At 36.0% G+C, this 72,089-nt stretch overlaps 2 protein-coding genes, 1 long non-coding RNA gene and 1 other non-coding gene across 10 annotated transcripts; 1 reads left to right on the forward strand and 3 right to left on the reverse strand.

The window, feature by feature from the left end:
- Window positions 1-5,463: 5,463 nt before the first annotated feature.
- Window positions 5,464-5,535, reverse strand: TRNAC-GCA (transfer RNA cysteine (anticodon GCA)). Its single transcript has one exon. It is a non-coding gene; the product is annotated as a tRNA-Cys (tRNA).
- Window positions 5,536-7,193: 1,658 nt separating this feature from the next.
- On the reverse strand, window positions 7,194-9,497 carry LOC148879097 (Pentatricopeptide repeat (PPR) superfamily protein). The gene has a single exon (XM_088965930.1). It carries the CDS (start codon window positions 9,156-9,158, stop codon window positions 7,368-7,370), a length of 1,791 nt encoding a protein of 596 aa, XP_088822056.1. The 5' UTR covers window positions 9,159-9,497; the 3' UTR covers window positions 7,194-7,367.
- A 23,538-nt stretch (window positions 9,498-33,035) lies between these two features.
- On the forward strand, window positions 33,036-44,080 carry LOC148879098 (protein argonaute 10-like). Of its 6 annotated transcripts, none has more exons than XM_088960485.1 (22): window positions 33,036-33,267; window positions 34,822-35,417; window positions 35,685-35,893; window positions 36,128-36,277; window positions 36,382-36,515; window positions 36,737-36,846; window positions 36,978-37,084; window positions 37,525-37,663; window positions 37,780-37,896; window positions 38,606-38,713; window positions 38,808-38,879; window positions 39,458-39,580; window positions 39,704-39,863; window positions 39,990-40,111; window positions 40,231-40,368; window positions 40,464-40,606; window positions 40,688-40,750; window positions 41,977-42,040; window positions 42,128-42,263; window positions 42,384-42,457; window positions 43,108-43,234; window positions 43,769-44,080. In XM_088960485.1, exons 2-22 carry the CDS (start codon window positions 34,929-34,931, stop codon window positions 43,951-43,953), a joined length of 2,970 nt encoding a protein of 989 aa, XP_088816611.1. In that variant the 5' UTR covers window positions 33,036-33,267; window positions 34,822-34,928; the 3' UTR covers window positions 43,954-44,080. The 6 variants fall into 6 exon arrangements, with proteins under 6 accessions (XP_088816611.1, XP_088816610.1, XP_088816606.1 ...); XM_088960484.1 differs by having other exon boundaries at window positions 33,236-33,276; XM_088960480.1 differs by lacking the exon at window positions 33,036-33,267 and adding an exon at window positions 33,645-33,863.
- Window positions 44,081-48,915: 4,835 nt separating this feature from the next.
- Window positions 48,916-59,776, reverse strand: LOC148879099 (uncharacterized). 2 transcript variants are annotated; one of them, XR_016104115.1, is made up of 3 exons: window positions 59,302-59,775; window positions 50,721-50,878; window positions 48,916-49,103 (listed from the first exon to the last, which is right to left on the reverse strand). It is a non-coding gene; the product is annotated as an uncharacterized LOC148879099 (long non-coding RNA). The 2 variants fall into 2 exon arrangements; XR_016104116.1 differs by lacking the exon at window positions 48,916-49,103 and adding an exon at window positions 49,113-49,145 and having other exon boundaries at window positions 59,302-59,776.
- Between the last annotated feature and the right edge of the window lie 12,313 nt (window positions 59,777-72,089).

The raw sequence follows: 72,089 nt of genomic DNA on the forward strand, positions 1-72,089 counted from the left end.
TATTAATTATGTTATATAATATAGTTAGGGTAGGATGGACATATACCATCCCGCCCCATCCTTGATCCCTAAAGTTTTGGGTTTTCCCAAACCCACCCCGACCAGGGCACCAGGGCAAGGAAGGGCGGGGCCCATGAGGAAGGATCAAATTGCCATCTCTAAGTTTTTGTCATTTATAACAAGGTAATATTGTAGTCTTCTAAGTGCAAGTAACAATTGGTCTGTGACTATGAATTTTCTTCTTTTTTCTTTAGGTTCTAGTCTCTAGCTAAGTAGATATGACTAGAGAAAGGAAAGGAGAAAATATGGGGGAGATCGTTTATAACCACCTCCCCTAACTTTAATGAATAATGACAATATATAAAACTTCCCCTAACTTGGAGGAGAAGCTCTGAGGTGTGTCTGAAGATATTGTCTTTAGAACGTTATTTAACCCCACTCAGTTTCACTTAGTTTGTTGTTAGGTTATAAGTAAATCTGTTCTCAGGATACAATAGAGCCTTGAATGAAAATCTGTAACCAGTAAAGTTGAAGAGTCTCTAAAGAAACCTTTTGTGAGACTGTAGTAGACCAGATTGAGAGAGAGAGAGAGAGAGTGAGAGGAAGTGATTTTCGAAAATATTGTGTGTGTGCAAATGCTTGATTTGTGCTTCTTCTGAAGAGTCATGAAGGTGCTAGTTCAAAAAAGGCACCTTGAACAGTCACAATTTTAAATATTGTGACTGTTTAAAATGTAGTTAATGGTTAATGATTGTTAACTTTGAATTGTGCCTCTTGATCACACCTGATCAAATCATGACCGTTGATCACATTAATGATCAGCATTGCACCAAAACCAAAGCTGCCATTCGCAAGCTACACGGGTGCGAGCAAAGGGCACCTCATTGCACCACACACACGCACGCGTTGTGTAGTAGCAAGCCTTCATACTCTCCTCTCTTTATCTAAGGAGTGTAAATCAACTCCTATTAAAAATTCCAAAACAAAACTTATAATTTTCCAATGTGGGACAAGTTCAAAACTGGTTTTAGTAAGAGAAAAACTATTTTTCCAAACAAGTGTGCAGGTACAATTTCCCATGTAATTGGGCAATCAAACCTATTTGATTTAATCTCTAATGAAATTAAAATCCAACAAATACCTCCAAAGAACAATGTTTAACCACCTCCTCATTGGTATGCTAATGGCATGCAATTGCATTATTTATGTGTAGAACAATCATTATATAAGGGTGTTTTGGATGAGACATGCTTGAATAGTATTGTGTGATGTGTAGAACAATGTTCATCATGACTTTTCAGCATTTCTCTTAAACTCACCATAACTTTTCAAAACCTCCAAGGAACCCCATATTAGCAAGTTTTTTTTCCCCAAAAGTCACCATCTGCTAGAGCACCATTACTATTCATTGACATGTCCAAATCAGCATAAATGCAAATTTCATGACCAAACTGCCCCTGCATGGCAAATTAGCCTTATTAAACATATTTTTATGATTAAAATGCCCTTAAGTGCCCAACTGCCTTATATATAAGATTTCTACTTGTTGGGAGAGATTTTGCTCTCATTATGATCTTTGAAAGTATTCCAAGGAAGTTGAAAAATGGGTTTTGGGTCGAATAATAACAAAGCACTTGGAATATTGAAAAATGGATTTAATATAACAAAGGGTAAAATGGTAATTTATTAACACTTATTGGTCTCTTTAATATTAAGTTATTGACATGGGTAGGAATGGCAACAGGGCGGGGATCATATTCCCTGTCCCCAACCTCGATTATGAAATTAACCCCCATCCTTGTTCCCAATCCCTATTAAGGATAAAATTTGTCCTCCATCCCCGATTCCCGACGGGGATGGATTCCTCGCGGGGACCTGAATCCCCGAATTTTTTTAGATAATAGTATTTTTTTGAAAAATAAATTTATTTAAAATAAATAAAAGATTAAATTATAAATAATGTTTTATATATGTTTTGATATATATAAAATATAAATAATATAATAATATATATCTAATACAAATAACATTTAATATATATAAATATATAATTGGGGTCAAGGCAGGGCAGGGACCTCATGAATCCCCATCCCCAACCCCATGCCTGACCTGATGGGGTCGGACGAGTTGGATCCCCATTGAGAATGGGAAAAATTGCCATCCCTAAACATGAGGTTTCCTAGACCGTTGGACGTTTTAAAAAGTTAGGTAAAGAGAAATTCTTAAAAAATTATGGTGAGTTTTAGACAATTTCCCTTTAATGAATTATCTTTGTCATTGGTTATTTTTTGTGTATTAAATGAATGATCATGATATATTTGAAACTTTGCAATTAGTAGACAATTCAGTTTATTGTAGAGAGAGGGAGCTCCCAATTCTCATTCCAATTAGGTGAGTGATCCCTAATTCAACCAACTCTTAACAAGTAAATAAAACGTCCCAGGTTCCCTCAATCTTTTCATTTGGAAGAGCAAAAGTGGAAAATAAGATAAATTAAAACAAATATCTCCGTTTCCCACCATTTGGTTCACTTCCACGATTCACCACTAGGGCTATTGCCTGTTTGGATCATGATCTGGATCTAATATATATGAATCAAAATCCAATTAGGCCCATAACAAATCTTTAGATGATAACGAACCATTAAAATCTTCGTTGTTTCTTCCACGAAAAGCATGCAAGAAAGAACATTTCTATTGTTTGTTACTTCATCAATTAAAATATCCAATTCTGATAGAACCTTTTGAAATGACGATACCATAATATATGTTAAAATATCCAATTATGATCCCAACTTTATTCCCGCATAAGCCTCTCTCTCTCTCATACACACGAATAGAAGCATTCAACCGTCAGATTTGAACAATCTCTTGATTGATCAGGTTTCAATAATTGATTCATCAGTCATTAGCCACGCCCTTTTAAATAATCCATAATTAACTTGACAAGGTGGACTCGTCTTTTTTTTGTACTAAAGTCTTCCACATGCTGCTGCAGTTTCAAAGCCTTCATTCCAGAGTTCGTTTCTCAAATCCGACGGGGGGAATTTTTTAGGTAATAAAATATGGTATTTTAATTACCCAAATACCCCCCACCCCATCCCCAATTTAAGTTGTTTCTCTAGACTCTAGTCTCATCCATGGACCATGGGGGCGTAAGGATGGAGGTGGACCACACCATTTATGAGGTTCCCGGTATCACAAACTATGTGCCCTTCAACCAATCCCTAAAGCCAATTTTATTTATAATTTGGCTTCCGATTGAAAGCAATTTGTCTTCTTGTTAAAACAATCAATCTCATGTAGTTGTCTAGTTTATTTAATTCGATTTTACTATTTTTTAACAGAATTAATTGTTTAAAGTTTCCACTTGTTCACATTATTTATCATAAAAAATTAACAAACTTTAGTTATTTATTTTTCTTGACCTTTGTTTTTTTGATGAGTTGCTAGCGGCTTCGTGGAACAAGCCACCTAAATTTGAAGTAATGGTTGCCAATTCTTCCACCTTTGGGTCACTTTTTCTTTCTTTTTTTTTTTCTTTTTTTTAATGATGATACCTATTTAATAATGGCTAATAGATCCCTTCTGGGTTGCTGGCGTTTTCTCAGTTTTATTCCAAAACAGTATAAGAAAAGATAGACTATATTTGTTTTTAAGGGCAGTCAAACTTCGAATATGTATCAAGACGAAAGATTAAAGTATCGGTATCGAGTATCATATCGGATAACTTAGATACGGATATGCTTTGAAAATATATGGATGCATATGAAAAATATGAAAACACTTAGATATACTAGAAAAACACATGTGAATTTCATAAATACATCAATAACACTAAATTTATGGTCAAATAGCTATAAATAGTGTAAATATAAGAAATATATATTTAATGTTGTACATAAAAATATATTATAATTAATATAAAAAATGTACATATATCACACAAGGCATTAATTAAGAGTCCAAGATGGACCTATTATATTTATCCTAATTATTATATCAATTATTTTCTATTTTATTATTTTTACTTTTTAACATTAACAAAAAAAGTTAACTAAATATTAAATTCTCAAATATAAAATAAATTATCATTTAATAATTTATAAAAATATGTAATTTTAACTTAAAATATATCAAATCAGTTAAGATTTCTAAGATATATATCATATGTAAATTCATAATTTTTAATTATTAAAATAATTATTTCATTATTAAATTTTTTATTTTTATAAACTTTTTTAAATTAAAAATTGTTTTCATATAAATGTACATTAGTGGATTTGATATATTCAATTTAATATTATATTCTTGAATATCTTGTAAACCTTTTTTATTTTTTGGTAAATGATAAATATATTTATCATTTAATGTAAAACAAAATATTAATTAACAATTATAAAAATTATATAAAATTTGTAAGATATATATCATGTGCAAATTTATAAGTTTTAAGTAATAAGGTAATTATTCTACTTTTAATATTTTATTTGTATAAATCTATTAAGATTAAAATCATATTTTGATGTAAATATAGAATTGATAGATTATTTATTTCATTTGTTTATAAAATACTAATTTTAAATATTATTTATCTTAGTTTTTAGTTGGAGTTGATAAACACAAATATTGATTATTTCTTTGGATATCCATTAATAAAAATTACGTTATTTCGCTAAGTATTGCAATCAAAGACTTTCGTGCCATGTGCACTATGTTTTGAGTTCAAATCACACCATTATCATCATTTACATTTTTAATAGAAGATGTTGTGTATCGGTCTGATATGTGTGACTTACAGGATGTGTTTCCATTCGTATCCTATATTGTGCTCCAATACCGATACGATATACCCTGTATCGAATGTATCATATCGATATTTAAAAATCCTTGATCAAGACTACCTACCACCCTCCTAAGTAATAGAAACCACCTTATTTCCCCAATCAGTTGGCAGGCAAGACAGTAATGTAATCTTTAAGGCTGATTGTGTTTGGTCTAATGGAAAAAAGTTGAGAAACAAAGGGAAAAGGTAGGGTTACAAATACAAAACTTGTAAAAGTTTTGCTACTTTTCCCAACTTTTTCCTTCAAACCAAACATAACCAAAACTAAAGGCTCTAACAATGAGCGAAGGAGCCAACTGAATAATAATTGGAAAGCACATGAAGGATTACTTTGGTGGTCCGGTTTGGGAGTTGGGTAAGAAGATTTGAGAATGAAATTATTTCGTTTCCTCTTGAGGGGTATTTGAAACTAGACTATTCATGAATTGTTACAAAAAGAAATCATCTAAAAGTTAGAATTTGGATTGAAGCTCATATAGGGTAATCAATTTAAGGTTTTATGATTTTATTGAGTTGATGCCCATGTGATTTTTATAGTTTCTCTATATTTTGCAAATGACTAATACCAAAAGAAAAATTGCAAATGATTCAAATAGCTTTGATGATCGAAAAAAGGCTAGGGCCCAACCAGGTTCGAACTGGTAACCTCTTGATCTGCAATCAAATGTTCTACCACTGAGCTATGGACCCACTCGCGTAATATTATATGTGTAATTTTATATCATATCTTATTATCATTTGAACCTTGCTTCCATAAAAAGGGAGCATTGGATAATGCAAAATGAAAGAAAAAAATAAAGAAAGAAAGAAAGACTCTACTGGAAATAAATCTATATGATTCTTCGAGGTTTTTAAAACCTGATTGGACAGGGAACCATTTTGGGGCCTGGTTCCTGGGTTGAATGGTCTGACCGTCTGACTTGAATGAACAGCCCACTCAGACAAAAAAATTAAAAACACAAAAAATGGCTAAATACCGCTCCCAGGTCAAATGATTTGATGGTTCGACCACCCAGGTCTGTGGTTCGCTGACCAAATCAATAGTTTTTGGCCAAAAAACAGTTTTAGGGTTAAATGGAACCAATCAGGTGACCGGTTCCTTGTTTTTTCGGTCCAACTGTCTGGTCCAATCCAGTTTTGAAAACATTGATATGATTTTTTGGACCTATCCGATAATCCAACAAATTTAGAAGGATTTGCTGGTTGACGGCTCTTGTATGTACGGGCAGCAAGTTGGATGGGCTGGATTGGGTTTAAGGTCAATCAAGACCCAACCCTAAATATTAGGTTTAAAGCCCGAGTCTGGACTGGTTCTGATGTCAAGAGTGATCTTTGCAATCTAGGCCCAGCCCAAACTAAAAATTGGTATTATAGTCGGATCGGGCCTGTTAAGTCCAATGTACTAAAAAGTTGCATAAAACAATTTAGTATCACTAATTTAATCATTTAAATAGAAAATTAGTATATTTTACATATAAGTATTCAAGCATGTGTAAATATGTGCATCTTATATATATATATATATATATATATATATATATATATATATATATATATATATGTATGTATGTATGTATGTATGTATGTATGTATGTATCAACATGTATATGTACCAATGTATGTATATGTATGCTCGGGCTGGACTTGGGCTACTTTGAGGCTAGGCCGAAGCCCATTTCAAAAATTAGAAAAGTTTGAGTTTTTGGGCCTAGACCCAATTTGTGAACCTAAGAATTGAAAATCCAAGTGCAACCAGTTGAAAAATGTGGGCCGGGGCAATTTGGGTTTGGGTTAGGCCCACTCAAGTTGCATCCTACTTGTACAAAAGACTTTGCACAGGAACTCTCTTTGAAACACTTAGGGGTGTACATGCATCGGTTTGGTTTCGTTGGAAGTTATTTGGCCAACCGAACCAACCTATTTGGGTAGATGAATCGGCCACCCAAAACCGACTGAACTTGAATAAAAACCGACCCAAATATAAAGAGTTAGTTTTGATCGATTTCTCAGTTCAGTCAGATTGGGTCCAGACTATTAAAAGATGACGATGATTTTTTTTGGTATTCGGTGCCATGCGCCATTAATAACTTCCCCCTTGATCCCGTTTTTCCCAAAGTATTGGTTGTGGGATTCAATTCTGCATCAATGCTGGAACAAACCAATTAACACACCAACAAGTTTGCCCTCGGATGGTTAAAAGTGATAATGATTTAAGCCCTAAATCATCCTGATTTGAGGACATAGGTTAATAGTTTAATAGTGGATATAACTTTAAATATAATAGATTGATGAAGCAAAATTCATGTAATCAACCCCATATAGTTGGGATAAAGCTTGGATGATGATGATGATGACAACGACAATTTTTATTAAAACCTATCAATCAGATTTAAACGAGAGAGAGAGAGAGAGAGAGAGAGAGAGAGAGAGAGAGAGAGAGAGAGAGAGAGAGAGAGAATTGGTCTCTCTTTAGATCCTTTTGATTCTACAAACAAGAAACAATATTGAGGGTTTCACCCTATTTACCAATAATCCAAACAAGAGCATGCCCCATCTCTAAAATGATGAAACCTGCTACGATCCCTCACAATTATCTCCCTGTGGTATATCCTAGAAATAAGTTTTGTGGTTGCATGGCAGTCACCGCATACTCTAAGGTTCTTTATAATTCGGATAGGGACACTTGAAGTAGAAAAAATAAGAGCAAAAGCAATTGCTAGCCTTTCACTGTGATAGGAGAGAGCATCTTCCTTCTCCTCCTCTTCTATGTCAAACAACACTTCTTTGGTGCTTGGCCTATGACCATATGCGTTTAGCCTCTTGCTTATCTCTTCAATCTTCAAATAAATTTCTTTTGAATGAGGGTGTGCTCTGTCTCCCATGATAAACTCGTGTATCTCCCCACCAATCTCAATCAAGCTACATCCAGGCATTTTGTTAATGCCCTGATCTTTCATCACCTTCCTCACCCTCCTCACATCATCCCATCTGTTGATGCTAGCATACATGTTTGATAGGAGTACATAATTTCCACTAGTCTCAGGCTCTAATTGTATTAGGTTCCTGAGTGCAACTTCCCCCAACTCCAAATTACCATGGACTCTGGATGCCCCTAATAAAGACCTCCATAACACTGCATTCGGCTTCATGGGCATGGCCCTAGCTATTTCTTCAGCCTCTTTAAGCCGTCCAGCTCGACCAAGAAGGTCCACTAGGCACCCGTAATGCTCTAGTTTTGGCTCAATGCCGTAAGCCTCCTTCATTGATAAGAACAATTTACGACCTTCCTCAACCAAGCCAACATGTGCACACCCACTGATTACTACTACAATGGTGACTTCGTCAGGCCTCACACCGTTATATGTCATCGTGTTAAAAAGATTAAGTGCTTGTTGCCCATGTCCGTGAATCGCAAGCCCTCTGATCATCGCATTGTAACATAATGCGTCCTTTTGGGGCAATTGATCGAAAACCTGTTTTGCTAAATGTAGGCACCCACATTTCCCATACATATCGATCAAAGCAGTGCATAAAAAGCGATTTAAACTAAGATTGTTCTTCAATACATACGCGTGTGCCCATGTACCTTGAGTAAGAGCACCCAAATCAGCACAGGCACCAATTAACGCAACAAGGGTGACTTCATTCGGCCTTATTGGGGACAACTGCATCTCACCAAACAGAGACAAGACCTCAACTGCCAAACCAGTGTCTTCACTAGCAGCGTTCGTGCCAGCGACATTAGCAGTGCTGCTCCGAGCATAGCAAGCCAAGATAGAATTCCACGTTGCAAGATCAGGTGCTGAAATTTGATTGAAGAGGTACCTAGAATGGGCAAGTTTGCCACATTTAGCGTAAAAATTGAGCAAGGAAGCACGGACGAAATGGTCGGACGTAGGTTCGAGAAATTTCACGACATGGGCATGGAGTGCTCGACCATGGTCGAGCCACGGGTGAGACCCACAAGCCTTGAAAAGAGATGGGTAAGTAAAGTTGTTGGGTCTGAGTGTTTTGTCGGAAAGGATTCGAGAGTAAAGAGAGAAAGATACGTGGGTATAGTCCTGCGCGGCGAGAGAGGAGACGAGAGTGTTGAAGAGAAAGACTGTTGGGTGTTGAATTTGGTTGAAGATGGAGAGTGCGTAGGGTGGGGCTAGTATGGAGGATAAGAGAAGAATCCTACTGATAGGGAAGGTGTGGAGGATGAGACCCGTTGTGATCATTTGAGCGTGAACTTGCTTCAGAGTCTTTAAGGTCCTGCATTCTTCTAAGAGGAGAAGGATGGGGTGATTAGATGTAGATTTTGGAGATTTCATGGGGGTATTGATTGGCGCTGGAAAGTGTTGGGCATTTTATTAACTCAGAAGCCGCCGATCCTTGATCTTGTGGCAATTGCAGACGGACTAGACGAAAGTAACGAACGATTTAATGATTTTATTCTGAACCTTCCAATCTTGCGTCAATGAGAGAGAGACAGAGAGAGAGAGGGGGCATGGGTGGCGAAGTTCATCCATTGGAGTAAATTTTTAGTTAAGAAATCTTTCTAAGACGAGCCAATGCAACCAGAAACCATCGGCCTTTGCATCTTCACTGTGACGAAATCCTCAACCGTGTTCTACTTCTACCATACTTACCAAAAGACAGAAGGGGGCCTATGTCTTTGGCCTCTGCAGATTTGCCCTATGTGCCTTGACAAATGCCAGCTTAGCTTAGGCACATTATTCAGCACTCAAGATAGATGGGCCTAAGGTCCATAGGATAAAAATAATATACTTTTCATTAACGAATGTACAATAGGCCCAGTTGTAGACTAAGCCCAATACAGAGCATGTTAAAACTTAAAAATTTTACTCGCAGTGCTTGAGCAATTCAGCTTTGCTGGTTGCAAGATTGGAGCAACACTCCCAAGTATAACCTGACTCAGGAAGGGCTTGAAGAGGTTTGGAAGCATAGATTGGTAAAAAATAGGCTTGATCCATCTCAAATCCATGTTTGTTTTGAAGGAAACCTTGACAAACCTTGTATAGATTTCCCCAACTTTTCCTTGAAACTAAACATAGCCCAATGCCCCAATAGATACTCCAAGCCCATCTATTCTCTCCTCCAACCGTATCTCCCAAAAAAACAAACTCATTTTCTCTTATAAGTTATCTCTAATTTCTAATTTCCTACTTATCCTCTCCGAGCCCCATCCATTTATACTTCAGATTTAATTTATAGGAATTTCTAAATCATCTCCGATTCTCCTCTATTCTCTCCACTTTTCTATAAAATTAGGGCCCTGGTTGGCCCCTCCCAATTTGCACCCTACCTCTTTTGTCTCATTTTTTTTTTTAACTTAGTGATTTCTCTAGTTTGTAATGCTTCTAAAGCTTTGCCATCTTTCACTAAGTCTTGGTATGTTTTCAGAAGGAAAAGACACATTTTGAAAAGAATTGAGGGAATCCAAAAACTTTTGGAAACAAGGCCTTCTCGTTTCTTCAATGATCTTCATTTTTTTTCTCCATAAGGAATATTTCAACATCCTAAAACAGGAGGAAATTCTATGGAGCCAAAAAGCCAGATTCAATTGGCTAAAAAATGGTGATTCAAACACCAGATTCTTTCATACTATGGCTCTTAAGAGGGGTCAATCAAAAAATATTTTAGCCCTTAAAGAAAATAATGTGTGGATTACTGATAATGATGAGTTAAAAAAGATGTGCAGAAATCACTTTATTAGTTTATACTCATCATCTTCAGTCAATCGAAATCATAACCTTGATCCTTGTTTTGGCGATGTTCATAACAATATTGATCAATGGCTCACCCCAGTCACAAAACAAGAAATTAGAAGCATTGTTTGGAGTTTGCCAAACAATAAAAGCCTGGGTCTGATGGCATTACTTCTGAATTTATCAAAAATCATTGGGACATTGTGGGCCCATCTTTCAGAGATGCAATCTTTGAATGCATTGACAACTCTGAAATTACAGATTATTTTAACCAATCTCACATTGTTTTGATTCCAAAAGTGAAACACCTTGAAACAATGAATCAATTATGTCCTATTGGTCTTTGTAACACTATTTACAAGGTAATTGTGAAGCTTATTGTGGCTAGACTCAAACCACTCTTGCCGAAATTCATTTTCCCAAACCAGTCTAGCTTTGTCCCCGACCGGAATTTAAAGGATAATGTGATCATTTTACATGAAGTTCTCCATTCTTTCAAAAGGAAAAGCGGTAAGGAAGATTTTGTTGGAATTAAATTTGACCTTGAAAAAGCTTATGATAAGTTTGATTGGTCATTTATTAAAAAGTCTCTTGATTTCATTAAAATTCCTAAGAGGGCTTAATTTGATCATGAGTTGTATTACCCCCCTAGTTTTAACATTAACATTCGTCTCTTGAACCATTTAAACCCACAAGGCGTCTTAGACAAGGGGACTCCCTCTCCTCCTACATATTCCTAATTTGTCTAGAAACTCTTTTGGGTATGCATTATAAAGTTGTGGCTAATGGTGAGATGAAGCCATTTAAATTCTCTAGAACAAGCCCCGAGTTATCTCACATCTCTATGCAGATGACTTGTTTATTTTTCTAAAGGCCTCTATTACTCAACTCAGTTGTATAAGAAACATCTTGGATAATTTCTGTAATGCTTCTAGGGAAACAATCAACTATAATAAGTCTATCTTATTCAGATCAAAGAATGTTCCCCATAGACACACCCGAATGCTGGCCAGAAATATTAGGGTTAGGGCTTCTAACAACCTTGATAAATATCTTGGACTCCCCATTTTTAGTGGCAGGATTACTAAACATACCTTCCATTTTGTGGTCAGCCGTGTTCAAACCAAATTAGCAAGATGGAAGGCAAATACTCTTAGTCTTGCTAGTAGATTAACCCTTCTCCAATATACTGTATCCTCAATTCCCCTCCATGCCATGCAAATTTTTTGTTTACCCTTAAGCACCTGCCAAGATGTAGACAAAGCTAGAAGAAATTTTTTGTGGGAAAGTTCTCTTGATCACAGGAAATTGCATCTCATTAAATGGGAGAAGATTTTGACTCCTAAGCATGTTGGAGGGTTTGGAATTAGGGACCTTCACTCCTTAAATCTAGCTCTTCTCACTAAATTAGTGTGGCACCTCTACTGTAACCAAGATAGTTTGTGGTCCAAAGTCCAAATTAGTAAATACGGTAAGGAAACTGATGTTCTGGACCCATATGTAAAAGGTCATGACTCTTGGATTTGGAAGGGAATAGCTAAAGGTTGTAAATTTCTTAGGGAGTGACTCATACATGCCATTGGTTATGGAGAAGACACTAATTTTTTGGTATGACCCATGGCTTACTAGGACTACTTGTAGGTAGAAGCGGTTGCATAGGCCTCTCCCAAATTTTAATTTGAGGAGTGTTAAAGACGGTATAACTACTTCTGGTGATTGGAACATCAACTTGATTTCTTCTCTCTTGCCAAGTGATATGGTTGAAAAAATCATGGCAATCCCTTTAAATTTAGGGTCGCAAAAAAATGACCATTGGATATGGCCTGACACTAAAGATGGTAATGTTTCAACTAAATCAGCTTATACATTTATTAGAAAAGAAAATGATCTCCCTGAAGTTCAAGCTTTTAATCTGATTTGGAAAGCTCCATGTCAACTAAGGGTGAAAATATTTTTGTGGCTGCTCTATCATAGAAAACTCCCCACTCATGATGCTCTAATAAAGATAAATATTCAGGTTCCTAGTGAATGGCCCTTGTGTAATGAAAGCATGGAAATGATTGATCATTTGTTTATGGATTGTAGGTTATGTAAGGAAGTTTGGAATTTATGTGATAATCATCCAACACCCACTAGTGCACTAAACTTTAAGAGTTGGGTTGAAAGTAATCTTGAGACTAGTAATGCTCTCAGGGCGACTTATTTTAGCTATTTAAATTGGCTGATTTGGAGGGCCCGAAATAAAAAAGTGTTCAACAATATCAGTTACACCCCCACTTATATTATAAATCTTGCAAAAAACTATGTTGGCAGTTTCCTGTGTGCCCAACATACTAATGCTCCTACCAAGAATCAACCTAATTGTAGAGTTTGGAGAGACATCAAATGGGACGTTTCAGGTGATCAATGCATTAAAATCAATACAAATGGAGCTGTCAAGGGCTAGAATGGTGATGTTGTGGCTGGGGGTCTTCTCCGAGATCAACTTGGACAATGAAAATGAGGATTAACCACTTACATTGGAAATTCCTCTGTTGACTTGGCAAAATTATGGGCTATCAAATGTGGGCTTGTCTTGGTGTGGAACTCAGGCTACCGCAAAATCATTTTGGAGTCAGATTCGCGTTCCACCATTCAAATTCTTAAGGGTGGTAGGGATGACCATTGGCGTCTTTCTACAATAAGCAATGAGATCAAAGGTCTTCTGAATAGAGATTGGGAAGTTTGTATAATCACTACTACAGGGAGGCCAATAAATGTGTCAATTTTATGGCTAATTTAGCTTAGAGCACTAAGATTCAATATAGGGAATTCCCTATACCTCTTAGAGAGCTTAACTTTCTTCTGCTTGTTGATGTTATGGGGGTAGTCACCCCTCGTTTAATTTTGGTTTGAGTCTTTTGGTTTCAGTGCTTTGTTTTTTGTTTTTGTTTTTTAGGCTCTATCAGATGAATAAAAAAAAAAGCCCATGCATCGCATAGACCCCCCACTAGTATTCTTCTAAATTCTACCCACTTAGACAATTAAACAGGCCATGTACTACTAATCAAGGTTTTCGAACCACCGTTGACCCGGATGGTCAGACCATTCGGCCCAGGAACCGTCTAGGAAACTGGTTCCATTTTACCCTAAACCCATTTTTTGGCTGAAAATTGTTGGAAAAGTCAACAACCCATTAACCCAGGCGGTTGAACTGTCAATCCATCGATTCATTCAACAATTTTGACCTTTTTAATTTTTAATTATTTTTTTAATTTGTTTATCAGATCGGGGCCATCCGTTCGTAGGGTGCTGGTGATTGAGGCACGTCCCATTTTTTGATTAAGGAAGCACACTCGTAAGAGATAGGATTGGCTGAACGCAATAGCTATTCAGCAGGCTGTGCAACCAATCATAACGGAGTTCACATCTGTGCCCCACAAGGGGGCGCCCCGGCTGGGTTAGCCCAAACCGAACAGAAAAAAGTCAGTTGGGTGAGGTTGAAGTTTGGATTATCAGCCCAAATTAACTTCAGGTTGGGTTAGGGTTGAGGCCTTGGGTAATCTGATCTGACCCAAACTTGACATGTCTTCATAGTTATATGATATATCTAGAGGTGCAATCGAACTGACCCATGCTAACTTTATCATGTTTTGGTTTGATTCAACTAAAATACACCTAGAATTGAGTTCGAGTTCAGCTACAAGAACTGTTCAATTAAGGCTCAATTCAATTGCACCCCCTGATTATATGTATAAATATCATCTAAACTTGCATGCGAGCATGTATTTATGTATGCATATGTGCACAGTTTGCATCCATGAACGTGTGTATATTAGAAATTTTAACTTCTATAAGTGTAATACTCCCCCTATAAGCACTATAACTATGTCATTGTACACGTAATAGTGTTAAAAGTGAGTGAATCTCAATCCACCCATCTTAAACCTGAAAAATAAGAGCATTTTAGCAGAAAATAAGTGAAGAAGTCAGGCCAACCCAAGCCCAACCCTATCCCAAAGTACAAAATACAATGGAGTAAAGTAGTTTGCTTGAAAGACAATAATATTCATATATATGGATACTTTTCCGTTATAAATTATGAATACGTGAATTCTCTTTATTCTTTTGTCATTTTTAAATAATAATATTAATGTAAAAGCATGCATACAAGTAAATATTAATCATATACTTTAAATCAAGGCAAATGCATAGATAACATTATTGATTGCGGGAGTACGTATCTTGGATCTTTTTTAAGTGCAAAAATTATGCTTCTTTTCAATTTGGTATATATTAGGGGAGGCTTACATGTATCCAACTTGTCTACCATTTTCTGCAAGCACCAGCCAGCACGAACGCTTGTTTGGGCTAAGCTCATAGTCGCAGGGAGGAGGTCTTATAAACAGATCAGATTATATATATATATATATATATATATATATCAATTTCTCAGCCAAGATCCCCTGAGGCTGGAATCGGCCCATACTTCATTATAAGCTATTTCTTCCATACCATGGCTTAGGATCCATGAATCAAGAAAAAAGAGCTGTAGATCTCTGAATTTAACACAGTCGATTTTATGAATCTTGTCTGCTTTCCGTAAAAGACATTTGCAGTACCGTAGTTCCAACTTGAGAAGAACTGGGTCCCAAACCAGAAAAGTAAAAGTTATAATCTGGTCTGAGCTGCTGATTTTATCAGTGATGCTTAGAGAAAAGAAATCAATTGAAATTTCCCTGGCATCAGAGCAGTGGTCAGTCACTCAGTTGCATTTTCATCAGGATCCACATTACTTAATAGGCAACTGTCAATGGTTGATCACTTTATTTGGGTGATTGTTCCTTCTAACTCCATTGCAATCTGCTGATCCAATCAACTCAATTCCCAAGTAAAACAACTCCATAAAATAAAAGAAGAAAAAAAGTACCACTGATTATAACTACAAGCAAGCAATCAAGCATGGATGACTTATAAAAAGCCAATCCATTTGCACCTTATCATTGGTTTCATAGTCCGCTAAACAATTAAAACGTTCAGCTAAGGGGGGAGGGTCAAGAAGCAATTAGAAGGCTATCCTTTTCCTTTTTCCAACTTTTAATCCAAATGGTGCACCCATTTACACCCATGAGGCCATGATTGAGAGTTTGAACCAAATAGCATACCAAGGAAAAGGTTGGTCACACTGATTTGATCCCTTTGCTTTAGCTGGTGGCAAAGTCCCGAAATATCGGTCAAATGTAACGGAACCCCTCACGATATTCATATTCTGTCTGCCCAAGTACGGTCCCACGAGTCAGCGTACGGAAAGCACACAGTCCACACCACTTAATGGATTTCATGGGCCCCATGTAACGAACACTCATATCTGCAGTGGGGGCCCATTGGCCCATCTGAAAAAGTAAAAGTAACGGATTTTTGAATACCTTTCTTTTGACGGGTATGCCCTTGATTCTTGAAGCTTTAGACGGAAAACGGGAGAAGAAAGGGCAGTGGAGTGGAGCGATGATTAAAGGGGCTGAAAAAGTACTTGGGGTGACTGACCGTGTTTGGCTTTTGAGGCAAATGAAAGTGGTTGCTGCTTTTTTATTTTTAAAGGCGATGATGATGGTAAAACATGGGCCATAGGCCTAAAGTCCGATGGGTCGTCATGGACCAAAGTGGAGAAGTGGCCAGAAAGACAGAAAAGCCCCTGCCCCTGAACATTGAAATAAACATCCAAAAGAAAATGAAAAAAAAACAAAAAAAATCCTTGGGTTTCCTTTCGTTTTCTAACTCAGAAAGGAATTGCATCCTATCAGCTCTGTTCTAAGTTCTACATGTACTCATAGACCCATTTCCGAGGATAAGGATTGGACTGAAATTCAGTAAGCCAATAAAGTGAGGAACCACAATTGGTGGGAGTTGTTTGGATTTGCTTTTTCTTGGACTACTTTTGGACTCATTCTAATCCAATCGAGCTTCTTGGCCCATGTAAAGCCCTCAGCCGTGACGTACTTTTCTTTACAGCTTGAACCTGCTCTCTATTGTTTACTTGCCCCCTTTATTGGTGGTTCCCTTTCAGTCTGTAGCCAAACTATTTCATAATCCATTGAAGGATATTTTAGTAATTCATCAGCAACTTGGTATTATAGCTTAGTCTCATAGTGTGGAGTAATGTTTATCACAAGTAATCATTATGTTTATAGGTAGTAGTAGAGGGGGAACGTGCAGTGATGCACCTGAAAAGTCCGTGGAAGAGAGGGGGAGACATTGGCAGCCAGTGGCCCTTTATGATTCAGCGGTTTGATCATCTGGGTCAGATGGGTCTAATTTTTTTTATTTTAGTTCTTAATTTTTATTTATAAAAATAATAAAAATTAGGATTTGATGTCGAAAAAAGGGGAAAAAAACATGGCGAGGCACATTTAGATCCTTAGAACATATAAATATCAAAAAGTTACTTAGAATAAAAATAATTTCAATTAAATAACGGATTATAAAGTTATGACCTTTGAAATATAACCCATGATCCAATGATCAGGTCAAGTGGACTGACGGTTCAACCACTTGGGTCAAAACAAGTTTTGATCAAGTCAACAGTTTTTAATCAATTTTTAGATTAAAAAAAAAAAAATCGAATCCAAAAATTGGATAATTGACAAATATGTATTGAGACTCAAGGTGAGAGATCCTATAAAGGTGACTACTTAATATGGGTAGTATGGATGAGACAAGACCAAATGGTACTCGCCATGCAGAAAATTTTCAAACCCCAAATCAATTCAAGAGAAGTATCCAAAGGGGAGTCCCTGCCCATGTTTATGATTTTCAAACCCACAATCAATTCAACAGAAGTATCCAGAGAGGAGTCCCCATGTTGATGATTTTCAAACCCACAATCAATTTTTTGAAGGGTCAGCAATCAGCTATCAGTTGAGTGCATGAATTGTCTCATAATTATTGATGTTTCTTTCAACAGAAGAGACTCTCATGAGAAACAAAATCTTTTCCCTTCGTATTGCCTACTTTTGAGACAAAAGAGGTCTCCAAATTTCAAGAGCTAAGATGTGTTTAAGTAAAAGTATATTGAACCAGCTCTTGATGGTTGTGGGTCCAACACTCCAACTTTAGAGAGATATGTGGCTGAAATCAAAGTAATAATAGATATCAATGATTAAATGTCTTTCCCAGTCTTTCTGTCAGAGAACAAGGGTTGCTATGACCATTGGGGAAACAATGCTTTACACATAAAAAGATAACAAGTTTTCTAATTATGCTGATGTTTGGATTCTGATATCTCTTGGAAAGGCTTTAGAATTTACTATGTCCTGGACTGGACCTACATGTGAATATGTGATGTGTGTCCAGAATTCATGTTTATAGTACTCTTTTTTTTTTTTTTCATTTTTGTTGTTTATTGAGAAACATGTCATACAGTTCAGATTACTAATTTGTCCACAAAGGCTAGAGATCTTTTCCAACTGTTAAAGGTTAGGTTTGGTAACATTGACATATAATTGTCGTTTGAGGCCAGTTGAAACAGGAATACCTTAAAAATAGGTGTTAGAAGCTGTTTGTAGAAATGTCAAATTAACGTTACTTGCTAAGGGAAAAATCTAAGTATTCTAGTTGAAGTGACTTATATGTCATGTGACAACACATATCTATATTTGATCAACCCAAAAAGTTTCAGGTAGAAACAGCAATGATGGATAAATTCTCCTAAGCTGTTCCATTTAAATACTATCACTACTCGAACCCTTGATTAAAACAAAAATAAAAAATAAAAAATCGACATCCTTGACAGTCAAAAATTAAGACTAAGTTAGGTTTGAAGAAAAAGGTAAGAAAAGGAAAGAAAACATAAGAAAACCTATACAATGTTTGTAAAGGTTTCCTTACATTTTCTTTCCGTTCTCCACTTTTTCCATCAAACCAAACACAGCCTAACGGTTCTCCCCACATGACAGTCTAGTTCACACAAACTCTTTGTAAGATATTGCTGTTGGATGCATTTCTGGGGTGGGCTAACAAAAGTCTTGCAAATTGAATGCTTCAAATTACTAAAGGTATAGGTTCTTTGTAATTGGTTATTGCAGCATCTAAAAGCATATTAGTACAAGAGTTGCCCAGTGGATGCCCTTCTTTTTAATATTTATAAACTTGTCTCTTATAAATAAAGAACCAGTTAAGGAGGGTGTGTGATTGGTCAAGTGTCGACTTTGAAAGTATGAAAAATCCATGCTTGATTTGGTTAACTTTTCTTAAAAGAATCTCATTTTAATTTGCAAATCCAGTAGAAGGAAGACAAGATTATCAAATCAAATCTGAGAGATCACCCAAACCCACTATCTATTGCATGCCATATTTATTTGTAATGTTTGTGGAGAGTATGAGATTCCAATTCCTCTTAAATCTTTCCAATTAATCATTTTATAAATCATTCTTTTCAATGTGGAAATTCATTATCCACATGACATGATGGGAATTAACTTTTTTAATGTACTCTTCTCTCAAGTTACATAATTCTGCGCAAATGACATATATAATTCCTCATGGGGCTTGCACTTGCACTTGAAAACTACATAGAATGAAATCATTTCATTTGAATCTTTTCATAGAACATGAATGCATAAGTTCATATCAGTTAAAACTAAAGTATTGTGATAATGTTAAAAGGACGAGAAAACAATTCATGATTAATTGAACTCGTTTATCTTCTGATGATGAATTGGGAACTTTTCCTTGTTCCAATGGATGGCGCACCCCATTGTGATAATACAAGGCATACCCCTTCTTCATAATAATGACAGAAAGTATATATAAATGGGTGTTTAGTCTTTTAAGCAAAGTACCTTTCAACTATTAACCATTATACACACAATGATTTCATTCCATATGACTTTCAAATGATATTCATTGAAATTTGACTCTGCAATTGTCAATTTGGGCTCCTCCAGACTCTAATTATAAGCAAGTCTCCTAGGATTAATGGGGAAGGAAAAAGTTTAAATAGGGCTTCCTTTAATCTTAACCTTAGAAAGGGTATTTAGTAGAAACCTGACAATACTGATGTGTCATTTAAAGTGTTCTTTCTTTTATCATTAAAATCTGTTGCTGCAATTAGGATGTGACAACTCAGAAAGTATTTGTGTATATATATATTTTAATGTGATACATTTGGAATTAGAATTTAGTCTTCACAAAATTTGTCCTCCCTCTCACACCAGTACACCACTCCAGCGGTCGAAATCCGAATTCCTACATTGCAATGGAGCTGGAGGGGATGTTGCCCAATTGTGAAAACCTCAAAATGCTGTTTCCATAATCACCCCGTTGCATGGAAATCTAGATGCATGCTGCCTTGTTGCGTTTGTCATTTTGCATAAACAGTCATCCCCAATTAAACTACAAGTAAAAGTAATAGCCATTTCTGCTGACAAACTGATGTGGCATGCAACATATAAATCAAAACACTCTGCAATGGCTAAAAAGCACACCTAGCTATGCCCTCTAAATTACTGGAATAATATCTATCTTTCACCAAACGCTCTTTAAGATGTTTTCAATTTTAATTAAAACCTGTATTTTGGTTGTATTTGTGTAGCAATTAAGCTGCATGCGTGTGCAGGGGTGAGTAGAAGAAACAGGAGCCCTTTTGCCATTTGTGCTGTGGGTTTGTCTATTGAATAGCATTAACTGACTGACTCACATCATCTTGAGGAAGAGTGCAACCTGAAATCAAGTAACGCCATTTGCGTGGTCAGAGTATCCACATGGGAAAAGGGACAAAACACCAGGCACCAGGCACCAGGCACCAGTCACCACTCACCACTCACCTTTTATTAACAAAAGTGCCCCCTTTGCCCTTTCTGTAGTAGATGCATGCATTGACGACAAGCCCCCACTAGTGTGGCCTTTCCCTCCAATCATTCACCCTATTTTTTATCATCTCCGTCACTCTTTCTTTTCTTGACCATGGTCCATGGATGGATTAATGAAATTTCGCGCGATTATTTGAACAATCTCTAATCTCTATGATCTTAGTACTTTGGCCAGGAGGTGCACTCACAGTTCATTTTGCACGTGCAAGAGACAGAGACAGAGAGACTTGAGTTGAATGTATTAAAATTTTTGTATGATAGCCATATTGATTTACACGAGGCAATTAATGGCAAACATCCACTTCATATATATGTGTGTTAAATTCTTTAAATTAATTGGGTATCTGATTTACAGCAAAAAATGGGTATCTCATATCTGATTTATAGTAAAATTCATGGATAGGTTTTGATTGGTCAAAACCCTTTCAATGAATCGTGATACGCTGAATCCCCCATAGGGGCCGTTGAGTAGTGCAGCACCACACTAATAGCCCCCCTCCCCACCCAAAATTAGTGGAAGCAGGATTTGAATCTGCATCTCTGTTGGAACAAATCAACTAATTTTCTAACTGAACCACCTATCAGTCAGTGAATGCACCTTAGTTGAACTCCTGATTTTCAAATATAGACAACCTCTACTGTCTAATATGGCTCTCTCCATGTGACACATCAGTTCATACAGTAATGCTTTCAGAGTTGTTACTGTTACATGTTCATATAAGAATCTGGATCTGTTGACCACAATATACTGGCCACATGTTAGCCACAAGACCCTACAGTATGCCACATGGTGGCTGATGTACTTGAAAGAGAAATTACTAAAGTCCCTCTACTGTATAAAATGCTCTCTTTCTATCCTAAGATGGTAAACTTGGACAGAAGAAAAATCAAATCTTCATTCAAAGAACATGAGAAGAAAGAGAGAAGAAAAAGGGGAAAAAATTTAATTCATCCCCTGTTGAACAGGAGAAGCTTCTCGATACGCATTGTGTTAACTGTACGTGTTGGTTAACTTTTTGTATTTACATGCTATCTCTGTGGATAATGCATGAAGCATGCTCCTTCATCAAGGCAATAAGATGATAAAAAGTAAATTTCTTTAATTTTTTGAATTCCTTGTATCTTTACGCATCACATATATTAGTTTAGTTTTCCATCATTTTGTGAGATGATGAAGCTCTTGATCTGGATCATTTTCTGGTTCCCTAGCTTGAATGGTATGTCACATCACATAGTAATTAAATTGAGAATGAATAAGATGATTAAGGGAGAAATACTTATTGTTTAAACTGTTTAATGCTATCCTTGTGCCAAAGATTAACAGCCCGAAATCCTTGATTTTGGTCTGCTCAACATATTTAAGCTTTTTTACTAGTAAATGTGTACGTGGCAAATTCAAATTATACAACAACAATAATAGTTGTATATATATTGGTGATTTATTGCCTTTCAACCTAAAAACTTGTATCAAATCTTCTTATTCTATACCTTATATCAATAATTTCAATTTATTGAGTTAATTGAATTATTGCTTGCCTAGAGGCTGATTAGACTAATTGAATTGTTAGTTGACTTAGATTTTAGGTTCATTTTCCACCACCAAATAACTTGTCTATAAAATACCATTGACTTGGCCAACAATATGGTGACTTAGCTAACCAAACCATTTTATCATTTGATTTGCTTAGTAGGGTGATGGAATAGTCACTAATTTTTTCTTTTCATAATTTTTGTATTCTATTTTCATCATTTAACAAACAGGAAAGTGGTTTCATTACTAAGACAGTTTTAAATTTTGCATTCCCTTTCTATCATTAATAAAAATTCTTCTTATTTATCATACTTAAAAACCGGTTTTGTTTCCAAGTTGATTTTCAATATACAAGTTTTTTATACTATTAAAATTGTTATTTGTGAATTTAATTAGTGAAATTTATGGATGGGGAACAAAAATACATTAAACATATTATTCAATAAGATCAACTTAACCTTAAATATAAGACTTAATGAGAGAGAATCGAATGAAATAAAAAATAGTATTCAATTTATATATATATATATATTGTCACTTTTTATAAAATCCTTAGAGATCTATTGCCACTTCTTATAAATTCCAAATAAATTGTAATTCATTTACAAATCAACATGTAGCTCCAAGTGTCTAGAGTAGTTAAATTTATCTAACTAAATAATCCATACAATTTAAATTACAATTCATCAAGTTCTGAGATTTATAGATGTCTGATTAGACACGTTGTGAGTTATAAAAAAAAAAGACATGTTGTATAGTTATTTAATATGCATAAAAGAATTCCATGTATGTCCTGTTATACAATTCAACAAGAAGTTAACAATGGAGGGCTCAATTTGTCCTATTTTGATCTCATTTTAAACAATCAACAAAATACTTGATTTTTCCTCAAATTCAAGTACAAAAGCATTAACACAAAGGGGGAAAATACTTCTTATAGATTTTCTAGAAACTCTATGGTTCTTAATGGTTTTCCCCAAAATAAAAGTCTCTAATTTGTAAATCCTTCTCTAACTTGTACTACAATTGCTCCTTGCCAACTGGCCAGGAGCGCATTGTAAATAGTAGGGTGATTCCAAGTCTCTTAGCTGCAACCACCAAGAGACCTTACCAACTGGCCAGTTGGCACATTGTAAATAGAAGAACCACATTCAAAACTTGTTTTATAAGGATAGCTCCTTCATCTTTAAAAAGAGTTTTCAATTTCTAACCCTAACTTTTCTTCTTAATTTTAGTTGTGATGTTATTCAGAGCCTTCTTATCAATTATGCCTTGAATAATTGGAGCACCCAAATATGGGGTGCTCATAATCTTAGAAATCAATTTTTAAAGCCTATCTGGCAATTTTTTTAGAAAAAAAAAATGACCTTTTGAAATGAATATTTCGGATGAGACCCTTTCAAACATCTTGAAATTGAGTAGAAACTAGTTATAAACCAATGAAAAAGCTAACCCAAAAACCACAACTTTAAAAACCAGATGGAATCGGATGATCAGATTGTTTGACCTAGGAACTGATCATAGTTTTGGGTTCGATTTTGGGTTGGATTGCTTTTTATGAAAAAAACATTGACTTTGCCAAAAAACTGTTGACCTAGGCGGTCAAACTGCTAAACTGTTCGACCTGAGCAATAGTTTGTGGGTTTTGGGTCAATTAACATCTCTCTTTCTCTCTCTTCCTCCCTACCCCTACTATATTTTGCTATTCTAACACACACTCTCGCTATCACCTCTCACATCTCACCTTTTATCTCTCCCCCTAGTCCCCGATTTTCTAATACAATTAATGAGCCATCATAGGCTTTTAAGTTTTAAACCTCAATTTTAATGCAACGATAGAAACAAAAATTATAAATTAGAATATGAATCTAATATAGGCATTATGGGGTTTATTTCTCAAAAATTTAATGTTGTGGGTCAAACAGTTTGACCCAAATGGTTAAACCACTAACCTAGAAACCAGCAATTAAAATGGTTCTGCTTCCGGGTTAGTTTTTAAAGCCTTGCCAAAAAACGTAGTTAAAATTGTGGAGACACACTCAAAATCCACATTTCAAAATTATTAAATAGTTATTTTATAGATGACCAAATAACAATGGTTTTGTTCAATATTAATTAGAAGAGAGAAATACATCTGGCTAAAACTCTATTAAATTTAAGTTACAATTCATTATTAATTAAAAGAGAGATAAGTATATCCAACTAACCACTCCATGAAATTTCAGATAAAAACATTAACACAAAGGGGCAAAATTTGTTCAATTAAAATTCCAAAAATTTTTAAGGACTATTGGTACTTTTTAAAATAGTATAGATATTGATTTATTTTTGAAAGCGCTCTAACATGCATATATAAGTTGTGTTGGTATGGTTAGCATCCAATGTATTTTTATTTGTTTTAACAAAATTCGTAAAAAAGGGATAATAACGAAGATAGAAAAATAACAATGTATTAGAACATATCAACATCATATCGGCAATCTCCCAATATATACGCCCTTATTACAGTTGTTTCAGGGTCTGACCTGGTTCATCAGAGGAGAGGGGGTAGATCTTAAACCGGCGAGCACGATACAGGCCGAAACTTCCCAATCGGCATATCCCAGCTTGTATTGATATTTTATGACCTTGGATAATAAGGATGGATTTTTTTTTTTTTTTGACTGAATTGAACTCCTCCTTGTAGGGGGTACGTTCTGGCATGAGAAACAACTTATACCAGTGTGAATGTGTTTATAGTCCGGTCAGGTCTTTTGGCATAGCTAGGGATAATTTTTGAATTCTGAGAGCTAGCTAGCCCCACCATCCATGTCCCAACCAGTCAAATTAAAGGATCGAGTAGGAAAGAGAGATCTCGTATATGTTTTGAGTTTGATTCTCGATATGCTGTGAAAGGAGCAGAAGCATACAAGATATAACCATACCAAGTAAAGATGGGTTCAAAGTTGCGGTGGCTTAATGTGTATCCACAGGGACAGGGAATTGCATCTGCATGTGTAGGTATGGATAAAACATAACATAAGGGCTTCGAATCAGAACCAACCCATTAACGTCCAACACATGAGAGGCCGGCCACCTGAATATATATGATTGTCAGACAGACGACCGTCCCATGTTTCCCATATACAAAAGTACAAAACGTATCAGGCTTGGGCGTTTGGCTCTTCTCACTCAGGACGATACTAGCTACTGTTGCTGCCCTCATCACCGGAACTGTCACGCCGATGAAAATTACGACACCCTTCACAACATCTTGGCCTGTAGATATGGCGGGACCCTTGAAAAGATATGTACATGACAAGTTTTTTATTTTTCTGGACCCACCATCACTGAATACCGAATACTGATGATGAATAAAATTTCATTTGATTAGGGAGGCTGTAATAGCGTTCTTCTATACGCTACTTTTCCACAACAGTCCATCGAACAGGACCCCCTGAGTTGATGTTCACATCAATCAGATCGGGTCGTAGCTGTTTTATTTGGCTTTGAGATATCAACGTTTTAAAAGTTAAAACCCGGACAGGAAGTCTTGTCTTGTGCCCAGGTGTGAGGTGTGTGAATGTGATTGCCGATTCCTCCTGCTCCTGCGTCTTTGCCGATTCGATTGGACCACAGACATCAGATAACACGTATCTGGTATATACAGGAAAGCCAAAAAGGCGGAAAATTGGAACTTCCTTCTTTGAGTTATTTCTTCACCCGATTCTTTACAACAGTCCGACCCGTTTACAGGGTGGGACAAGCTCCGTCCGATCTGACCGGCTGGTCCACTCCGGGATTTGAACCGAGAGAGAGAGAGAGATTGTAGCCCTTACAGTTATTACTTATAGGGATGGATGATGAGCTACGCTACCAAGTACCAAAAATGCTGTTTGTGGAAATCCGACACGACCAAGCACGGGAGGAGGGCAACGCAAACAGCACACCCTGGCGACTGTGGCGTCGTTGAATCAAAACAATCATCCAAAAGCGTGAAGCCTTTCACCAAAATAAAGATTGTCATGCTCTCTATCTCTCTCTTACCATTCTTCCTATTTCTCTCAAGTTTCACTCTCACTTGTCTAGCCTCCCAACCCAGCGGCAACGAGTAGAGTCGTTAGAGTTAGGGGCGTCAATTGGACTGGATTTAGTCCAATCCGATCTGGTCCAATATAAATTTATTATAAATGGATTAGGTTCATTCTAATCCAATGAATATTTTGAATCAATTTAGACTGATCTAATTTAATGTCTATATTGTCTAATCTATTCAAATTCATTTTGATTTAAACTAATTTAAATTCAAATCTGTTCCATCACACATTTATTCTTATTTTATATCAATAGATCAGATATTGGTTTAATCCAACCAATCCAATATAAATTTATTATAAACGGATCAGATCCAATGACCCAATCCAATCTAATAAATATTTTGGACTAAATTGATCTAATCTAACATGTCTTATTGGTCCGCTCAATCAATTCAAATTAATTTTAGACTAAACGAGGTCGAATCCAAAACCGGTTCATTCACACCCTTAATCGCAGTCCAAACTTCGGTAATGAATGACCCATAGGATACAGGATGCGCGCGTGCATCAATATCATACTTTGTTGGATCCCCCAAAAAAAAAACAATGGAAAATAGTTTCAAAAAGTCCAAGCCCATAATGACACGCGTGTTTTGTTGTCGTTGATGGCCTCAAGTCTGAGACCCGTTTACCACACCCAGTCACCAGAAGCAGAACAGAACAGAATTTTTTATCTCCATTCCAAGCTTTTCCTATTTTATATTTAATTGTTTCGCTGGAGACCCATATCTCCTCCTTCCCCACTCCCAACCTTCCATCGCAACACGTAATTTATAGTAAAACAGTACATATGATATCGTTGGGAAGAGTAAGGTGGAAAGTAAATTGAATCAGTTTTAGGATGCAAAACTTGCACTATCAATGAGCACAAATGAGATAAAAGGTGCAAATTTTGCATCATACAGGATCACAATTAATAATTACAACCAAACCGATGTTTGCATTTCAAACAAGATATTTTGATTACTGCTCTCCAAAATTATTAATTTATTTGCCAATTTGTTATATAGGAAATTCCCCATTGCCCCAATTCACTCCCCCACCCCCATGGTGGTCTTTGATCGCTGCTTCATGGGTTTTCCCTGCTTGATAATATATATTTATATTAATATTTTTAAAAATATGAATAACAATGTTTGAATGCATTTGGATATATTTTGATAGAATTGCAAATCGTAATTATCTTTTTTTTTAACACAAAAAACCTGAAATAAAAAATAAAACAAATTTAACATCATAAAAAGTGCGGGGATGAAATGGAGAAAACCTCAAATGGGGATGGAAATTTCATGGAGACGGGGATGTGGAGAGGCTCCCCATGTCGGCCCTATTTTGCCATTCCTACAATAAATGTTAAGACTTTGTTATGAATTAATGAATAGATTCATGACTCAATGTAGATGCTGTTAGGAAATGAGGTCACTAAAACTAGGAGGAGAAGTTTTGAGGCGTGTTTGAAGACACTGTCTTTAAAACATTATTTGCCCTCACTCAATTTCATTGAGTTTGATATTGACTTACAGGCAAATCCATTCCCAGGATACAACAAAGCCTTGGGTCTCCTCTGTAACCAGCAAAATTGAAGAGCCTCCAAAGAAACCTTTTGTGAGACTATAGCAGACCGAATTGAAAGAGAGAGAAAATGATTTTCGAAAATGTTGTATGTGTGCAAATGTTTGATTTGTGCTCTTTAAATAATCTTTGAAGAGTCACGGAGGTATTGGTTTAGAAAATGTACATTGAATAGTCACAATTTCAAACATTGTGACTATTTAAAAGGTAGTTAACCGTTAATGATTGTTAATTTTGAATTGTGCCTCTTGAATCGTGACCATTGATATAACGAGCAAAATGCGCTTCATTGCGCTACACACATGCACGCACACATGTACATGTGCGTTGCGCAGTAGCAAGCATCCATACTCTCCTCTCATTATCTAAGGAGTATAAATCAGCTCTTATTAAAAAACTCAAAACAATTCTTGTAATTTTCCAATGTAGGATAAGTTCAAAACTAGTTTTGTAAGAAAAAAATTATTTTCCTAAACAAGTGTGTATGTGTAATTTCTCATATAATTGACTAATCAAACTCATTGGATTTTATCTCTAATGAGATTAAAATCTGAGAGTTGCATCAAAGAAGTCAGTGTTTATAGTTTATCAAAGGCTGGACAAAAAGTGCATGTTGGTTGATGAGAGAAAACTTTGTGTAGGTGATTATATTATTGGTATATATATGAATTGAATGAATGTTGTTTATATATAGTCTAGGCCAACTCATGTAAGTAGACCTGGCAATCAAGTTGGGTGGGTCGGGTTCGTGTTGGGTCAAGACACTTCGGGTTGATTTTGGGTCGGGTTGAATTTTGGTTTGGATTATCAAATGCTAGACCCTATCCCTAAATGTTTGGGTTAGAGTTGACCAATGGGTCAATTTGGGTCATCTCAAAAAATAACTAAATTTAAAAAAAATAAAGAAAAACTACAAGAAAAATGCTAAAATTAAAGGAATGAACTTTAAAATTCCAAATATAAAATAAAAAAACTTGAACATTTAACAATTTAAAGTGTAAACAATAAAGATTAAAAACTAAATAAAAAAAAAATTAAAGAGTGGAAACTTCTAACAATGCATAAATAATCCCAATTAGACTTTCAATCGGATCAACAAGTTGATCCTATACCCAACCCAATCCAATCCAACCCAGTTTTTTCAGATTGGATCAGGTCAGGTCATTCTAACATTCAAGTAGCTAAATATGAGACCCTAACCCTTTTTTTTTTTTGATTGGATTGAATTAACAGGTCTACCTGTAAGAAGTCGCTTCTGCAATCATTTAATGCAAATCGGATATAAGCACGTAGTTGTTGTTTAGTTTCATGTCATCATCTACTCTATTCTTGATGCGCTAGCTGCTGCTACTGTTGAGTGCTGTCTGATTTCTGTGCCCACACACCCAAATTCGAGTGGGAAGATGCTCAAACTTTTACAGCAGAAAAGTGGTTTCCTCGACTTCAAGTATATTCTTTTTCATTATGGAGCCATCTTGACTCATTAATCATGAACTGCAACAAAAGTGGCCAGATTAAATTAAATCACTACTACTACTACTATTAAAATGTTCAGTGGGGACTAATAATAATACAGCCTCAATTTCATTTTAAAAGACTAAACAAACAAAAGAAACATTAGGGGTGTCTATGAAAAATCAAAAAAATCAAACTAAATCGAAAAAACTGAATTGCAAAATGCAATTAATCGAACTGATTGGTTTGGTTTTCGTTTAGTATTTTTGTAAAACTGAAGGACTGGTTCGATTTTCGGTTAATTCATAAAACATTAGCAATTAACCGAACCGACCGATATATATATATATATTTATATGTATATTTTATATATTTTTCATATATGTCACATAATTTCTATATCTTATATATAAATATATATTCATCATATATAAATATATACATATATTATATTTATAAACATATTATATATTTTAAAATATTTATAATATATTATATATCATTTATTATTTATAAATATAAAAAACCAAAAAACTGTGATCCCAATTCGATTTTGATTTAGAAAAATGAAAAAATCGATGATACTAATTCGATTTATAAAAATTGCCTATTAACCGAATCATGAACACCCTTAATCACTGTTGCTTGTTTATTTATTTATTTGCACAATTGTACTGAATCAATGTGAGAATGACAAACTTACTTTTAACAAATATATAAAAAGGGTGGATGGGAACCATAGACAACAGCAAGCAATGTATTATTTTTATGTGTGGATTGGTGGGGTCCCACCCACCATAAGCATTATCTTCTTAGTCCTTAGTCCTTAGTGCTTACTTGGGAAAACGGGCCTCTCCCTTGGAAACTCCCTTCCAAATTCAAATATCCATATCCCCCTCACTTGTCCTAAATATTCATACCAACAATTATAATATCAAATCAAAACAAAACAAGCCCACCAACAATTATAATATCAAATCAAAACAAAACAAGCCCATCATCATTCCCCCATCCTCCGTTTTTTCTATTTTTTAATTTAATAATGAAAAGTAAGAATTCAAATTGCATAGAACCCCTTTCTTATTTCTAAAATTGTGCCACAGCCTCTTCAGATTCATTCCTAAAATAGAATTGCTCCACCCGAACAAGGAAAAAGGAATTTGGGATCGCAACTCCCAAGGATAAGGTTTTAATGTTGGGAGCAGAGCAGAAAATTTCAAGGTTGCATTGCGCAATTCATTGTACTCACGAGTCATGATCAATCTTGAATGCATATAACCTGCTCGATGTTATGCTGCATCCAAAAGAATGGTATTCTTACTTGATTACCTTTTGTTTTTTTTTTGTTTTTTTGTATGTTCTGAAGGGCTGTACAACGGCGGTAATCCATTCCCTAACTCAGGTGCAAGTGAAATTTGATCTCAAGTCTCCACCACAATTATGGAAGACCTTACCAATCAGCTTGTTGACACCTTGCAAATTAGAGATGGCGTAACATAAAATATTGTAAATACAAAAAAAATCTTGTTTCCTTTCCACCCATAAGGGGGGATTATACTTATACAGCCACAACATTCCTCTGTATATGCATTTAAGAAAAAATGGAGTTAAAAATAGTTGTAACTAAGTGATAAAAAGAGTTTTTTTGGAGAAAAATAGTGATAGTGATAGTGATAGGGGCACATCTAAATTTTTTCTTTACAACAAATGAATGTGAAGCAAAACCTTTACCAAAAAGAAAAGAAATCTTCCAACTGAAATTTGTGCCTACTATGTCATCTTTACATTCAACTTCTACAAAATTACTCCTACAATGAATTTTCAGACATTCACTACCATTCTTTTAGATGTCATTATTGTTTGGTGAATATAAAAAAACAAAGTTTGTTTTTATTTTTTCTTTGTATTTCTATTTTTTAATGAAGCTGGAAAGTGGAAACAATAATTTCCTTTTAATTTTTAATTTATTTAATCCTTGATCTATTTGGGTTTCGGATAACATATAATTCTAAAAGACCAAGCTCCTTTCCTAATAAAAAAAAGAAAAAGAATATAAAATAAATATATTTAATTTATGTACACTTAATAAAATGTTGAACACAAAAGGGGATTTATAACCTAGTGGGCGTCAACTTTATAAATATGGAAAATTATTGAAAAGAGTTTTCTGCAATATCATTTATTTTGGCACAGAAAATTGCATGAGAGGGGAAAATAGAGAATCATATCCCATTCCCAAGAGTTTGTTCAAGAGATGTTGATTTTTCATCGAGAGAGAGAGAGAGAATTAAGCCTAAAGACAAGCCTCCTAATCTCCTATCCTGTTTGTTAGGACAAAGACGCCAATAACAGTTAAATAAAAGATGTTCATCTAGTGATATGTAGAAATACATTACACAGTTCTATCTCTTCAACAATGGTTTGGTTGTCCTTCACAATCCCAATGGTTTTCAATACTCCCATCATTTCAGCTACAACCTTTTGCCTCAAAATGCACTCAATCTCTTCAATAGTCTCCCATCATGTGTTCAATGCTAAGCGGTACAATGTTCCATCTGCCCAATAATGGCTTCAATGGCCTCACTCATGCCATGGGAGTGAGGTACATTGACCTTGCAAACCCCACGACAAACAATACATGATATATTCATTGTTGAAATTGTTGAATTGAATGATTTATTGCTTTGTATTTTAGTAATTAAGACATTGAGTTGTAATTGAGGTTCCGTTTGGGAGGGTTTCTATGTTTGAGTGGAGCTACTACTTAAAAACCACCGATATTGAATATCATGTTTCATATCAAGGTTCAAAATATCGTTACGTATCGGCCGATACATATCGTATCGGGGCCTTCCCAATATGTCTCTATAGGGGCTGTAAGGGGTGCATCGAGTCAGGTCATGGTTCAAAGGGTAGCTGAGACTTAAAATGATCCCTCTGAACCAATTTTAAAAAATAAATAAAACACAAGAAAAGCACCGATACAGGCCGATACACCCTATAGGCATATTGGCCTGTTTTGATATTTAGAACCTTGTTTCTGACTTTTAAGGTTTTCTTCTTTTTTTTTTTTTGAGAGGGGAAAAATTGGTCAATGGAATTTTGGTTCTCATTGAATAAGAGATTGATGTTCTTTGTTCATATTTATATGGGATAAATAAAAAATTTATCTTCCTTAGATAAATAACTTTCTCACATGATAAAAAGTTGCCAACATTTAGAAGAGATAAAATTACTCATTTTAATAGTACTTGGGAAATAAAAAGAAGACGGGTAAATGAATTACATTTACCTGAATAAATAGATTCCTAAAAAAGCAAATGGCCTTAGAATTTTCACCAAATATGGCTTTCTGAATGAGACCCACCTCGGAACACAGGATGCTGCTGCTCGAAAGCCCTCCCAACTTCCTGTAAAGTTGAGGAAAATTTCTATTATTTAATTATTAATATTTATTAAAGTTGAGGAATTTTTTTTTAAGAAATTTCACAAATTTTTTCTCAACTAACCCCTTCTCTCTTATTTTACATCACACATCTTTGCCCACCATTTCTGTGTTTTTTTTTTTTTTTTTTGAGACAAATCAAGGGTATTACCATTACATTCGTTTTGTTTTTATATTATTTGATGTGTTCAATGGAAAGCGTTAGTAGTTGTTTGAACTCAAATAAGTTGACCATAAGTATCAGAAATTTGAGGGGGTGGTCCATGCATTTTACTCTAAAAAAATTGAAAAAAAAAAAGGCCAAAGCCCATACTGCTTGCAGCTTGGTCTCTCTCGCTCTCCACCACTCTCAAGTGCTCTCAGAAGTAATGATTTTGTGTATTTATTACCCATGGATGTTCTGATGTTCATGTACTCTAAATGTTATGATAATGCGCTAGAAGACAATCAGCACTCATGTATGATTAAACATCTTAGCCCAATCAGTGGGGCCCATGGGGTTGAGTCTCAAAAGGTACCACCTTTAAGTGTTAAGACTTCGGGGTGGAGACTGGAGAGAGAAACTTTCGAATTAACATTGTAATCCTCACAGGGACCATCCAACGGTGTAGACCCTATCGAGTACTAATCCATTAGTAACAGAATGCAAAACAGTCTAGTGGCTCGCCATGAACAACATCACGTCTTTATTCTTTAATCGGAAAAGTAGCCAAAACATACAAAATTGCAAACACAGGGGAGGTGATTTCTGATTTCATTCCGGCGAATCGACCGTTAACATCCAAAGGTGAGAATGGTGAGTGGATACCTAAGTTTTGGTTGTGCATAGAGATTGGAGACGAGTATGGAGGAGGGTTGAGTTGAGGTGGGGATGGGTCTGCAGGAGAGGGAGACTGCAAGTTCGAATTATTCTTCTTCGCTGTATGATTGCTTTTGATCCCTAGTAGTTCTTTTGGACTGTCTTTCTCTCGCTTTTTTCTTTAAAAAATGGAATTCTTTTCTCTCTCCATGAGTCCATGTTACGTCCCCGAGGCTGCGCGGTCAGTCCAAAACCAAACACATAGAGAGAGGGAGAGAGAGAGAGAAAGACCATTAAAAAGCAAGGCAGGCCCTCCCGGGCCTTTTACACGTGTTAAAGAAAAAATCAAAAGCAATTGCATGCGTGTATGAGTTTCATAAGCTCTTCCGCTTCTCTCTCTCTTTCTGAATCATCCCCACAAACCCATCTTTTGTTTCCACTTTCTCTACTCTTTCCATCTCTTCACGTTCTCTGGCAGCTATCTTTTGAGTTTCGCGGTGTTTGATTGGAGGGCATTGGTTTTTCAATGAAAGCCACTGTTGTCTTTCTGCCCCTTTAATTCTTGTTGAGTTGTGTTGTAACTGGTATGTTCAAATGTTTCTCTTCTTTTGTTTCCTTATCGTTTTCTTTCATTTCGTCTTATTTTGTTGGATTACAAGGAATTTGAACATTTGACCAGGTGAGATTACTGGTTTTCAATGTTCTTCGTCAGTCCTTTATCCTTTCTAGGATTTGGTTTTTCGCATGTTCTGTTCTGGTTTTTGGAGATGTTAAGTTAGAAATTGGGTCGAGGATTGGATTTTTCTCCTTCATAGTTCTTTCTGGCTCGGCCTCAATGTTCTCTGTAGAATGGGTAGTGTGCAACTATGTATTTCTTTTTTTCTGACATAACATGGTTGAAAATGCGGTTAAGAATTACTCGTTAGTCTCATGGCTACAACTTTGCTTTGGCTTTCGTCTTTTAACTGTTGATGTTCATGTTCTTTCTTTCGGGGCTCACGCTTAATTGGCCACCGAGAAGGGCCACAGGCAATGGGAGAAAGTTTAGTTATTACCAGATACTATTGCCTTACACTCAGCTTTATGATTTTTCAGTCTCAGAGCTGAATTTCAGCCGCAAGCCTGGGTTTTGGGTTTCGTGTTTTGGGACTTTGTTTAGATGGGTGTATGAGTTCTTCAGCTGAAAATTGAGTGGGCATCTTTATTTACTGTAATTTATGTTTGGGTATCTTTTGCCTGTCCCTTTCTCATGTTTCTCTGATTCCCAGATAATAGAGACTTGAGTGGAAGTCTTGTTTTGGGTTTTGATTTAGTTTGAAATATTTTGCCGAAACATAAGTGAAAGATTTCGATATTTTATTTTGCGAAGGAATGGCAAAGCTTGTAGTCTGCAACAAAGACTGACCTTATCTCCACTTCTTTTTTCACCTCTTTGTTTATAATTGTGATGTATTGTTATCATTATTTCCATTTATTTACTTATTTTTCAATTGAAGTTATGTTTCTGACATGTCTTTCTTCTCCCTGTTTTTGGATTCTCAGTACAGATTGTCTGAAACCTGAGATAAAAGAAGGCGGAGTCGTTTACTTGGTGAAGCCGTGAAGGCCTTTTTGCATAAACGGCGTTAAGCATATAAATTTCAGCCGCCATGCCCGTAAGACAGATGAAAGAAAGCTCAGAGCAGCACCTTGTGATCAAACCCCAAATCCACTCCATGAATCCGTTTCAAAAGACACCAAAAACTGCTCAGAATGGCAAAGGCCCACCTCGTCAAGAACCCCATAATACTACCGCTGAACAACACCCTTCACCTCCTTCAAGGAATAGAGGTAGGAGGAGAGGAAGAGGTGGCCGAAAATCCGACCAAGGCGATTCTGTCATGCGACCAACTTCCAGGCCCTGCACCATTGCTCATAAACCGGTTGCAGGTCACTCTGTTGAGACTCTGTCAACCGAAATTTCAAGTGGATCTTCCGATGGGGGTCATGTTTGTGAAATGGAGATGGCTTTTCCTTCTTCAAGCAAAGCTTTGAGATTTGCCCCAAGGCCTGGGTACGGTCAAGTAGGGACAAAGTGTATAGTAAAAGCCAACCATTTCTTTGCAGAGTTACCAGACAAGGACCTGAACCAGTATGATGTAAGCTATCTATCTTGATGGGTTTTCTTCTCCTAGTCTGTTAATTGAGTTGCACAAGAGATGGGGTAGGATTTTTCTTTTCTAGCTCTGGAAATTCATTTATTTTCACGTGGGTCTCTTCTTATACTCTACTGAGAATTGAATTATAAGGGCACTTCGGTTTTAGATTTCCTGTTTAGTCTTGTCTTTTCCTTTTGGTTCTATTATCAGATTTTAGTCTGGATTTTATCTGTATTCTTCTTATTGTCTTTTTTTTTTTTCTTGCAGGTTACCATTACTCCTGAAGTGGTTTCAAAGTCTATGAGTAGAGCTATCATGGCCGAGCTTGTGAAACTGTATAGAGAGTCGGACTTGGGAATGAGATTGCCTGCATATGATGGAAGAAAGAGCCTATACACAGCAGGAGAACTCCCCTTTGCTGCCAAGGAATTTAATATCAAACTTGCGGATGAAGATGATGGAATCAGTGGTCCAAAGTAAGGGTTCACTGTCTAATTAATCCTTTTATCTTCTTTTTTCCCTTTTTTTAATGTTCTTGCTTCTATCTCTTCGAAGTCTCTGAGTCATAAGTTTCAATTGAAGTAGATAGAGAAAATAAAATTTGTTCCCTCTCATAACTATAATTTTGTTGGTCTCTATGCTGCTTCTTTTGTTGTTCTCTTTAGAGGTATTTCTGCCCCCCATTGACAACCTTTTTCTTGTCTTTTCAGAAGGGAGAGAGAATATAAAGTGGTGATCAAATTTGTTGCTCGAGCAGACTTGCACCATCTGGGCCAATTTTTAGCTGGTAAACGTGCAGATGCCCCACAGGAAGCTCTTCAGATTCTTGACATTGTACTAAGAGAACTCTCAACTAAAAGGTATTATTTCTTGAAACAGCTTATTATCTTGATCCCCATTAGTGCAAAATCCATGACACTACCGAACTGAGTTCTTGTTAGTCTCACAATTCCTGCATTTCAAGGTACTGCCCTGTTGGGAGATCTTTCTTTTCTCCTGATATAAGAAGGCCACAGCGGCTTGGGGAAGGATTGGAGTCATGGTGTGGGTTTTACCAAAGTATAAGACCCACACAGATGGGTTTGTCCTTAAATATTGGTGAGTGAACATCACCTAATTAGTATTGCTGATGAGTACATGATACATTTTTCTCGTTCCTTCTTTTCCCTATGCTGTATTTGGTTTGATGGAGAATGAGAGAGATTAGGGAAATTAATATTGGTGATTTTATGTTTCTCTCTTATTTTTATCAAACCAAACAAAACTTTATCGTGTTACTCATTTTCCTGATTTTCATCTTTTTTTCCCCTATTCCATAGATATGTCATCTGCAGCATTTATTGAGCCTCTCCCTGTAGTTGAGTTTGCTGCTCAACTTCTGGGCAAGGATGTTCTGTCAAGGCCCTTGTCTGATTCTGATCGTGTAAAGGTACTGTTGGTTTTGTGTAATTGATGGTAGCTAAATTCGACATTTCATTTTTTGTTTTCCTTTTTTGGGGTTCAGTATTCATAGCCTTTTATTCAACTTAAGAAACCTTTTATATGGAAACTTTGTTTCAGATCAAAAAAGCTCTAAGGGGAGTGAAAGTTGAGGTGACTCATAGAGGAAATGTGCGAAGAAAGTACCGAGTTTCAGGACTGACATCACAACCTACAAGAGAACTGGTGTAAGATGCTTCTATCTCACACATTCCACTGTCTATTTCGCATATCTTGCATGTATCTTTTAGACTATCTTCCTTGTTTTCTTGACTATTCTCAAATAGAAAGGAGCATAGGAATAGCAGGAATAGCAGAGAGGTCCATTGAGCTAAAACTTGTTCCATGGAAATAGGTTAAGGCAAAACTGGTGAACTGGTTTGGAGCTAGCACCTCATCTGACAAATTTCAAATTTATGCAGGGAAACAATTATTTTTTTCAATGTTTCACTTTCTTTGCTCAGAATTACATTATAAGAATTTCAGGTTTATTTCTAGAGGCCCGAATGACAAAGTGAACTACATTGACTTTTTCCCTTTTGCATTCATGGATTACTGTTTGCCAATTTCCTTGATCAACACATCACATTCATAGTGATTCTATTATTGACAACATGGAACCTGGCAGGTTTCCTGTTGATGACAAATCAACAATGAAATCGGTAGTTGAATATTTTCAAGAAATGTATGGCTTCACCATTCAACATTCACATCTTCCTTGCCTTCAAGTTGGGAATCAGAAGAAGGCAAACTATTTGCCAATGGAGGTAAAGATAGTATTGTTTCATAATCACATGTGTGCAGCATATTGACTTTTGTGGGAGGATGTTTGTAAGTCTAGAATCTTGTCCAAAAAGCTATTTGCATGACTGTGATTTACTAGGCCTGCAAAATTGTTGAGGGGCAGCGATATACAAAAAGACTGAATGAAAGGCAAATAACTGCTCTTCTGAAAGTTACATGCCAAAGGCCTAGGGATCGGGAAAATGACATTTTGCAGGTATTTTCTAATAATTTCCTTTTTTTATTTGCTTATTTAAAATATCTTTTCAAATATTTTCTTGAATATGAATCTCTGATATAACTGAATTAGTGAATAACTGCTTGTTAATATTTTATACTTACCCATAGATGCATCCATGAATCATTTCTTTGTCATGCTGTGTCAGACTTTTGGAGATGTGTTGGGTTCTGATTCCCATGTCTGTGTTCTTTAAATTTAATATGTTTGGTTTCTTCTGATTAAAGCAAATTCCCAATTGCAATCAACTTTCCAGATCTTAATGTAGTTGGTAGCAAGGATCAAAATTTTGGCCCATACCAGCCAATACGTATCGTATTGGAGCCTTCCCGATACGCCCCTACAGGGGGTGTTTTGGGTCGACAAGTGGTTCAGACGACAGACCAGCCTTAAATCGGCCCCTCTGAACCAGTTTAAAAAAAAACACATAAAAATAGTACCGATACAGGCCAATACCTACTGGTGTATCGGCCTGTATCGATATTTTGAACCTTGGTTGGTAGAGGTCAGTTTTTCTAATATCTATAACAATCAATAAAAAACAATAAAGTTATTATATATATAAAAAAACTTAATCAAGTATTCTATCCCATTATTTTCTTTTACATGAAATATGCTTTATGAATACCCGTATCTTAATGTGCTTAATGTAACATTTTACTTTCGATAACCTCTCAAACAATTTCAGACAGTTCAACATAATGCTTATGACCAAGATGCATATGCAAAGGAGTTTGGGATCAAAATCAGTGAGAAGCTAGCTTCTGTTGAGGCTCGGATTCTGCCTGCTCCTTGGGTAGTACTACAGCTTATAAAACACCATTATTTGATTAGAGTAAATATAGAGTTTTTCTGGTAGTTGGTCAAAGTCTGATTCTACCATTCTGCAGCTGAAATATCATGATACTGGGAAGGAAAAAGATTGTTTACCTCAAGTTGGTCAGTGGAATATGATGAACAAGGTATATCTCGTTGCACTTGAATTTTTTTTATTCAATAAGTGCACTTGAGCTAGTATTTTCTAGTTTTCATGTCTGGCATTGTTATAGAAACTTCCTTCAAAAACTCAGTGTGATTGGCTAACTTCTCCAAATCCTCAATCCCACCACTACCACATGGAAAAAAGAAAGATTAGGACTATTAACTAAAAGAAAATGATGAATAGAAAATTCCAATGCTGTGGTTCTGACATCTGTCCTCCTTTGTCATTGAGTTGAATTTCAAATCTTGTATACCAGTTTTTCCATCAGAATCCTTTCTGCATTCTCTTTTATATCAAGTTATCAAACGATGGCTTTCTTGGTTAATCCTCACATCCCTTCAAACCACTACAAATAGCTCAAATGGGATATGGTGCAATTATGATTTGTCTTCGTTTTTTTTTTTCTTTTCCTTTTTTATTTTTTCATGGCTTCCACTTGTACGTGTATCACAAGTTTGGTTTGACGTAGAAATTCCTCTTTCATTCTTAATTTCCTTTCCATTACTGCTTCTACCTCTGAGCTTATATTCATTGGTCTCCTGCTGCGTTGAAAAACAGAAAATGATTAATGGAAGCACTGTCAACCGATGGGCATGCATCAATTTCTCAAGGAGTGTTCAAGAAAGTGTTGCTCGTGGATTTTGTAATGAGCTGGCTCAAATGTGTCAAATATCTGGCATGGTAGTACTCTCACTTCTGAGCTTCGTATCTTGAGATGTGTTTGAAGATGATCCTAATTCTGCATTTTTTTGGATTAATGAACTTGTTGGTTTGCTCTTTTTAATAATATATGTTGTTCTGTAGGAATTCAATACAGAGCCTGTGATCCCAATCTATACAGCAAAGCCCGAACAAGTAGAGAAGGCTCTGAAGCACATTTATCATGCATCAATGAACAAACTCAAAGGGAAAGAGTTGGAGCTACTCCTAGCAATACTACCTGATAGCAATGGTTCTCTATATGGTATGCCATATGCTATTGTATATTTCGTGACTTTGATTCATGAAGTTATATTTTGAGCTTGGTTTTTGGAATTACAACGGTAAGGAAGTCCATTTGATATTTTCCATAATTCTATTTTATTTTCAGGTGATCTCAAGCGGATATGCGAAACAGATCTAGGTTTAATATCACAATGCTGTCTGACAAAGCATGTCTTCAAGATTAACAAGCAGTATCTGGCTAATGTGGCGCTGAAAATCAATGTTAAGGTGCGAACAACTTCTATAGTAATACACTAATACATTATCAATGTGTATATGAACTCAAAAATGCATATGTACAAATATGAGCTTCATTTTACATACATATTCCCATGCACTTGTTGCAGATGGGAGGAAGAAATACTGTTCTTTTGGATGCCATCAGCTGGAAGATACCATTGGTTAGTGATATACCAACCATAATATTTGGAGCAGATGTCACTCATCCAGAAAATGGAGAAGACTCCAGCCCCTCAATTGCTGCTGTAAGATCAGTCAAATGTGTTAAAAGTTATTTAATTCTTCTCTTCATTGGCAAATCAAGATCTTGAATGCTGACAGTTGTTAGTTTTGGCTGTAGGTAGTAGCTTCTCAAGACTGGCCCGAAGTCACAAAATATGCTGGTCTGGTTTGTGCCCAAGCTCATAGACAAGAGCTCATACAAGACTTGTACAAAACCTGGCATGATCCTGTACGTGGCACTGTCAGTGGTGGAATGATTCGGTACAACTCCCTCTCAGGTTGCATCCTAACTTTCATTATGTAAATCATGCTCATCTAATTAATTCTTCCTTTTTAATGTAGGGACCTATTGATTTCCTTTCGGAAGGCAACTGGGCAAAAGCCACTAAGGATTATATTCTACAGGTCAATGGAAGTTGTTAATTATCATGCAATTTTTATTCCAATGTTCTAAGGACATGCAAACCTTCAACCTAATATTAATATACACTACTTCATCCTGATTCTCCTAAAAAAAAGTGAAGAAATATTCATTGCAACAGTAGGAGTGTAGTTCTTGCAAATAAGGTTGGAATTTAGTGACTTAATTACCAAGTAATTACAACCTCATAACCAGCCTGTGTGGCTGTAAATGTTTTTTGACATTTTAAGATTGGGGTCATTATGTTTTTGTTATATATTTATTGCTTGATATGATGGATGCAAGTATAACAAAGCAATTAAATAGCTAAATCAACAGATGCAAGTTAGAAAAGCAGTAAATATTATGTCGAAAATAGTTTAATTAATACAATTCTTAGAACATTCTATCTAGGAATCCATCCATGTAATAAAAGTGGTCATTGTGTGGGGTTCATTGACAATTACAACTTAGGTTAACCCCCAAAAGAGTCATTACTAGCCATGTCGTAAACTGGAAATTTGCAGACCAATAGCCATGCACTGCCTTGCCTAAAGATTACTCTCATTTCTTTAGCAAAAGATGTCAGCATTTCTACAGCAGATGTGGGCAAAGGCTCCATAAAGTTCTCAGGTGCAGAAGGCTCCTTATCAGATGGACAGTCCTGTGTCAGTCATACATATGAATAAAAGGCATGGACCCTTTAAGGACAAGAATCCTAGATGCTCTATCTTGATAAGCCTTTAAGCATAAAATAGAAAAAATGTTGACCTAATAAACTGTAGTTATGTATTCAAAACATCAGTTTTTGATTTTGGTGGAATGTTTGTCAGCTGGGTTGTTACTTGGCTATTTCCTTGTAATGTAAGTATGTTTTCAATTCTTAGGCTAAAAGTTAATGTGTTTTATGTATCTCCACTGCCATTTTCTGCTGCTGCCCTTGGTGGGGGAGGGGTAGTCAGGAAAGATTTGTTTTAGTGTGTCAGTCATTTGTGGTTAGGCTTTGCAGTAAGATTGGGTTAATTGTTGGGTTTAATTTGGAGCTGCCCTGGGTTTATGCCTTACTTGTTATGATATATTGTAATGCAATTGCTATAATGAAAAAATATGGTGATATAGTCATCAATCAAAATTAGTCACCCATTTGACTGATAGAGAACATAATGATACGTATACATTCATGTGTTTTTCATATACATATTCTTGCCTTATGTGAGGATATTTCGAGCAGGGATGGTGTGAGTGAAGGGCAATTCTATCAAGTTCTACTCTATGAGTTAGATGCAATTCGGAAGGTGGGTCTTGTTAACTTTCATGTTGTATTAATTAAAATTATCCAAAACTAAATCAGAATATTTTTTTAACACTACCTGTCTGCATAGGCTTGTGCCTCACTAGAACCAAACTACCAACCACCAGTGACTTTTGTTGTGGTCCAAAAAAGACATCACACAAGACTATTTGCTAACAACCACAAGGATCGTAGTAGCACTGACAAGAGTGGAAACATCTTACCTGGTAAAGTTCAAGTTCTACAGTGAAATTATACTTTCCTGCATACCAAAAAGATAGCTAGGAAATAAAGAGGCCATTTTGGATCATCCATCTAACCCTTTTTTCTTTCTTTTTTTCTTTCAGGCACAGTGGTTGACTCTAAAATATGTCACCCTACAGAGTTTGACTTTTACCTCTGCAGCCATGCTGGAATTCAGGTATTTATTCGTTTGAACCATTCTGTTGATTTAGAAATACATTTTACAAAATAAGGTGTTTCATTTTGGATCAGACAAGTGAAGAGAAGGGGGAAAAACAAATGAAAAGTCTACTACTAAGTCCTCCTGGCCTCACCAAACGACCTTGTTTCTTAAAGTTACCCCATAAAATGATAGAATGTAACTTGGATTTTATCATGATAGTGTCCTACTACCTTTTGTAGCTACATTCTGAAGGAAATATATACCACTGGGCTGTTCTGATCTATTCTGATAATTGATCTCTGATTTTTGGGCTTCACCTTATGAGAGAGATGAACCACATATTGAATGATTTTTATTGATTTTTTTTTGGGCTTCACCTTATGTCTCTGATTTTTTGGGTTTCACCTTATGAGAGAGGTGAACCACATACCCAAGCATTTTTGGGCTTCACCTTATGCCTCTGATTTGTTTCCTTAAAAAAAAATGATTCTTATTGATGATAGGATTAATGATTGGATATGCAAGGTGATAGTTGGAAAATGCTAAGTACATAGCCTGCATTAGCATAATACATGAAGGCGTCATCTTTACCACTTTTATAATTAAGCTCAGTTGAGTGCTTTTCGCAGTTAAATTCACCTGTCATTTTCCTTGCCATCTGACAGGGAACGAGTAGACCAGCCCATTACCATGTTCTGTGGGATGAGAATAATTTTACAGCAGATGGAATTCAATCCTTGACCAATAATCTTTGTTACACGTATGCAAGATGTACACGTTCTGTCTCTGTTGGTAAGTCGTTCTTTTACAAAATTCTCTCATGACCATGTAAAAGATGATGTATTGGTAGTTTGTCTTTCATATTCTTTTGTAGAAGTCAGTCTTTGAGAAATGACAAACATATTCATGAAGCCCCCGAATGCTGTTTATTACAATAGCCAAGTGCTTAAAGATTTCTTACCCAAAAGAAAAAGGTCTAAGCTCTCTTAATGGAAAAGAGGGAATAAACTTGCTATGGGGTTATCATTTTAGGATAAATTATTCTTACCAACGCAATGTTAGCTTTTCTCTAGATTGACATTGAGCATATACCATCTTGTAGTAGTGGAGAAATTAGATGGTAGGACTATCAATTTCTTACAATATTGATCATTAGCTCATGTCTTGAATAGGAACACTACTAATTCCTTACATATTCTATATCATGCATTGAATACAAACACAATTATCAAAATTGATCATTAACTATGCACACTCAGCTTACCTGAATTCAGCTTTTGTCTAATCTCAATTGCTAAATGGCCAAACTGATATTTACTTGTGCAGTTCCTCCTGCATATTATGCACATTTAGCAGCATTTCGAGCTCGGTTCTACATGGAACCAGATGTGCAGGACAACGGTGGTGTTTGTCAAGCATCAGCCCGGACTACTCGGGAAATGGGGGAGTCAGGTGTTAGGCCGTTACCAGCCCTCAAGGAGAATGTGAAGAGGGTAATGTTCTATTGTTAAGTGATAAGAAGGTGATATGGTTTTGGGAAAAGAGTGGTTGGATGTGGCTTCCATGTTCCACTCTTCCATCTCTGTAATTCCCTCCTTGTATTTATTATTATTATTATTATTATTATTATTATTATTATTATTATTAATGTAAGGTTAATAGGTCCGATTTTAAATAAGCTGATCATCAAGAGTCCTAGTCACTAGTCAGATAGTATCGGACGACCAAATGTAGATTGATAGGGATAAAAGGGATGTCTTAGGAGGTTAAAAAAATTATTAAAATAAACGAAGTGTTTTTACTTGGAGAGGGTAAATCCTGGTGTAATTTTTTGTATTACTGAAGCAGTAAAACCTGCAAGACCTTAAGAGATTAAAATGGTAAACATAGTATTTTTATTCGGAGGGTAAATCCTGGTTTAATGCTTTGTATCACTAAAACAGTAAAACCTGCAAGACCTCAAGGCACTACAATAGGAGAGAACTAATACTGGCTTGTGGCTTCTTCTGCAATGTCTTTGTGAGACAAGGACAAAGTTTAACAACTCAGTCCAGCTGCGCTCAACCTGATGATTCCAACAGTTGCATAAGATTACAATTTATATCAAGCAAATCACAATAATACGCTTACTGTAGGCGTCAATTGTGAAGTACATCATTGAGACTTGCTTGATATAATCTTATCTAATTGAGTGGGAATCTAGTAAGAGTCTGATAGGGAGGGCATCAAGGTCTTAGATACTGTTAGACCTGGATTGTTTTCTGAAAAGTAGGGGTGCATAAGTTTAAGTTGGTAGGTCGCATGAAAAAGAAATAAACCCACATTCGTTTTCTGGTGATTGGATAAGTGCATTTGGTGGCATTAAAAAAGAAATCCATGTTCGTTTTCTGGTGCCTGGACAAGTATACATATGGAGATGCAAATAAGGCCTTGGTATTCCTAACCCTCACAAAGAGCATGTGAATGGCGTTTTAATTAAAGAGAAGTAATTTATAATTAAGTTCGTTGACATGCTTTGGAAACGTATTGATGTGGTGGGGAAACCAAAATTTACATGGATATAAATCGGGGGGATTATACCAAGATGGACGAGTTGAAGAATTTAAATGGATAGGGTCATGAAGCCATTTGAAGAAATCTAGATGTAACTCCATGAGGTGATAAAAATTAAAATGAGAGACTAGATAAAGATGGTAGTCATATGCAGAATGCCATTGATAAAACCCTTGATAAAAATGGTTTGTTGCAAGTTGAAGGGTTAGAAAGGTTGGGGTAGACCAAAAAGGATTTGGGTCAAAGTTGTAATAGATGAATTAAATGTTTTAATTTAGAAACATCAAATTTCATAGTTACAATAGGCCTTCACCAAAGTTTTGCATTTAGTCCTTATTTATTTGCATTAATCATGGATGAATTGGCTAAACATATTCAAGAGGAGGTCCCGCGGTGCATCTTATTTTTCGTTGACATCATTTTAATTAATGAAAAATTAAACTTATGGACAAATGTTTTAGAAACATGATGTTTTAAAATAAATATAACTAAAAAACGAATATATGGTATAACGATGAAAGTGCAAATTATGATATACACTTTTTCTGAGACTAAGAGAATTCAATGTGACATTTTTTTGGTACCTTAGTTTGATATTTTTTAATGAAAGAGAGGTTGAGGAAAATGTTACCCATAAAATTAGAGTAGGATGGGTAAAATGGAGAGCATTAGGAATTTTATGTGATAAATGAATACTATTTACATTAAAAGGAAGTTTTTAAAAGTAAAAGAGTGTTGGGTCATTGGGGACTAATATGTTAATAAATGAGTGGCAGAAATACATAGGCTGATATGGATGAGTAGGAAAACTAGCAAAAATAAGATCATAAATAAAATCATATGTAAGAACTTAGAAGCATCTTCATTAAGTGATAAAATGAGAGAAAGTAGACTATGGCTATGTTTGATGAATAAGTAGTTTGAGAAATAAGTACTTATTAGTGTATGGGAGGTTCTTTCCCAAATCACTTACACTTATTTGGATTATAGTGTTTGGTGAGCTGCTTAACTAATAAATACTTATATGTGCATAAATGACAATTGTAACCATGAAGAATTGCCTAAATGGGGCAAAAATGGAGAAAAAGAGAGGAGATTCACATAGTTGGAATGATTTCTTAGCATGGAATCGCCTGCCTTCGCCACTAGTTCATGTTGAAGCTCAAATGGAGAAGACACTCAACTGGATTTTGAGAAAAATAATAGGTACAATTTTGTTCCAAAAATTTGGAACAAGTGCTTAAAATAAGTTGCTCATAGGTTGCTTTTTTTTTTTTTTTTCCCTTTAAATACTCATTTTGAAAACAAACACTTATTCACTCCTTTTACGCAAAACATGAATAAGTGCTTATTTGACACTTATTGTGTGACCCGCGACCTTTTTTAAATATTTATTCAAATAAGTACTTAAAATAAGCGATACCAAACAGGGGCTGGTTTGGTCATGTGTATATTAGAGCATCAACCATTATATAGAATGGATTAATAACTAACACCATATACTTGGGATAAGGCTTGGATGATGATGATGATGACATTAAATAGTGTGGAATGAAGTAAAATACATAAGAAAGGCATGTTTTAATAGTTTTTGTAAAGTAGGAACCATCATGATATATTTAATTAGGGACATCGTAAAACAATAGAAGAATTTAAATATGCTTGGATGCTTTGTTAAACAATAGGATAAATTATAGACACCCACCTTGTGCTTAGGGGGTCATGACACTAATCTCTGAACTTTGTTTTGTGACACAGACCCTCTCTATTTTAGGATTTCAGCACTTTGCCCTTTGGCCTTACCATTACCATTTCACCAGTTAGGTACATGGAATATTCCTATGTGATTGTCATGTATAAGTTGATACATTTTTAAAAGGGTCATTTACTAAAACACCCTTTATAGTTTCATGGATTTACTAAACCCTACCCTATAGTCTATGTTTTACTAAAATACCCCCTATAGTTCGCAACCAATTTACTTAATTGACATTTTATTAAGAATTCTTTGTATTTTTATCGAAAAATAGCAATGACCATATAAACAAAGTCGAAAATGTTTCAGGGCATGAACCCATGCTTTTTTATACCAGAATTACCCACAAAATTTCATTTCAAGCTTCTAAAAAGATACAAGGTTTGACCTTCAGATCTATCAATAAACGTTTGGCTTTAGCAGAATGAAGAAGTGAGAACAATAGCATCTAGGGGTTTTTTTGTCAATAATGGTGTGTATTCCTTCTTCAAACAAACAACAAATTTTACTGAAAAATAGTTGCTGCCCATGTTTTACTAGGGACAAGAATAACATTTCTATTTTTGTTTTTGTAGATTAAATTTGTTCAAAGGGATTTTAAGGTTAAGATTGTCATTTTTCACTTCCAACTAATGGAAGGAAGATTAAGTCAATTGGTTGCAAATAATAGGGGATATTTTAGTAAAATGCAAACTATAGGATATGTTTTAATATATCCATGATACTGCAAAAGGTGTTTTAGTAAATGATCCTTTTTAGAACCCCAAAGGACAAAACTACCCCTGTGTTACCTTGTAAAAGCACTTTATCTAAGGCTGCATTTGGCATTCTTTTGTAAAGTTTATAGGTTGATAAAGTGGTAAGAAGAAAAAAGTTTATAAAGGTCTTTATGAGTTAAAAACTAAAAACCTATACTATTTTAATAAGATTTTGGCCTCTGAATCTCTTATTAACCTATTTAGCCCAATAAACAAACAACACCTGTCCTCAATTGTGTATAATGTTATTCACTCATACAATGACTGGTGGAGGGCGTTAAGCCTTCCATTACACACTTATTGAAATGGAGATATGCCTCTTTTTGGCCCGATGTTATTGACTTCTGTAGTGAGCACATAGCTGGGTGGAGTCCAGAAAAGAAATACAGAGGCAAATAAATAAATAAAAAGTATTTTTATAGGGTTGAGTGGATTGGGAAGTAGAACTATTGGATGTTTTGATTTAACCCAAGAAGAAGAAGAGGATTGGCAATGCAGAAAAGAAATGAAGCACAAGTTCGTTATCAAATTTGGGGGTCCAACAAAGCTTGTCCTGCAATTTGAATTTGCATTTTAGTTTTACAAGAAAAGTGTCTAATAAAGGTGAAAGGGCATAACACTTTATGGAGAGGTGTTATTTTGTCATTGGGTTTGTAGCTTGTAAGGACAGGACAGTCAAAATAGGTTAATAGAAGATCTGCATTCAAAGTTGTTATAGCATGGCAAAATTCAGTTCTCACAACACTTACAACTCTGTATTGGGAACATCTCCCCATGAATGGAAAAAAATAAGTACGGAGATGTGCAGGCTCTAAGCCTAAATAGGCGGAGTCAAGTATACTAGTGTGTGGGGGGTTACTATTGGAGGTTGGGTCAAAATGTAATAAAATAGATTCAAACTTTTTAAAGAAAATTCCTAGCTCTGCCATTGGTTGTAAGTGTTGTGAGGATGGTGTGATGGAAAATTTTAGGCCTATTAGGCAAGTTTTTTTGGGAAGACTTTTGATAGCTCTGATAATCAAAAGACGTATTAAGTTTTTGCATGAAGATCTGAGTAGCCTGAAACTAATTTGACAAATAATAGTCATTCTGTGTCTTTCTGTGCAAGAATAAAATGGGAAAGACATGAAAAAGCTTCATTTGAAGCTTTCCAAAATGGGTTTTTCATGTCTTTTTTGTACTCCATCTTTTGGCAATTAAATTTTCCGTGAACCAAACAGAAATAGACTAAAAATCGATTTACTTGGCTTATAAACAACCGAAAAATCATACGAAAAGGCACGTCAAACAGACCATTTGTGAGTACCGAATTCAATCTCAACATGATATAGAGGTGAGAATTCATGTTATACCAAGGTATGTGGGTCATGGATGTGTGAATTAAATTTGAATTTGTGCTAAAGAAGTTAATCAGATGCTAGGCACCAAACATCTTATTTTATGGTCAATCTATCAAAAAGAAAAAAACATCATATGGCGTTACACTAGACGACGTTACCATCAGAAACAGAGGTTTATATTATATATAGCAGTATCCAGAATCTGATGAGAAACAACAATAAACCAAATTATTTTACAGAGCAGAGGCGCATCCCTGAGACCATCAAGCCAATGATGAATGAGTTAAAGTTGCTTCCTAAAACCAAAGAATATCATGGTAAGTTTTCAACTCTGAGAGGAAAGAAATGAAGAGGCCTATATTGAACAAGGATTTCTGAAATCAATTAAGCTATGTTTGGGTTTATAGAAAAAGAAGAGAGAAAGAGAGAGAAAAACAGAAATTTGAGGAATGCTAGACTGGCCTACGATTATAATTGCAACTCGCCCAACAACTTCCCGGCCTTCACCTGTAAGGCTGTGATTATCGTTTATAGACCTGAGACAGTAACCTATTAATCTTTATTTATTTATTTTGTCTTTCTCCTAAGTAGGACTTTCAAGTAACTGAACCTATGCTTTGGTTCACAATCCAAGCTCATCTAGTGTGGGCCCATTTGGGCTTAGGATGAGTTGGATTAGATTAGGGGTGCAGATTAGGTTCGATCAGGTCAGGTTGAGGTCAACCCTAAACCCAACCCGAGCTGTGGCACCTTCAACTCTAACGTTAACCTGACCTGAAGCTTTTCTCAAGTTGGGTTTGGATTGACCAGATTCTCTATTTCCTTTTGTCAAATGTTATTATTTCTTGATTTTGTGTCTTTTTTATTTATTCTCAATAGGTTCGATGAATCTGGTCACAGAATGGCTCAGTTTGGTAAACAACTGAACTTGGATACATGATTTGATAATCTTCTGTATGCTTGGATGGCTGCTTGTATATATATTTTCATAATCTGGATTCTGGAGTAATATAATACGTTTGGATATTCGGTTATGTAGAAGGATATAATTATCATGTTTGGGAAAAGGCAAAATCTATGATATCAGTAGGGCTTTGACTAATGAAATCCCCTTTCTCTTGAATTTGATAAAAACCGTCTGATTAGTTATCACTTCCATGATACCAATTGATTGGTAACAAGTTTTTTCAATATCATGTCTTTCCCGTGTCATGGTTGATTGAATTGAACCCTTGAAAAATCTCATCTTTGAATTTAAAATTGTTGATATATATAAATATATACAGACAGATAAAATGCATAAATACATAAATAAATATTTAATATTTATAAATACAAATATGAAGTTAGGTTTTGATTGGTTAAGTTGGCCAAAGCCTCAACCCTAACACTAATCCAAACTTCAACAGGACCCAACCTGGTCCAAGTTGCTATAATATATTACTCCAGTACTATGGTCTATTTTAAATAACTAATTAAAAAAAAAAAAACAGAAATACAAGTACTTTAATTTGATGCCAAAATTTCATTCACTAGAGTACTTTGGGTGTTATATGGTCATATGAGTAGCTATAATATTAAAGCTAGGCTCAGGGCCTTTTTGGTTTGGTTTGGTTTGTAGGAATAGAGATTTAAAGCTAGGCTCAGGGCTTTTAGAGATTTGTAGGAATGCTCTAACTATTTGGTTGGACGAAACAGGAATCCCATTCCCAGTATTGGTGGAATGATATATTATCCGGTTTATTGAGAAAATAATAATTTCCTCTCTCTTATTTGAGAATAAGAATCCATTTTAATCAATACTTATTTACAATATGAACCAAACAAATAAGAGAAATAGGAAATTCTGAGTGTAAACCAAATTAACCAACCTTCAATTCGTAGAGAAAAGCATGGCAAAAGCTCTCTCTCGAAGCTTGGCTCGCCCAGTAGTGCACAAGAGTCCATTGAGGTCGGTCGCTAATAGGAAGACAGATTTCGCTTCAGTTTTCACAGCTAATACATAGTAAATGCACATGCCAAATGTTTGCTGCACAAGGACACATTCATTAAAACTATCTCTCAAGTCTTCAGACTGTTTGACAGAGAAGCATTTATTACCCTTCATAATGGTCATGGAGGAATATAATTCATTCGTAGGCCGGCCGGGAGTGATGGATGAACATATTAATTAAGACAAGAAGCTAATAATTAATTAATATGTCTAATATATTGTCTAGTACTGATTCCAAAGAGTTGGTGTATGTGAATTCCATTTCAAGTTGGCAAATTAACAACAAATTCCAAATACTAGTGTATGCACGTAGTAACATCAACTGGGTTATTTCATGTGAGGATGAGGTTAGTCATTCATTACTATATATGTACGTACCACCTTCTATGTGTCATTTCTTCGATCCCACTTCCACATTCCCCAATCCCCACCGACAGAAAAGCTATACTTCAGCCTGAAGGTCAGTCATTCTCCCATTATAAATATTTTATATATAAAGAGAGAGAGAGACAAGAAGGTATTCTTTAATAATGTATTGATCATGATATTTATAAGGACCGTATTTCATTTTATGTTTCTTGTTAAAAATATCGTAATTTCGTTTTGCTTTCATAGTTACACTAGCTAGCTAGCTAGCTGCTAACATTTAGGTAGGTATGAGCTAAAAATGACCAAATCTGGTAACTTAATTAAACTGAAGGAAGGCTATTAGCTACAACTACATACCTTGTAATTCAGTAGAAGGAAAATTAAGTAGAAAAAATTCACACCCTTCAACGACTTCTAACTTGTAAATAGGCTCATGCAGCACCAGTAACATTAATCTAGCGGAAAGAAATTAACTTGTAAATTAAATGGGGAAAAAGACACATGCTTCATCATCCATTTCTCTATTCTTCAATTTTGTTTAGGGCTGTTGGATCCATCAGATTCATTACTAGTTAGCAATTTTGGGACATTGGGCAGATTTAATACTAATTGGTAAACACATTGTTATGTGGAACTACTTGGAGTTAATAGCACCATTTGATTTGTTTCTAACCAGGCCGGGTAATCATCACAACACTAGTTTGACATCATTAATTAATAGTATCACCTGCATTGCATTTCTGATGAAGGGTGATTTGGCCCAACCTAGTGAAAGGGGGACATATGGACACGACCCAATGACACAAGGAACGTATGATTTTTCTACTCTCTAGCTCTCTAGCTCTCAAACCTTTCAACTTGCATCACAGTTACTAACTTAAGCATCAGAGCAACCTCACCGGATTATCCACCCCTGATTCTCTGATCCGCTGTCTTGCAGATTCACCTAACTCGCTGCTCAACTGGAAGACAGATCATCCTCCAACAAAGAATAATCAGATCTGTTACATCAATTTCTAATTATAGATAATTAGTTCAAGGGTTTTTAAGCAGGGTGACGATGACCACAAAACACACAACCAATTTAATTTACCATACCAGAAAAAAGTAGGAATAAGGATGCAAATCAATTACCCAATTTGATGAATCTAATAATTAAATTGCATCACCAGGCCCTTTCAAATTGTAACAATTGATGATCGACCCAAATTACACATCTCTATATATGTTCCTCAACTAGCTTTATTAATTGTTTCAATCTTGTTATTGTTTTCAAACTTGTAAGGTCGGAGCGGAGGGTTTTCGGTTTTGAAATTGCATATATGGCCTTTCATGTACACTATAGAAAATGGTAGAAGGTCACCATTATATATAGTTGCTGCAATCACCGCTGCCTTAATTAATGAAGGGTTTAGAACAATATTGTGTGGTAGATATATCAATGTATATTTAGATTCAATATAGACCACTTACAAAGCCAATATATAGTTCATTTTCTTTTATAGGTTGAGCAATCCATAAGGACAAAACATTGAAGGTTAAAAAGTTAGTAGCAAAAATAGCTTCTGGAGTTAATGCTTCAAATGTCGATGAAAAAAATTATTTTATTTTATCAAGCTAAGAAATGATAAATTGTATGCCACCAACATATAGTAACTAGATACAGTCATACAAGTGGAGCATAACGAAAGTTAGAACTAGCAGTAATAGCAGTTAATTGCCATGGTTATCCTTCTTAGGTTTACAAAGAATTAGGGTACACTCACAACTTTTGGTTTTTATGAACATTAAGCACTATTTCTATGGTTACACAGTTCTTCAAAATTGACATTTTCTGCAATTGTAGCGAATATATCACAAGTATATATTAGCGTTGCTTGACTTGGAAATTGAATGCTGTGAAATTTCTGGTACAAATCATTAATAGTGACTTCACATCGATAATAATAATAATAATAATAATAATAATAATAATAATAATAATAATAATAATAATAATCACAAAGTAGCAAGGACTTAGCTATTGCTCCTTTATGCATGTTACACATGGTGGAGACACCACTTTTGTCAATATGAAAGCTTCTTCCCACCACAAAAACAAAAACAATTAGTATATGTTTGACACCGATGATGTAGTTGCAACACCGATGCTACTGATGTGTGTGTTGCAATCATTGTTGTTAGGTAGGATATTTTCTGGAGCAACAACTTTTTTTGTTTGGTACCAATGCTCCAAGAAACATTTTCTGCACTTCTACCCATTATCCAGTGTCATATCACTGCTATGTTGGTAGCAACGAGCTGTAGTTCCAGAAAATGCTAAATTTGGTGTTGTTCCTGTTAGATAGTTTTGTATGCCCTTAGCTTCAATCAGAATGATGTATTTTATGAGTTTATTGTAAATGAATAAAAGTGCATATTTGATTCATGTTCCCTTAATATATTTCTGTATAATACCCGTAAACTGGACACTTAATGAGACTCGTGTTAGTTTAGAATGTTCACAGCCAGTGGGTCGGTCTAGGGAGACCTATCCTGACAAGGCTGACACTGTGGTGCCACCAAGTCGATTGGGGTGGCCTGTCTCAGCTGCCAGGGTGAGACCCTAGGCACATACAGTGTATGATTAATTGAATCTATGAACTGGACCAGATTTCCAGTATTGCCCTGGACCTTGGAGATTGATGGGCAAAACTGGAAAGTCACACCTGACCCCTAGACTCGATTATGATACTGCACTAGGTGTTGGATTGGGCTGTCTTTGATGTACCAATCAGTGAGATCCTTAGCAGGGGTCAAAACCTAGGTATATTGGGACAATATGAGAATTCATCTGAGTGGGTGATCATAGTGACAGGATCAGCCCATTTGTCAGACAAAGGTAATGATCGGGGATGCACTCTCACTGATGGAAACCAAGACTGCCAGCAGCCGATTTCAATCGTTGAGATTTGTTTTGCAAAATATATTTTATATGAGATATGAAAGTATATATATTATGGTTTTGAAATGATTTGCAAAAGGTTTTAATTCCCGGGATCCATATAAGTAGAGAGTGCAACACTGTTCCTTGCAGTCGAGGGAGAGGTCATCTCTTATCGGGCAGTGTGTGATCATTATGGGCTGAGAGGTTAAGTGTAAGACCATTGAGGATAATACCTGATGGGATAATCTTGCATCTGCCCACAGTCCTTAGGTGTTACAAGGTGGCTTGGCCCAAGGACCACTTAGAATAAGTGTTGGGCCCATAGAGCCCATGAGATGGGTTTCAGGGGGTGATGTGTAGATCAATGTTTGGGTCCCACACCATACAAGGAAGCCCAATTGGGCAACAGTTTGGAAGACTAAGTGAATACATAACCCTTAAATGGGCCTTAACCCCATTTCGAACTGAGCTGATTTGATTAGTCACTTAAAGGGGCGAATTCTGAGATGGATCAGCTGATAGGATTGGGCCCAGACCCTATCCACTTAGAGAGTCCAAGATCTAAATAAGATTTAGATCTGAAAGCCTCCTAATTAGATTAGGAGATGGCTGATCTGATCTGCAGATAAGATAAGGGTTTATCCCTATCACCTAAAGAGAGGTCTTATCCAAATATGATTTGGATAAGCAGCTCCTAATTGGATTAGGAGCTGATCTTTTAGGTTAACAAAAGCAGGAGGAGGCTGTAGCCTTTGGACATGCAATACACAACTCTTGTCTTCAGAGCTGAAATCACAACAAGAGAGAATTCTGCTCCCTACGAATACTCTCTTGCCATAGCCGCCTCCTTCCTGCAGCCGTCGCCTCCAGCAGTTCGATCTCCTCCTCTCTACAAGAGTAATCAAGATTCGATCTTGATACCAATTGGAGAAAAGATTGGTTGGAGCTGTATTCACAAGCCATCCAGTTGATTCTTGCAAAGGGTCAAGTTCTTTTGGAAGAACACTGCTGATTCTGCTCCACCTTGCACTGCGCTATCTTTAGTGGGAGCAAATTTTGAATCCTTCCTTGGGTGTGAACACCTCCATTGGGAGATACTGTTTCTTCGTATCAGGTATGATCCCTCCCTACTCCTTTTGGTTCAGATTTGGTTCAGTTTATGGTTCAAGAATGATCATTGAAAATATGATTTTCTAAATAGGGAATTCGATTCCCAGTTGAAGGGAGAGAAAAAATTTTGAAATTCGCCCCCCTTATTCTGCAATCTTTGGGCGTCCATCTGATGGATATCCTATCCCTTCAGCTCTAAGTCATGCCTTCCCGATTTTCAAGCACCATTTTCTATGGAAAAACGGTTCTAAATAGATGGTTGTTTCCTAGAGCACCATTTTTCCTTACGTGGTGTTGATGTGGTGTCGTTGCTCTAGAAAACAGCAACGATGCCCAACAGCCGCTTAATTATTACAAAAAAAGCAATTAATTATTAGTTACCTTCTAATAATGAATGAAACCGAATTGGGGTTATCGGTTTTTGGAAAATTGGCAATCGAAATCGATCGGTTAATTGGTTGACTAGTTCGGTTAACTGTCGGTTCGGTTCATTGATTTTTTGGTTTTTATTATTTACAATATTTATTATAGAAAAATATATAAATATATAATAAAATATTGTATATTATATATTATAAATATATATTTATATATCTAATGCATATTTATTAATTCATAATTTATAGAAAATATAAAATATATATAAATATATGTATACCAGTTGGTTCGGTTAACAACCGCTTTTCTATTTTGGTTAACTGAAACCGAACCGATACCTTTGGTTTTTTTAAAATATTGAACCAAAATCAAATTGACCGATTTGATTAACCGAATTTTTGATTCAGTTTTGGTTGATTCGATTTTTTGGTTTTTTTTTCTCACCCCTACTAATTAAGCTATTGCTTTTTAAGCGTTTGTGAGAGTTTCTTTTAAAAACACTTTTATGCCCCAAAGCACAAAGCAAGAATGCGACTTAATTTGTGCCTCTGTGATTAGGCTTTAACAGCACAACTCTATAATCTTAACAAAACGCAATAACCTAAATCAGCAATAAAGTTGCGTGCAACCAGATATATATTGATTATTAAATCATATGTTACAAAATGTTAAAAGAATGGTTCGTTTGTCTAATAGTAATTATAAAATTAAAAGACCTAAATAATGCACTCAAAAGTCCTAGATGCATGATATAATCAGTTCAAAAAACATTAAATATCTATTGGTTTGGTTTGGCTACCGTATACAAGTACTTGCAAATTGGAATTTATTCAAATCATTCAAGTGGAAGTGGTATTATTTGACTAGTTAAGGTTATTTCATGTTTGTTGGTATCATTTAAGTAGTTAACTATATATCTCAATACATTGATAATTAGTAAACCAATTACTATGACAAATACAATTTATCACTCTAACCAGTATAATTTGAGGGTGTTGACAATTACATCGTCCATGAATTCAAAGCTTATTTTGAAAAATTTAAAAGCACATGAATAGTAGTGCCATTTCCACATTCTAAAGGAAAGATAAAACTAAAATCATTTCAGGATTTCAAGAAATGAAATAATCTTCATTGTTTTAACACAAAAAGAAAATACCTTGGAGCTGATAACTTGTTGGTTCCTGAGAAGCTAAAATGAGACAATTAATTTTATTACATGTAACATCTGATAAATATGGGACATATTCCTATATATTTGAAATATACTTCAATTTGTTCCCCAATTGTGTTATGGATTTAACAAAAATCAGTTTAACTTCAATACCATGATCTTAAATGTATTGTCATTTGCTTAATAAGCTCAGATATTAGTAGCTAGAAAGAAAACCACTATACATACAGATGTAGAAATTGGTCAAGGGTTCATCCAGAACCTATCTGAAACTACCCTAAATTTCCAATTCTAGAACTGATCTATTGCCACTCTTGATGTAGAATTGAAGACATTGAAAAGGAAAATCTAATGCAAATGGCTTCTAAACTTGAGCATAGAAATCACCAAACAAAGCATGTGGTTGAATATCGGAATTAAACATCAACACACCCAAATAGAAGGGGTCATAAAAAAATAAAAAAAAAAGAACTCGCTTGATATATCCTAGTTTTGAATATAATGAATACTTGTTCACATATTGCCTACCTGCTACTCCTCCCCCAATCCACCCACAAAGGAAAAGAAGAAAAGAAAAAGAAAGAGGGAAAAAAAGGAAAAAAAAAAAAACAAAGAAAAGAAAACACCACAGAAGAAGAAAGAAAAACAAAGCTGCTTATATGCTATAAACCTTCTTCCTCCTCGAATAGAAATTTTCTATATTGATACCTTACTTTGAGCACTTATGTCTTGTTCTTAGTGCCACCTCAGCATCATCACAAGCCCCATCTATCCATCTCCAAAGATGCCTAGCTAATGCCACTTGGTGCAAACAACCCATAAATGGAATGCAAGAAACCCTAGAGTGAAAGAATCAAATCAGGGACATTTCTAGTTACGTGGGTACACACAGTTCAAAAAGGCATGCAGGCGGACTCTAAGGCCAATGGAATTTGGACTTCATGCAATGCATGCATTAATGGAGAGAGAGAGAGAGAGAGAGAGAGAGAGAGAGAGAGAGAGAGAGAGAGAGAGAGAGGTTGTCAAGATTTGTCAATAGGCACATAGAAAGCTGGCTACAATATGGTTTACATAGGGATCTACTATATTAAGAATGCTGTTTCTTTTGTTGTATGATCAATGTTCCACGTTTTAGAAATAGACGAACAATTAACCCATTGTCATCATAGATTCAGGCCCTTTTTCTTTAATACCCCTGAATGTGTAATAGCAAATGGTCGAGTCTTGTCCTTTCTGTAACTAGTTTCTACGTTGCAAATTAGTTAAATGCATATAGTTTTCCAAACCATTTTAATTTCAACTGTCTGGAAAGCATGCATATATATCAATTATCAAACGGTTGCTGCTTGCTCGTTTTTTAATTACATCATAAGAAGATAAAACTGGATCTGCAAGGTTTTCTTTTAGAGACATGAAACGTACCTCAAATGGTTTCTAACCCACATGACAGCTTCTACTTTTGCTCCTATAGCTACACAAAATACAAGAAAAAAAAAAAAAAAAACTGAGCGACTAAAGCTAGTTTCGATAACAATACAAGCATATATGGCTCTGATCTTGAGAACTTCATTTCCAAACCTTTCATTTACCAAACTAGCAAAAAGTCACCAGCCCAAAAGAAAAGAGTTTTTTCATTTACAACCAATAAATTCAGAATAATGTCTTACCCGCATTTACATCTTCAGTAGGACAACATTTTCCTAGTATAGTCCATTCAGATTCACTCTACTTCATGTAGTTCTTTTTAGCCTGTGTTTTCATGAATATTTTGGTGACAGAGACTACCTCAGATGTCAGATCTATAAATCAAAAGTCATTCTCAATTTGTTGAATCAAAATAATCTCAGTTTACATTAAAAATAAGAAGATATATCTCGAGACAAATATAACAGACAAAAATTCAACTTTTTTTTTTCCTTGTTCCCCTTGATTTTGTTTCTTCTTACGACCAAATTAAAGATGAGTCAGGATTGAATTGAACCCCGCCTTTGGCAGAGGAAAAAAAAAAAAAGAAAAGCGATGGAAATTGAACCTCGCCTCAATGAAACGTTTAAAGGAAGAAATACACGCGGTTACTAAAATATCAAGGTACTATGTGCAAAATTGATGCATACTCCTGTATAAATCTACATGAACAGTAGAGGAATGAATATCAAGGCTCAGTCATCGATGGGGAAGCACAGCACACACATGCACACATGCACACATGAGAAGGGAGAGATCTAGAGAGAGAGATCAGAGCACCAGCCGGCCAGCCGGGTTGAGAGTTGGAACAGTAATTCTATCACTCAAAACCCTCACAAATCTGGGATCGATCTGCTGTTAAGAATCTCCACATAAATTAATTGGGAGAATAAGAATAGCGGCACAACACTCAGAATGAAACAGCATAAGACAACCATGAAACAAGTAGAGAAAGGAGCACACAAGGCAAGGCAAAGAGGAAACTCAAAATTATGGATACCCAGATGAGCCAAAATCAAATACAAGAGGAGCACAAACCTTTCGCAGGATTTCTGCAAGTAAACCAAATCGGTAACAGGGACGCCCACAGATAGAAAAGCAATTAATGGTTGGTTCAAGTTCAATAGGGATCGTTTCTCGTGCTCCCACCAACAGGTGAAACTGCCGCATGATCTGATCTTCCCTTTTTAAGGAAAGTTTAGATCATGCTGGCAGCTTCAACTGGTAGTGGTGCACGACTGAAGGAAAAGCTGCGAGGCCCCAGCTGCTCTGCTGCAGTAGGGAAATGAAGGGGAAGAGAGATCCGCTAGCTTCACCATCACCACTCGTTGATCTTCTTCTTCTTCTTCTTCTTGTTTACCGGGAGTATGGGTGGTGGGTGGAGAAGATGGGAATGAATAATATAGGGGGATATAAATAGGAGGTGGAGAGAGGGAGAAGAGGGTATCTCTTGGTATGTAATGATATTAGTCAATAGCCATTAGTGGTTTTGGTTATTATCAGGGACACAAAAGCTTGTGTGATTGGTAATAAACAAAAGAGATGTGGTCCCAAGTGTGGCAAATTGAATTAATATTGTCACGCCCACGCCACCACCATGCAGACAGGTTAGTGAGAGTTTCTAAATTCACTAAGAGCTTTTATTAACTTTAGGTGGGGGACCCTTCTGCTTGCACACACCTTCAACCCCCCCTCTCACTCTCTCTACGTAAGCATTCTTCATCCTTGAAACCAAAAAGAGTGTCAAACACGAGGAGTATATGGGGGACCATTTTGCATGGCTTGTTAGATGTTGCATAAGGTTCACACAAAAGGTGAAGAAAAAAGAGCATCTTAACCTAACAAAATCATGTGACTCTGTGTGTGTGTGAAGAGAGAGAGAGAGAGAGATCTTAGTTGGTGTAGTTACTTCATAAGTATCTTTTCTTTACCAAGTGTTAGAGCAACTTTCACTTTTGTAAATATTGTTGGTTTCCATTTGTCAATTGCTTACTAGCCTTACATATGAATGGTGGCGGGCAGATATGTATAAAAAGAAGTTATTGAAGACTTTGTCATATATTAGCTAGCATTTGGAAGATTAGTCTATATAGTGATCTTGCTCATATAAGCAAATAAGAAAACGACATGTTTTGATGAAAGCTAATGTGATTTAGACATTTTGTTTCTTTTAATTAATTTAATCCTTTAGCAATAGTAGTAGTAGATTTTTTTTTTTTTTTAATTTATGGATGGAATCAGGATATGTAGAGTCACTCCTAGCATAGTATCCAATATCATGTGTAAATAAATGTATTATATATACCGGAAAATTGACATTAATGCTTATGGGGTCTTCTTGGTTTTAAAATATATTACCTTTTTGAGATTTTCCTTGGTGCTTTGTAAAGCCGGATGGAATATTTTTCTCTTTCTAACTAACAAACTTCTTTTTCTTTCTATATCTTTATATTTTATTAATTATTATTTATTTATTTGTATTTTAATCATTTGAAAAATCCCAATTGGTTGAGTTGTTATATATTCTTGCAAGCAACAAGTGTTCTCCTTAGTGCTACATATATAGGAGCAATTACAATATACCAGAATACAGACTGACATTTAATTACTTGGGGACCAGTAGAGGGAATGCGGTCCGGAATCCATTAATGTTAATTAGTTGATTAAATCATCAATTTTCAGCGCAGGTCATATCAATGATTCCCAAGAGGCCCCATTATTTCATGATGAGTTAGTAGCTTTCCCCTCAACCAAATTATGGACACTAAAAATGAATCCAATTGGTACACCATGACCAACTGGAATATGGAATTAATCAACTCTGAATTATAGAAAAGAGAGAGAGAGAGAATGTTTCCAATCTTGAAGAATAGTGTATTGATTTGATGAAGGTTGGAGTCATCTAGTGATGAGGGAATATTAAGTCCTTTAATTTGTTTGGTATCTATTACAACATGGGATCAACTGTTTCCATGCTTCAGATCGATCAAAATAATAAATTAAATTTCCATCAGTTGTCTCAAAAAATTAGCTTTTAAGGTTGGAGGTTGAATTAGTCTGGACTCTGGAGTAGGCCAAGCACAGAAATCAGCAGTCAGCAGTAGAGCTTCCAGGCTTGAAAGAAAATATAAATGGCAGTGCTAGCTGCTTAATTTGTAGCTTTGCGTTTAATTAACGCAACTCTCTTTTAACTGTTTATCGCGCCTTTCAACAGATGGGCTGCCCCTACTTCTCCCATGTTTATTTAAGAACCTCACGCAATCCTTTATCTCCACTAACTTGATTTGTCATTCAACAACTCAGTCACGTATTCATATTTGTTTCACTACTGATGTAGAAGAATAATCAGTCTTCATAATTTTTGGGCAAAATCAAGCTAGGTTGTAAGAATTGAAGGAATGTTTTATTAGGTCTCACAACAAGGTCTGTTTAATTTGGACGATATATATTTATAATCCTCATTCCTCTCTTCTCCATGAGTGGTGTTGAAATGAGGGGGTGGGCAACTAGGCAAGAGAAGTTTGACTTTGGAACCGAGTTCCTAAAGGGATTGGTTGATGATCTGGATTCTGGATTCTGAAATCTGGAGTGAGAGAGATGTGTGTCGAGGAAAACGCGTGGAAATGCCCAAGGAAACTCGAGTAGCTGCAACTGGAGGGCTTTTCCGTCAATACATCTGGGAACAGGACGATACTCAAAGTTACGGGCACTCTGATCAATAAAGGTGTCTATTGTTTCGTCCTTTTCCCATATCATATATTTTCGTGGGTTCAAGTGGCAAAATCAAACTCGAGTTTTGGTAGCATTAGTTCCTCCCACGCTCAGCATACAAAATCAAACCAATCTATGTGGTCCACTCTTGGATGGACTTCAAATCAGACCCCCACAACGTTCTACAGTATATCTCGGTCTTATATTGATAACATCTCCAATCCCAATGATGATATCATGATTTTTGATGTAATTGTTTTTGGTCATATATCAATTTTTAGGCTAAGTATGTCGTCACTTCATCTGTTCCCAAGTGGCCGATGACTCCAAGGCTAAAGAGGAATTTCTTAGAGTAGCGCAACCCGGCTGCGCACAAACTGAAGGTGATCTGCTCTTCTTTGTAAACAACGGGAACTGAGAGACCTGCATGAACTCAATCAGAGAGCCCGGGGGTGTATACCCGGCAAGGTCACTCCAATGGCTAAGTCAACACTTAGTAGTGAGCTGATAATGATATTAGAGAATGAGAGAGCTAAGGAGCAGGGGTTACCATTTCCTTTTTTCGCCCCCCATTGCCTCTGGGGGGTGAGATCTTTATATACTGGAATCCTTGTGGGTTTGGTGGAGAAATTCCTGGATTCTCGCTGTAATGGGACCTGCTTTCATATTAGGTGGGCATAAAGCCACCAACCAATAAGGTTGCCCATTTTCGCCTAAATCAGGAAGTGGGTGAGCTAATATAGCCGTTACAAGTCACAATCTCGTAAAACGCGGGGTACGGTGGTGAACTCCTCGGGATTGTCATGCGATGACAGCTGTAAGTGCCGGGCGTCATAATGTCATTGGAGGGCCAAAACCACCCTCATCAATTTCTGATATTATCATCGGAAGATTTTTCTAATATATGGTAGGGATGTGCTATGGAACGTTGTGGGAGGATGATTTGATCTCGGATGGATGATCCTGAACCTACACTCTAATTTTATATGCCATATTCATAAATGAAGAGCAAAGTAGTCATTAAGCAACTAGCCCAGTTAGGCCTGCAAATAATAGATCGAATCGAAACGGATATGGGGTAAATCTAAATTAATTTGATTTGCTTTGAATTTAAATCGTATCTCATCCATTGGATTGGATGTACAGCAGATTTGAATTGAATTCAGATTGCAATTGGATATTAAATAGTATAAATAATGAATTAAACTAAAAATGGCAAAATGTTATCGATCATTGATAAAATGAACTAAAAAAATTTTCATGTTATATTTTATCAACAAAATAAATTGAAAATTGTTAATATGAAACTTAAAGCTATGATACTTTAGTAAAAGTACAACATTCAAATCAGGGGCAGAGTTAGGATTTTTTTGGAGGGCCCGGAAAAAGAATATATTGGGGGGCCAAAAGCTAGTAAACAATGGATGGAGGGTTAAAATATAAAGCTCAGTTTGGAAGGAGTACAAATATAAATATGTAAAGTGCAAAGCCTTGAATATTTGTATATATTTGTGCTTACATATTTATATTTATACTCTTTTCAAACTAAGCTTAAGTAAAATTTTAATGAGAATAGTGGCAATTTTCAAGGCAGGGGGGCATGGTTCCCCTCCCCGCCCCTTGATTCAAATCAATTCTGCTAATAGTTAGATACAATATAAATTTTAAGTATATATGAATATATAACTATTTAAATCAAAACAAATCAGATTCTATGAGATTGGATTGGGTGGATTTTGATTTGATTCAATTACTATTACATCGAATTCAAATTTAGACTCAGTTTAGAAGGAGTACAAATACAAAATCTTATCTTTTATATTATTTTATATGTATTTACACTGTATATATTTGTATTTGTACTCCTTCCAAACTGAGCCTTAAATGTAAACAATCGGATTCTATTTGCAGCCTAAGCCCAATATCACACATGAGCAGCATAATGTTAAACATGAACAACATCGAAATGCCACTCAATTGTAGCATTCACGTACCATAGCAAATTGCCCCTACATACGACATTATTTTATTGAGTCTGTGGGTAGTACAAGTGATTTGTTTCCGGGACACAGCATGAATCCAGAAGAATCACCACCTCTTAATAAGCCTTCGCAATAACTACTTTATTTGTGAATTTGCACCTACTTAGAATTGTCTAATGAAGATGATTTAAAATCAAGCCTAATAAACAAGACACATTCCCAAATTTGTCTACATTGGAATTGCTTCTTTGAAAGACTTAAAATCCCTAATAGGGGTTTAAAGGTCAAGACAAAATTTGCAATGTATATTGTCATTAGAAGGATCTCCAAGGATGTAATCTCTATGTTGTAGCCTGCACAAAGATTTCAATCAAGTATGTTAGCTATCCAGAAAAGTAGGAAAAGAGGTAATATGTCTTGAGGAAACAGGTGCATGCTAGTAGAGTAGATTAACATTCTTTATTTATTGGTGCAATCATATTAGCACAAATGCATCAGATTCTATTAGAATTCTGAAATTAAAAGTAATTGGGCGAGAGTAATACTAGAATGGATGATCTTATAGGAAATTCTTATGTTGCACCCCAATTTTTTGCTACCCTCATCTTGTGTATCTCTTATCTCTACCAAAAGAAAAAAAACATTCTTATTGATTGAACGTCAAACTTTATTTTTATCATTGTGTAAGGTAATAAATTAAGGCAGGTGATTCGGCGTCCCCTCTTTTGTTTTTCACTTTTCATTTCTCCTTTTTTTCAACTTTTTTCATAAATGGGGTGCTGCTTCATAGGTCTATGGGAAAATAAATTTGCCTTTAATTTCTAAAGTACATCTAAACTGGTATTGTTGCAATATAGCCATCAATTTTGGATTAAAAAAATGTAATGTTGCAATATATATATATATATAACAATAAAAGTTTATTCAAAAACCTTACCTAACAACTTAAACTTTTAAATTAAATGGTTGTTTGAGATGGTATCAAATTCTGCCCCCTCACGTGGAAAGTCAGAATTTAATTAATTATAATGAGGACAATGAGAAACAGACACTATAACTAGGTCAAATAAGCTCTCATGTACCATCTCAATGAAGAGTCCAGATCACCTGCCAACAAAACATGTTCCAACCCTCTACCAACATGATCTTAAACCGCACATCTCATACATGGCGGGTCCCATTCACATGATGAGATGTGCGGTGTTAGATCAAGTTGGTAGAAGGTTGGAACGTGTTTTGCTAACAAAAAATCTCAACTCCTCGAAGAACCATTCAACATAAACAGCCTAATGCTAATTATTTGGATTATATTTACGCAAAAAATGTTTTTTAGTATATTTATAGACAAACTTCAAGAGAGTTTGAAAAGTTTTAATGCCGACTGCCAACCTGACACTCCACCAGTGTAAGACAACTCAAATTGGTGGAGTTTTATAGACAAAAACTTATCCACAAAAAAAAAAAAAAAACAATTTTTAGGAAAAATATGTTAATAAAACTAACTACGTTGACTTGTAACCTGACTATAATTAGTTACATTGAATAATTATAGAAGTGAGTAGATGGTTTCTACCTTTGCTATTAACATCAAATCTGAGGTTTCCTGATGCAACGTGGAAGCAATGGAAACCGGAGCTGGCTATGCAAGCACTGTGCGTTCGCTAGCACCTAGCGAATAATACCGATTTCTCTAGGAGAGAGAAAAGGTGGCGAAAGTTAAAAGAAGAGAACTCAAGAAAATCTGAAAAATATGAAGTATGAATTGATTCATAATTCTGGGAAATAGCAGTATTTATAATACACTGAGAAATTGTAAAATAATTAGGAAACAACAACTAGGATAGATCTAAATATCTAATATGTTAGGATCAAACTCTCATTGGTTTGATCTCCACCATCCGACCTCCCTAGATGCATGAATCTTGGATTATCTTGCTAATCTTGATGCTTTTTGGAGTCTTTCTTGATAATCTTGGAAGAGTCTTGCTTTATCTTGCTAATCTTTGGAAGAGTCTTGTTTTATCTTGCTAATCTTGGATCAATTCTTGCTTATCTTGAATTCTTGGACTTAACCTTATCTTGAATTGACCTTATCCTAGGAGTTGCCACTCCTAGGGGTGAGATGGGCCTTGTGATGGGCCTCCATCATTCTACCCCACTTGGAGAGAACTCGATGCTGAGTCATGACTAGGATAGGCAAGTGTTATTTCTAGCAGGTACCGATGAAGGTCAACAACGTTGAAGGTCTTGAATATACCCATATGATCTGGTAAATCCACTACATAGGCATTGTCGTGAATCTTCTTCACGATCTAGTATGGACCATACTTTCGAGGCTTCAACTTGTTGTAAGTACCTATGGGAATCATTTCCTTCCTTAAGAAGACCATAATCTCATCACCTACATTAGAAACTTGAGGTCGGCTGTGCTTGTCTGCGGCCATCTTGTACTTGGCGTTGGATTGCTCTAGCTTATGCTTCACGACCTCTTGGACGGATTGGATTTGTTCTGCCATCTGCTCTGCTGAGATACTGCCACTGAGTACTTTGGGTAGCTTCACTAAATCCAGTGCATGGTTAGGGACCTTCACGTATACGATGGAGAATGGGGATCTGCCTGTAGAACTGTGCACTGCATTGTTATAGACGAACTCAGCCTAGGCAATGGCGAAGTCCCACTGTTTTGGCCTCTCCCGGCATATGCTGCGGATTAAATTCCCTAAGGTCCAGTTTACCACTTCTGTCTGTCCATCTATCTGCAAATGGGTTGTACTGCTGAAATTAAGTGATGAATCAAACAACCTCCACAGGGTCATCCAAAAGTGACTGAGGAACCGTGTGTCACGATCTGAAGTGATGGTCTTGGGTACCCCATGCAAGTGGACAATCTCCCTAAAAAGCAATTTGGCTGTTGCAGATGCATCTGTTGTTTTCTTGCATGGGAGGAACTAAGCCATTTTTGAGAATCTGTCAACCACCATGAAGACGGAGTCCATGTTCCTCTGGGTCTTTGGCAAGCCTAGCACAAAATCCATGGACAAGTCTTCCCATATAGCAGTAGGAACGGGTAGGGGCATGTAGGGGCCTGCATTCTGGGTTTGTCCCTTAGCTGTCTGACAAACATAGCACCTGCTAACAATGGTAGACACGTCCCTTCTTAATTTCGGCCAATAATATCGTCCCTTAACTACTTCTACTGTTTTGTCCCTTCCCAAGTGTCCTGCTAATCCACCCCCATGCAAATCCCTGATGATCTTTTCGCGGAGGGAAATGCAAAGGATACACAGTTGTTCCCCTTTCATAAGGAACCCATCATAAATAAAGAAGTCTTCTGCTGGTTGTTTACTTACATATTTCTCCCATACCTGTTGGAAGTCTTCATCTTGGGCATATAAGTCTTTTAAGCACTCAAAACCCACAATCTCAACACTGAGGGTCTTGATGAGAGCTACACGCCTACTAAGTGCATCAACCACTTTATTTTGCTGTCCTGTCTTATATACAATTTTATATGGGAACTTGTCTAGGAAAGCAGACCATCTGGCATGTAAATCACTTCTTAATTGCTTTTGCTCACTAAGATATTTTAGGGCTTGGTGGTCAGTATAGAGAATAAATTCTTTTGCAATTAAATAGTGTTCCCATGTCTTCAAGGCTCTAACCACAACATAGAACTCCTTGTCATAAGTAGACCACTTTCTCCTGGCTTCACATAGTTTTTCACTGAAAAAAGCAATGGGTCTTTTCTCTTGGGACAATACAGCCCCTATGCCAACTCCACTGGCATCACATTCAACTTCAAATAATTTATTAAAGTCTGACAAGGCAAGAATAGGAGTAGTACATAATTTTTCTTTTATGAGAGCAAAACTTTGCTCTGGTTCTTCTTCCCATTGAAATTTACCCTTTTTCAAGCATTCAATAATGGGAGCCATGATACTACTAAAATTCTTAGTGGATGGGGTCGGCCACTCCCTAATGGCTTTCACTTTTTCCTCATCTACTTTGACTCCATCATTGCTTATAATAAATCTGAGGAATAATAAATTATCATTCAGGAAGATGCATTTCTTCAAATTAGCATATAATTTATTTTCCCTCAATGTTTGCAGGACCTCCCTAATATGTCCTACATGCTCAGTGATAGATTTATTGTATATCAAAATATCATCAAAATAGACTATCACAAATTTACCAATGAAAGGGCGCAATACCTGGTTCATCAGCCTCATGAAAGTGCTGGGTGCATTGGTTAGTCCAAAGGGCATGACTAACCACTCGAACAAGTCATCTCTAGTCTTGAAGGCTATATTCCATTCATCTCCAGGACAGATCCTAATTTGATGATATCCACTCTTGAGATCTATTTTTGAGAAAATTACAGCTCCGCTTAGTTGGTCCAGTATGTCATCCAACCTAGGAATGGAAAATTTGTACCCAATAGTAATCTTGTTAATGGCCCTGCTGTCGACACACATTCTCCAACTGCCATCCTTCTTAGGTGTAAGTAAGGCAGATACTGCACAAGGACTCATGCTGACTTGAATGTGTCCCTTTTTCAATAATTCTTCTACCTTTTCCTGTAAGATTTCATTCTCCTTAGGACCCATCCTGTAATGTGGGAGGTTAGGTAGACTAGCACCTAGAACAAAATCAATATGGTGTTGTATATCTCTCATGGGAGGGAGTTCATTTGGTAACTCCTCTGGAACTACATCATTAAATTCATCCAGTAGTCCCTGTATTTCAGCTGAAATTTTATTTTCATCATTAAAATCTTCTCTTTTTACTACTAACAAATGTATTTCATGAGTATCCTTATATTCTTTAACAAATTCAGCATGATGATGGGTGATGGTAAGGAAATTCTTCTCATGTGCCTTTGGAGTATTTGTAATATTTTTTTCTACTATGGGTAACAAAGTATAACGTGTACCCTCTTTTTCAAGTTGATAGGTATTCTTCCTACCCATGTGCCTTGCATCTATATCAAACTGCCAAGGCCTCCCTAACAAAATATGGCAAGTATCTATATCTACAAAATCACAATATACTTCATCATGGTACTTACCAATTGAAAAGATACCTTGCAGCGTTCTTCCACTCATACGCCGCCTCCTTCCTTGATCCACCCAATTGTGTATGGGTTGGGATGTTTTTTAGGAGTTAGCTGTAATTGTTGGATGATATCCCTGCAAATAATATTTTCCTGACTGTCACTATCAAAAATTAAATTAAATAATTTTCCCTTGACAGTACATCTGATACGAAATAACCTGTGCCTTTGATAAGTATCATTATTTTTCTGGGACAACATTAATTTTCTTACCACAAAAGTATACTCCTCATGTTCATATGGACCCTCTTCATCCTCCCCATCAGGTCCACAATATACTTCCTCCTCAATATCTTCTTCATCCTCCCTTTCTACCATATTAACTGCCTTCTTCTTGGGACAGTCACTAGATCTATGTCCTACCTCATTACATTTAAAACATTTAATAGGAGCAGGTCTTGCATAAGGATTACTGGGTTTAGGAGGATTGGAAGGATTACCTCGAGTATGTCCTCCTGTAGTAGCCTTATCGGCATTACTTGTGCTTGCCGAGTGAGAAGGTCATACTGTCGGGACTGATTTATTCCTATCGACAGTTGCCGGTCTGTTGTCGCTTCCGCTATACCGACGGTAATTATCACCGCGTGCCTTGTCATGGAACATTAATTCTGCTTTCAAGGCTAGGTTCCTTGCTTCCTGCACTGAGAACCATCTATACACCAGTTTTATCTCTGATGGATGGTCTCAAACCGCTTAGATAACGGGATGCCTGCTGGTTATCACTTTCAGATAATTGATTTCTCTCAGCTAATCTCAAAAATTCAGATGTATATTCATTAACACTGCAAGAACCCTGTGCACACCTCTGATAAGATTCAAACATATATTGTTCATAGTTAGGAGGTAAAAATCTACCTCTAATTAATTGTTTCATGCGCCTCTAGGTTCGAACAGGACCCCTTCCTTTTCTCATCCGGGCCTCTCTCATCCGTTCCCACCAAACAGATGCACCTCCCTTTAATCGAAAAGCTACTAGTTTTACCCTTCATTCCTCTGGTATCTCCATGTAATCAAAGAACCTATCAACTTCTATGATCCAATCCAGAAGTCCCTCTATACCAAGTTCTCCACTAAAAGTAGGAATATCTATCTTGAGTTTAAATTCATCATTATTCCTACGGGGATTGAAATTACCTTGATTGTGCCAATTTCTACCGTTTCTGTCATTGCCGGGAAGAACTGGAGCACCACCAAATTCTAGATCATCATCACTGTCGTCGTCCAGGATTGGTCATCGTAGCGCAGCATGGACGGGTGGTCTGTCATGGTCGTCTCCCTCGATTTGCTGTGGATGTTCCTGGTTCTATGGGGCAACCTCCCGTAACAAGGTTCGCAGTTGTTCAACCATCTCTGCCAACTGCTGCTCGAGGTTACGTGTGGTTGTACATTGTTCTTCAATTGCTCTCCAAACAGTTGGAAATCCCTGATCTCCGTTACGGGGTGGGTTGCGACTGCTACCGTCTTGGTTGGCCATCTGATTGGGCGAACTCCCTGCTCTGATACCACCTGATGCAATGTGGAAGCAATGGAAACTGGAACTGGCTATGCAAGCACTAGGCATTTGTTAGCACCTAGCGAATAATACCGATTTCTCTAGGAGAGAGAAAAGGTGGCGAAAGCTAAAAGAAGAGAACTCAAGAAAATCTGAAAAATATGAAGTATGAATTGATTCATAATTATGGGAAATAACAATATTTATAATAATACATTGAGAAATTGTAAAATAATTAGGAAACAACAACTAGGATAGATCCAAATATCTAATCTGATAGGGTCGAACTCTCCTTTGCTTGATCTCCACCGTCCGATCTCCCTAGATGCATGAATCTTGGATTATCTTGCTAATCTTGAAGCTTCTTGGAGTCTTTCTTGAAAATCTTGGAAGAGTCTTGTTTTATCTTGCTAATCTTTGGAAGAGTCTTGCTTTATCTTGCTAATCTTGGATCAGTTCTTGCTTATCTTAAATTTTTGGACTTAACCTTATCTTGAATTGACCTTATCCTAAGAGCTGCCGCCCCTAAGGGTGAGATGGGCCTTGTGATGGGCCTCCATCATTTCCACCCCCTCTTCTCTTAGTAACCCAATAAACATCAAACCAACATTTCTTCCTCTAGCATTTTTTTTTTGGTTTGTTATATGAAAAATAATAATTTGTTAGTGAATTGGACACTACCACTTGATCAACCATTATTCCAATGCTCAAATTGCACAGTAAAATTCCATAACACCTTCTATTTTGATAGATATTTTCTGAGAATCGTTCAATCTAAAAGATTAAGCCGTGTTTGGTGGAAGTTCCTAAATAAGTTTTATTTTTTAATATGCCCTTTCATACAAAAATTTATTAGGCTTAAAATATGAACAAGCACATGCCCACCCATAGATTTAATTAATTATAATGGGTGATAAGGATTGGACACTACCACTTGATCAAAGAACTCGTGATACCATCTCAAAAACCTATTCATCCTAAAAATGTAAGCTGTTAGGCATGGTCCCTAATTAAGTTTTTATTTTCTAATAATAAATACAAGGCCCACAACTAATCAAACCAGTTGGGGCATGCATTTTGACTCATTAGCGGCATTGTCATGGTGTCATACAACAATTCTAATTGTGTACATTGAACACTTGACCAGTGAAATTTTGGACCAGGACACAAAGCATCACTATATTGTTGGCACTGAAAACTGTTGTTTGGTATGATAGAATATTACAAACTATTATTAGCTCCCAACCGAATATATATATTGAAAATGAGCATTCCATGAATATTCTTCTTTTGCTCCAACCAGTCAAAATAGGTTGCTTTTAACCATGTTAAGCATACACCATGAAAATTCCTTTTTTTTTTTCCAATTTCCCACAAAAAGATTCAAATAATTCAACAATTTCTATATGGTGACTTCAATTCGTTTATTTTAGTAAAAACTTAATAGCGTAAAATTACAAAATCAAAGTTAAATTGTTTTTCAAAAAATAAAAAAAATAAAAAACTTTGTTCTTTCACTTAGGTT

The sequence above is a fragment of the Nelumbo lutea genome, chromosome 1 (assembly GCF_056320005.1).
Source record: "Nelumbo lutea isolate HS-2025 chromosome 1, American lotus-T2T, whole genome shotgun sequence".
NCBI lineage: Eukaryota > Viridiplantae > Streptophyta > Magnoliopsida > Proteales > Nelumbonaceae > Nelumbo > Nelumbo lutea.

Excerpts from the sequence above, each read along its gene's own strand:
- LOC148879097 (XM_088965930.1), bottom strand. The coding sequence starts at position 9,158 with ATGAAATCTCCAAAATCTACATCTAATCACCCCATCCTTCTCCTCTTA.
- LOC148879098 (XM_088960485.1), top strand. The coding sequence starts at position 34,929 with ATGCCCGTAAGACAGATGAAAGAAAGCTCAGAGCAGCACCTTGTGATC. Across the intron at positions 37,664-37,779 it reads CAAACTATTTGCCAATGGAG|GCCTGCAAAATTGTTGAGGG; the intron begins GTAAAGATAGTA and ends GTGATTTACTAG. Across the intron at positions 42,458-43,107 it reads GCAGCCATGCTGGAATTCAG|GGAACGAGTAGACCAGCCCA; the intron begins GTATTTATTCGT and ends GCCATCTGACAG.